Genomic DNA, 72,089 nt, shown 5'->3' with positions numbered 1-72,089 from the left:
ACCGGATATCTAACCCTAGCCCTCTACATAACCCTAACCCTAGGTCCAATGGTACCCTAACAGGATCTCTACCCCTCTTCCTCAACATAACCCTAACCCTAGGTCCAATCGGAACCCTAACCGGATCTCTAACCTCAGCCATCAACATAACCCTAACCCTAGGTCCATTCGGAACCCTAAACGGAACTCTAACCCTATTCCTCAACATAAACCTAACCCTAGGTCCAATTGGAACACTAAATGGATATCTAATCCTAGCCATCAACATAACCCTAACCCTAGGTCCAATCGGAACCCTAACCGTGTCTGTATACCTAGCCCTCAACATAACCCTAACCCTAGGACCAATCGGAACAGTACATGGATAACTAAACCTAGCCCTCAACGTAACCCTAACCCTAGGTCCAATCGGAACCCTAACCGGATATCTAAACATAGCCCTCAACATAACCCTAACCCTAGGTCCAATCGGTACCCTAACAGGATCTCTACACCTCTTCCTCAACATAACCCTAACCCTAGGTCCAATCGGAACCCTAACCGGATCTCTAACCCCAGCCCTCAACATAACCCTAACCCTAGGTCCAATCGGAACCCTAACCGGATCTCTAACCCTTGCCCTCAACATAACCCTAACCCTAGGTCCAATCGGAACCCTAACCGGATCTCTAACCCTAGCCCTCAACATAACCCTAACCCTAGGTCCAATCGGAACCCTAACCGGATCTGTATACCTAGCCCTCAACATAACCCTAACCCTAGGTCCAATTGGAACCCTAACGGGATCTCTAACCCTCGCCCACAACATAACCCAAACCCTAGGTCCAATCGGAACCCTAAGCGGATCTCTAACCCTAGCCCTCAACATAACCCTAACCCTAGGGCCAATCGGAACCCTAAACGGATCTCTAACCCTAGCCCTCAACATAACCCTAACCCTAGGTCCAAACGGAACCCTAACAGGACCTCTACCCATCGCCCTCAACATAACCCTAACCCTAGGTCCAATCGGAACCCTAACCGGATCTCAAACCCTAGCCGTCAACATAACCCTAACCCTAGGTCCAATCGGAACCCTAACCGGATCTCTAACCCTAGCCCTCAACATAACCCTAACCCTAGGACCAATCGGAACCCTAAATGGATATCTAACCCTAGCCCTCAACATAAACCTAAGCCTAGGTCCAATCGGAACCCTAACAGTATCTCTAACCCTCGCCCTCAACATAACCCTAACCCTAGGTCCAATCGGAACCCTAACCGGATCTCTAACCCTTGCCCTCAACATAACCCTAACCCTAGGTCCAATCGGAACCCTAACCGGATCTCTAACCCTAGCCCTCAACATAACCCTAACCCTAGGTCCAATCGGAACCCTAACCGGATCTGTATACCTAGCCCTCAACATAACCCTAACCCTAGGTCCAATCGGAACCCTAACCGGATCTCTAACCCTCGCCCTCAACATAACCCTAACCCTAGGTCCAATCGGAACCCTAACCGGATCTCAAACCCTAGCCCTCAACATAACCCTAACCCTAGGTCCAATCGGAACCCTAACCGGATCTCTAACCCTAGCCCTCAACATAACCCTAACCCTAGGGCCAATCGGAACCCTAAACGGATCTCTAACCCTAGCCCTCAACATAACCCTAACCCTAGGTCCAATCGGAACCCTAAACGGAACTCTAACCCAAGCCCTCAACATAAACCTAACCCTAGGTCCAATCGTAACCCTAACAGGACCTCTACCCATCGCCCTCAACATAACCCTAACCCTAGGTCCAATCGGAACCCTAACCGGATCTCAAACACTAGCCCTCAACATAACCCTAACCCTAGGTCCAATCGGAACCCTAACCGGATCTCTAACGCTAGCCCTCAACATAACCCTAACCCTAGGTCCAATCGGAACCCTAACCGGATCTCTAACACTCGCCCTCAACATAACCCTAACCCTAGGTCCAATCGGAACCCTAACCACATCTCTAACCCTAGCCCTCAACATAACCCTAACCCTAGGTCCAATCGGAACTCTAACCGGGTCTGTATACCTAGCCCTCAACATAACCCTAACCCTAGGTCCAATCGGAACCCTAACCGGATCCCTAACCATAGCCCTCAACATAACCCTAACCCTAGGACCAATCCGAACCCTAACCGGATCTCTACCCCTCGCCCTCAACATAACCCTAACCCGAGGTCCAATCGGAACCCTAACCGGATCTCTAAATCTAGCCCTCAACATAACCCTAACCCTAGGTCCATTCGGAACCCTAACCGGAACTCTAAACCTAGCCCTCAAAATAACCCTAAACCTAGGTCCAATCCGAACCCTAACCGGAACTCTAACCCTAGCCCTCAACATAACCCTAACCCTAGGTCCAATCAGAACCCTAACCGGATATCTAACCCTAGCCCTCTACATAACCCTAACCCTAGGTCCAATCGGTACCCTAACAGGATCTCTAACCCTAGCTCTCAACATAATCCTAACCCTAGGTCCAATCGGAACCATAACCGGATATCTAACCATAGCCCTCAACATAACCCTAACCCCAGGTCCAATCGGAACCCTAACCGGATCTCTAACGCTAGCCCTCCACATAACCCTAACCCTAGGTCCAATCGGAACCCTAACCGGATCTGTATACGTAGCCCTCAACATAACCCTAACCCTAGGTCCAATCGGAACCCTAACCGGATATCTAACACTAGCCCTCAACATAACCCTAACACTAGGTCCAATCGGAACCCTAACCGGATCTATAACCCTAGCCCTCAACATAACCCTAACCCTAGGTCCAATCGGAACCCTAACCGGATCTCTAACCCTCGCCCTCAACATAACCCTAACCCTAGGTCCAATCGGAACCCTAACCAGATCTCTAACCCTAGCCCTCAACATAACCCTACCCTAGGTCCAATCGGAACCCTAACCGGGTCTGTATACCTAGCCCTCAACATAACCCTAACCCTAGGTCCAATCGGATCCCTAACCGGATCCCTAAGCCTAGCCCTCAACATAACCCTAACCCTAGGACCAATCCGAACCCTAACCGGATCTCTACCCCTCGTCCTCAACATAACCCTAACCCGACGTCCAATCGGAACCCTAACCGGATCTCTAAATCTAGCCCTCAACATAACCCTAACCCTAGGTCCATTCGGAACCCTAACCGGAACACTAACCCTAGCACTCAAAATAACCCTAACCCTAGGTCCAATCCGAACCCTAACCGGAACTCTAACCCTAGCCCTCAACATAACCCTAACCCTAGGTCCAATCAGAACCCTAACCGGATATCTAACCCTAGCCCTCTACATAACCCTAAACCTAGGTCCAATGGTACCCTAACAGGATCTCTACCCCTCTTCCTAAACATAACCCTAACCCTAGGTCCAATCGGAACCCTAACCGGATCTCTAACCCCAGCCATCAACATAACCCTAACCCTAGGTCAAATCGGAACCCTAACCGGATCTCTAACCCTAGCCCTCAACATAACCCTAACCCTAGGTCCATTCGGAACCCTAAACGGAACTCTAACCCTAGCCCTCAACATAAACCTAACCCTAGGTCCAATTGGAACACTAAATGGATATCTAACCCTAGCCATCAACATAACCCTAACCCTAGGTCCAATCGGAACCCTAACCGTGTCTGTATACCTAGCCCTCAACATAACCCTAACCCTAGGACCAATCGGAACCCTACATGGATATCTAAACCTAGCCCTCAACGTAACCCTAACCCTAGGTCCAATCGGAACCCTAACCGGATATCTAACCATAGCCCTCAACATAACCCTAACCCTAGGTCCAATCGGTACCCTAACAGGATCTCTACACCTCTTCCTCAACATAACCCTAACCCTAGGTCCAATCGGAACCCTAACCGGATCTCTAACCCCAGCCCTCAACATAACCCTAACCCTAGGTCCAATCGGAACCCTAACCGGATCTCTAACCCTTGCCCTCAACATAACCCTAACCCTAGGTCCAATCGGAACCCTAACCGGATCTCTAACCCTAGCCCTCAACATAACCCTAACCCTAGGTCCAATCGGAACCCTAACCGGATCTGTATACCTAGCCCTCAACATAACCCTAACCCTAGGTCCAATCGGAACCCTAACCGGATCTCTAACCCTCGCCCACAACATAACCCAAACCCTAGGTCCAATCGGAACCCTAACCGGATCTCTAACCCTAGCCCTCAACCTAACCCTAACCCTAGGGCCAATCGGAACCCTAAACGGATCTCTAACCCTAGCCCTCAACATAACCCTAACCCTAGGTCCAATCGGAACCCTAACAGGACCTCTACCCATCGCCCTCAACATAACCCTAACTCTAGGTCCAATCGGAACCCTAACCGGATCTCAAACCCTAGCCGTCAACATAACCCTAACCCTAGGTCCAATCGGAACCCTAACCGGATCTCAAACCCTAGCCCTCAACATAACCCTAAGCCTAGGTCCAATCGGAACCCTAACCGGATCTGTATACCTAGCCCTCAACATAACCCTAACCCTAGGTCCAATCGGAAACCTAACCGGATCTCTAACCCTAACCCTCAACATAACCCTAACCCTAGGTCCAAAAAGAACCCTAACCGGATCTCTAACCCTAGCCCTCAATCTAACCCTAACCTTAGGTCCAATCGGAAACCTAACCGGATCTGTATACCTAGCCCTCAACATAACCCTAACCCTAGGTCCAATCGGAAACGTAACCGGATCTCTAACCCTAGCCCTCAACATAACCCTAACCCTAGGTCCAATCGGAACCCTAAACGGAACTCTAACCCTAGCCCTCAACATAACCATAACCCTAGGTCCAATCGGAATCCTAACCGGATCTCTAACCCTAGGCCTCAAGACAACGCTAACGCTGGGTCCAATCGTAACCCTTACCGGATCTCTAACCCTAGGCCTCAACATAACCCTAACCCTAGGTCCAATCGGAACCCTAACCAGGTCTGTATACCTTGCCGTCAACATAACCCTAACCCTAGGTCCAATCGGAACCCTAACCGGATCCCTATCCCTAGCCCTCAACATAACCCTAACCCTAGGACCAATCCGAACCCTAACCGGATCTCTACCCCTCGCCCTCAACATAACCCTAACCCGAGGTCAAATCGGAACCCTAACCGGATCTCTAAACCTAGCCCTCAACATAACCCTAACCCTAGGACCAATCGGAACCCTACTTGGATATCTAAACCTAGCCCTCAACGTAACCCTAACCCTAGGTCCAATCGGAACCCTAACCGGATATCTAACCATAGCCCTCAACATAACCCTAACCCTAGGTCCAATCGGTACCATAACAGGATCTCTACTCCTCTTCCTCAACATAACCCTAACCCTAGGTCCAATCGGAATCCTAACCGGGTCTCTAACCCCAGCCCTCAACATAACCCTAACCCTAGGTCCAATCGGAACCCTAACCGGATCTCTAACCCTTGCCCTCAACATAACCCTAACCCTAGGTCCAATCGGAACCCTAACCGGATCTTTAACCCTAGCCCTCAACATAACCCTAACCCTAGGTCCAATCGGAACCCTAACCGGATCTGTATACGTAGCCCTCAACATAACCCTAACCCTAGGTCCAATCGGAACCCTAACCGGATATCTAACCCTAGGACTCAACATAACCCTAATCCTAGGTCCAATCGGAACCCTAACCGGATCTCTAACCCTAGCCCTCAACATAACCCTAACCCTAGGTCCAATCGGAACCCTAACCGGATCTCTAACCCTCGCCCTCAACATAACCCTAACCCTAGGTCCAATCGGAACCCTAACCGGGTCTGTATACCTAGCCCTCAACATAACCCTAACCCTGGGTCCAATCGGAACCCTAACCGGATCCCTAACCCTAGCCCTCAACATAACCCTAACCCTAGGACCAATCCGAACCCTAACCGGATCTCTACCCCTCGCCCTCAACATAACCCTAACCCGAGGTCCAATCGGAACCCTAACCGGATCTCTAAATCTAGCCCTCAACATAACCCTAACCCTAGGTCCATTCGGAACCCTAACCGGAACTCTAACCCTAGCCCTCAAAATAACCCTAACCCTAGGTCCAATCCGAACCCTAACCGGAACTCTAACCCTAGCCCTCAACATAACCCTAACCCTAGGTCCAATCAGAACCCTAACCGGATATCTAACCCTAGCCCTCTACATAACCCTAACCCTAGGTCCAATCGGTACCCTAACAGGATCTCTAAAACTAGCTCTCAACATAACCCTAACCCTAGGTCCAATCGGAACCATAACCGGATATCTAACCATAGCCCTCAACATAACCCTAACCCCAGGTCCAATCGGAACCCTAACCGGATCTCTAACGCTAGCCCTCCACATAACCCTAACCCTAGGTCCAATCGGAACCCTAACCGGATCTGTATACGTAGCCCTCAACATAACCCTAACCCTAGGTCCAATCGGAACCCTAACCGGATATCTAACACTAGCCCTCAACATAACCCTAACACTAGGTCCAATCGGAACCCTAACCGGATCTCTAACCCTAGCCCTCATCATAACCCTAACCCTAGGTCCAATCGGAACCCTATCCGGATCTCTAACCCTCGCCCTCAACATAACCCTAACCCTAGGTCCAATCGGAAACCTAACCAGATCTCTAACCATAGCCCTCAACATAACCCTACCCTAGGTCCAATCGGAACCCTAACCGGGTCTGTATACCTAGCCCTCAACACAACCCTAACCCTAGGTCCAATCGGATCCCTAACCGGATCCCTAAGCCTAGCCCTCAACATAACCCTAACCCTAGGACCAATCCGAACCCTAACCGGATCTCTACCCCTCGTCCTCAACATAACCCTAACCCGAGGTCCAATCGGAACCCTAACCGGATCTCTAAATCTAGCCCTCAACATAACCCTAACCCTAGGTCCATTCGGAACCCTACCCGGAACACTAACCCTAGCCCTCAAAATAACCCTAACCCTAGGTCCAATCCGAACCCTAACCGGAACTCTAACCCTAGCCCTCAACATAACCCTAACCCTAGGTCCAATCAGAACCCTAACCGGATATCTAACCCTAGCCCTCTACATAACCCTAACCCTAGGTCCAATGGTACCCTAACAGGATCTCTACCCCTCTTCCTCAACATAACCCTAACCCTAGGTCCAATCGGAACCCTAACCGGATCTCTAACCTCAGCCATCAACATAACCCTAACCCTAGGTCCATTCGGAACCCTAAACGGAACTCTAACCCTATTCCTCAACATAAACCTAACCCTAGGTCCAATTGGAACACTAAATGGATATCTAATCCTAGCCATCAACATAACCCTAACCCTAGGTCCAATCGGAACCCTAACCGTGTCTGTATACCTAGCCCTCAACATAACCCTAACCCTAGGACCAATCGGAACAGTACATGGATAACTAAACCTAGCCCTCAACGTAACCCTAACCCTAGGTCCAATCGGAACCCTAACCGGATATCTAAACATAGCCCTCAACATAACCCTAACCCTAGGTCCAATCGGTACCCTAACAGGATCTCTACACCTCTTCCTCAACATAACCCTAACCCTAGGTCCAATCGGAACCCTAACCGGATCTCTAACCCCAGCCCTCAACATAACCCTAACCCTAGGTCCAATCGGAACCCTAACCGGATCTCTAACCCTTGCCCTCAACATAACCCTAACCCTAGGTCCAATCGGAACCCTAACCGGATCTCTAACCCTAGCCCTCAACATAACCCTAACCCTAGGTCCAATCGGAACCCTAACCGGATCTGTATACCTAGCCCTCAACATAACCCTAACCCTAGGTCCAATTGGAACCCTAACGGGATCTCTAACCCTCGCCCACAACATAACCCAAACCCTAGGTCCAATCGGAACCCTAAGCGGATCTCTAACCCTAGCCCTCAACATAACCCTAACCCTAGGGCCAATCGGAACCCTAAACGGATCTCTAACCCTAGCCCTCAACATAACCCTAACCCTAGGTCCAATCGGAACCCTAACAGGACCTCTACCCATCGCCCTCAACATAACCCTAACCCTAGGTCCAATCGGAACCCTAACCGGATCTCAAACCCTAGCCGTGAACATAACCCTAACCCTAGGTCCAATCGGAACCCTAACCGGATCTCTAACCCTAGCCCTCAACATAACCCTAAGCCTAGGTCCAATCGGAACCCTAACCGGATCTGTATACCTAGCCCTCAACATAACCCTAACCCTAGGTCCAATCGGAAACCTAACCGGATCTCTAACCCTAACCCTCAACATAACCCTAACCCTAGGTCCAAAAAGAACCCTAACCGGATCTCTAACCCTAGCCCTCAATCTAACCCTAACCTTAGGTCCAATCGGAAACCTAAACGGATCTGTATACCTAGCCCTCAACATAACCCTAACCCTAGGTCCAATCGGAAACGTAACCGGATCTCTAACCCTAGCCCTCAACATAACCCTAACCCTAGGTCCATTCGGAACCCTAACCGGAACACTAACCCTAGCCCTCAAATTAACCCTAACCCTAGGTCCAATCCGAACCCTAACCGGAACTCTAACCCTAGCCCTCAACATAACCCTAACCCTAGGTCCAATCAGAACCCTAACCGGATATCTAACCCTAGCCCTCTACATAACCCTAACCCTAGGTCCAATGGTACCCTAACAGGATCTCTACCCCTCTTCCTCAACATAACCCTAACCCTAGGTCCAATCGGAACCCTAACCGGATCTCTAACCCCAGCCATCAACATAACCCTAACCCTAGGTCAAATCGGAACCCTAACCGGATCTCTAACCCTAGCCCTCAACATAAACCTAACCCTAGGTCCATTCGGAACCCTAAACGGAACTCTAACCCTAGTCCTCAACATAAACCTAACCCTAGGTCCAATTGGAACACTAAATGGATATCTAACCCTAGCCATCAACATAACCCTAACCCTAGGTCCAATCGGAACCCTAACCGTGTCTGTATACCTAGCCCTCAACATAACCCTAACCCTAGGACCAATCGGAACCCTACATGGATAACTAAACCTAGCCCTCAACGTAACCCTAACCCTAGGTCCAATCGGAACCCTAACCGGATATCTAAACATAGCCCTCAATATAACCCTAACCCTAGGTCCAATCGGTACCCTAACAGGATCTCTACACCTCTTCCTCAACATAACCCTAACCCTAGGTCCAATCGGAACCCTAACCGGATCTCTAACCCCAGCCCTCAACATAACCCTAACCCTAGGTCCAATCGGAACCCTAACCGGATCTCTAACCCTTGCCCTCAACATAACCCTAACCCTAGGTCCAATCGGAACCCTAACCGGATCTCTAACCCTAGCCCTCAACATAACCCTAACCCTAGGTCCAATCGGAACCCTAACCGGATCTGTATACCTAGCCCTCAACATAACCCTAACCCTAGGTCCAATCGGAACCCTAACGGGATCCCTAACCCTCGCCCACAACATAACCCAAACCCTAGGTCCAATCGGAACCCTAACCGGATCTCTAACCCTAGCCCTCAACATAACCCTAACCCTAGGGCCAATCGGAACCCTAAACGGATCTCTAACCCTAGCCCTCAGCATAACCCTAACCCTAGGTCCAATCGGAACCCTAACAGGACCTCTACCCATCGCCCTCAACATAACCCTAACCCTAGGTCCAATCGGAACCCTAACCGGATCTCAAACCCTAGCCGTGAACATAACCCTAACCCTAGGTCCAATCGGAACCCTAACCGGATCTCTAACCCTAGCCCTCAACATAACCCTAAGCCTAGGTCCAATCGGAACCCTAACCGGATCTGTATACCTAGCCCTCAACATAACCCTAACCCTAGGTCCAATCGGAAACCTAACCGGATCTCTAACCCTAACCCTCAACATAACCCTAACCCTAGGTCCAAAAAGAACCCTAACCGGATCTCTAACCCTAGCCCTCAATCTAACCCTAACCTTAGGTCCAATCGGAAACCTAACCGGATCTGTATACCTAGCCCTCAACATAACCCTAACCCTAGGTCCAATCGGAAACGTAACCGGATCTCTAACCCTAGCCCTCAACATAACCCTAACCCTAGGTCCAATCGGAACCCTAAACGGAATTCTAACCCTAGCCCTCAACATAACCATAACCCTAGGTCCAATCGGAATCCTAACCGGATCTCTAACCCTAGGCCTCAACACAACGCTAACGCTGGGTCCAATCGTAACCCTTACCGGATCTCTAACCCTAGGCCTCAACATAACCCTAACCCTAGGTCCAATCGGAACCCTAACCAGGTCTGTATACCTTGCCGTCAACATAACCCTAACCCTAGGTCCAATCGGAACCCTAACCGGATCCCTATCCCTAGCCCTCAACATAACCCTAACCCTAGGACCAATCCGAACCCTAACCGGATCTCTACCCCTCGCCCTCAACATAACCCTAACCCGAGGTCAAATCGGAACCCTAACCGGATCTCTAAACCTAGCCCTCAACATAACCCTGACCCTAGGACCAATCGGAACCCTACTTGGATATCTAAACCTAGCCCTCAACGTAACCCTAACCCTAGGTCCAATCGGAACCCTAACCGGATATCTAACCATAGCCCTCAACATAACCCTAACCCTAGGTCCAATCGGTACCCTAACAGGATCTCTACTCCTCTTCCTCAACATAACCCTAACCCTAGGTCCAATCGGAACCCTAACCGGATCTCTAACCCCAGCCCTCAACATAACCCTAACCCTAGGTCCAATCGGAACCCTAACCGGATCTCTAACCCTTGCCCTCAACATAACCCTAACCCTAGGTCCAATCGGAACCCTAACCGGATCTTTAACCCTAGCCCTCAACATAACCCTAACCCTAGGTCCAATCGGAACCCTAACCGGATATCTAACCCTAGGACTCAACATAACCCTAATCCTAGGTCCAATCGGAACCCTAACCGGATCTCTAACCCTAGCCCTCAACATAACGCTAACCCTAGGTCCAATCGGAACCCTAACCGGATCTCTAACCCTCGCCCTCAACATAACCCTAACCCTAGGTCCAATCGGAACCCTAACCGGGTCTGTATACCTAGCCCTCAACATAACCCTAAACCTGGGTCCAATCGGAACCCTAACCGGATCCCTAACCCTAGCCCTCAACATAACCCTAACCCTAGGACCAATCCGAACCCTAACCGGATCTCTACCCCTCGCCCTCAACATAACCCTAACCCGAGGTCCAATCGGAACCCTAACCGGATCTGTAAATCTAGCCCTCAAAATAACCCTAACCCTAGGTCCATTCGGAACCCTAACCGGAACTCTAACCCTAGCCCTCAAAATAACCCTAACCCTAGGTCCAATCCGAACCCTAACCGGAACTCTAACCCTAGCCCTCAACATAACCCTAACCCTAGGTCCAATCAGAACCCTAACCGGATATCTAACCCTAGCCCTCTACATAACCCTAACCCTAAGTCCAATCGGAACCCTAACAGGATCTCTAACCCTAGCCCTCAACATAACCCTAACCCTAGGTCCAATCGGAACCCTAAATGGATATCTAACACTAGCCCTCATCGTTACCATTAACCCTAGGTCCAATCTGAACCCTAACCGGATATCTAACCCTAGCCCTCAACATAACCCTAACCCTAGGTCAAATCGGAACCCTTACAGGATCTCTACCCCTCGTCCTCAACATAACCCTAACCCTAGGTCCAATCGGAACCCTAACCGGATCTCTAACCCTAGCCCTCAACATAACCCTAACCCTAGGTCCAATTGGAACCCTAACCGGATCTCTAACACTAGTCCTCAACCTAACCCTAACCCTAGGTCCAATCGGAACCCTAACCGGATCTGTATACCTAGCCCTCAACATAACCCTAACCCTAGGTCCAATCGGAAACCTAACCCGATCTCTAACACTAGCCCTCAACATAACCCTAACCCTAGGTCCAATTGGAACCCTAACCTGATTTCTAACCCTAGCCCTCAAGATAACCCTAACCCTAGGTCCAATCGGAACCCTAAACGGAACTCTAACCCTAGCCCTCAACATAACTCTAACCCTAGGTCCAATCGGAACCCTAACCGGGTCTGTATACATAGCCGTCAACATAACCCTAACCCTAGGTCCAATCGGAACCCTAACTGGATCCCTAACCCTAGCCCTCACCATAACCCTAACCCGAGGTCCAATCGCAACCCTAACCGGATCTCTAAACATAGCCCTCAACATAACCCTAACCCTAGGACCAATCGGAACCCTACATGGATATCTAAACCTAGCCTTCAACATAACCCTAACCCTAGGTCCAATCGGTATCCTAACAGGATCTATACCCATCTTCCTCAACATAACCCTAACCCTAGGTCCAATCGGAACCCTAACCGGATCTCTAACCCTTGCCCTCAACATAACTCTAAACCTAGGTCCAATTGGAACACTAAATGGATATCTAACCCTTGCCCTCAACATAACCCTAACCCTAGGTACAATCGGAACCCTACCAGGATCTCCACCCCTCGCCCTCAACGTAACCCTAACACTAGGTCCAATCGGAACCCTAACCGGATGTCTAACCCTAGCCCTCAACATAACCCTAACCCTAGGGCCAATCGGAACCCTAAACGGATCTCTAACCCTAGCCCTCAACATAACCCTAACCCTAGGTCCAATCGGAACCCTAACCGGATCTGTACACCTAGCCCTCAACATAACCCTAACCCTAGGTCCAATCGGAACCCTAACCGGATCTCTAACCCTCGCCCTCAACATAACCCAAACCCTAGGTCCAATCGGAACCCTAAACGGATCTCTAACCCTAGCCCTCAACATAACCCTAACCCTAGGTACAATCGGAACCCTACCAGGATCTCCACCCCTCGCCCTCAACGTAACCCTAACACTAGGTCCAATCGGAACCCTAACCCGATGTCTAACCCTAGCCCTCAACATAACCCTAACCCTAGGGCCAATCGGAACCCTAAACGGATCTCTAACCCTAGCCCTCAACATAACCCTAACCCTAGGTCCAATCGGAACCCTAAACGGAACTCTAACCCTAGCCCTCAACATAAAACTAACCCTAGGTTCAATCGTAACCCTAACAGGACCTCTACCCATCGCCCTCAACATAACCCTAACCCTAGGTCCAATCGGAACCCTAACCGGATCTCAAACCCTAGCCCTCAACATAACCCTAACCCTAGGTCCAATCGGAACCCTAACCGGATCTCTTACCCTAGCCCTCAACATAACCCTACCCCTAGGTCCAATCGGAACCCTAACCGGATCTATAACCCTAGTCCTCAACATAACCCTAACACTAGGTCCAATCGGAACACTAACCGGATCTGTATACCTAGCCCTCAACATAACACTAACCCTAGGTCCAATCGGAAACCTAACCGGATCTCTAAACGTAGCCCTCAACATAACCCTAACCCTAGGACCAATCGGAACCCTACATGGATATCTAAACCTAGCCCTCAACGTAACCCTAACCCTAGGTTCGATCGGAACCCTAACCGGATATCTAAACATAGCCTTCAACATAACCCTAACCCTAGGTCCAATCGGAATCCTAACAGGATCTATACCCATCTTCCTCAACATAACCATTACCCTAGGTCCAATCGGAACCCTAACCGGATCTCTAAACCTTGCCCTCAACATAACCCTAACCCTAGGTCCAATCGGAACCCTAACCGGATCTCTAACCCTAGCCCTCAATCTAACCCTAACCTTAGGTCCAATCGGAACCCTAACCGGATCTCTAACCCTCGCCCTCAACATAACCCTAACCCTAGGTCCAATCGGAACCCTAACCAGATCTCTAACCCTAGACCTCAACATAACCCTACCCTAGGTCCAATCGGAACCCTAACCGGGTCTGTATACCTAGCCCTCAACATAACCCTAACCCTAGGTCCAATCGGATCCCTAACCGGATCCCTAAGCCTAGCCCTCAACATAACCCTAACCCTAGGACCAATCCGAACCCTAACCGGATCTCTACCCCTCGTCCTCAACATAACCCTAACCCGACGTCCAATCGGAACCCTAACCGGATCTCTAAATCTAGCCCTCAACATAACCCTAACCTTAGGTCCATTCGGAACCCTAACCGGAACACTAACCCTAGCCCTCAAAATAACCCTAACCCTAGGTCCAATCCGAACCCTAACCGGAACTCTAACCCTAGCCCTCAACATAACCCTAACCCTAGGTCCAATCAGAACCCTAACCGGATATCTAACCCTAGCCCTCTACATAACCCTAAACCTAGGTCCAATGGTACCCTAACAGGATCTCTACCCCTCTTCCTAAACATAACCCTAACCCTAGGTCCAATCGGAACCCGAACCGGATCTCTAACCCCAGCCCTCAACATAACCCTAACCCTAGGTCAAATCGGAACCCTAACCGGATCTCTAACCCTAGCCCTCAACATAACCCTAACCCTAGGTCCATTCGGAACCCTAAACGGAACTCTAACCCTAGCCCTCAACATAAACCTAACCCTAGGTCCAATTGGAACACTAAATGGATATCTAACCCTAGCCATCAACATAACCCTAACCCTAGGTCCAATCGGAACCCTAACCGTGTCTGTATACCTAGCCCTCAACATAACCCTAACCCTAGGACCAATCGGAACCCTACATGGATATCTAAACCTAGCCCTCAACGTAACCCTAACCCTAGGTCCAATCGGAACCCTAACCGGATATCTAACCATAGCCCTCAACATAACCCTAACCCTAGGTCCAATCGGTACCCTAACAGGATCTCTACACCTCTTCCTCAACATAACCCTAACCCTAGGTCCAATCGGAACCCTAACCGGATCTCTAACCCCAGCCCTCAACATAACCCTAACCCTAGGTCCAATCGGAACCCTAACCGGATCTCTAACCCTTGCCCTCAACATAACCCTAACCCTAGGTCCAATCGGAACCCTAACCGGATCTCTAACCCTAGCCCTCAACATAACCCTAACCCTAGGTCCAATCGGAACCCTAACCGGATCTGTATACCTAGCCCTCAACATAACCCTAACCCTAGGTCCAATCGGAACCCTAACCGGATCTCTAACCCTCGCCCACAACATAACCCAAACCCTAGGTCCAATCGGAACCCTAACCGGATCTCTAACCCTAGCCCTCAACATAACCCTAACCCTAGGGCCAATCGGAACCCTAAACGGATCTCTAACCCTAGCCCTCAACATAACCCTAACCCTAGGTCCAATCGGAACCCTAACAGGACCTCTACCCATCGCCCTCAACATAACCCTAACCCTAGGTCCAATCGGAACCCTAACCGGATCTCAAACCCTAGCCGTCAACATAACCCTAACCCTAGGTCCAATCGGAACCCTAACCGGATCTCAAACCCTAGCCCTCAACATAACCCTAAGCCTAGGTCCAATCGGAACCCTAACCGGATCTGTATATCTAGCCCTCAACATAACCCTAACCCTAGGTCCAATCGGAAACCTAACCGGATCTCTAACCCTAACCCTCAACATAACCCTAACCCTAGGTCCAAAAAGAACCCTAACCGGATCTCTAACCCTAGCCCTCAATCTAACCCTAACCTTAGGTCCAATCGGAAACCTAACCGGATCTGTATACCTAGCCCTCAACATAACCCTAACCCTAGGTCCAATCGGAAACGTAACCGGATCTCTAACCCTAGCCCTCAACATAACCCTAACCCTAGGTCCAATCGGAACCCTAAACGAAACTCTAACCCTAGCCCTCAACATAACCATAACCCTAGGTCCAATCGGAATCCTAACCGGATCTCTAACCCTAGGCCTCAACACAACGCTAACGCTGGGTCCAATCGTAACCCTTACCGGATCTCTAACCCTAGGCCTCAACATAACCCTAACCCTAGGTCCAATCGGAACCCTAACCAGGTCTGTATACCTTGCCGTCAACATAACCCTAACCCTAGGTCCAATCGGAACCCTAACCGGATCCCTATCCCTAGCCCTCAACATAACCCTAACCCTAGGACCAATCCGAACCCTAACCGGGTCTCTACCCCTCGCCCTCAACATAACCCTAACCCGAGGTCAAATCGGAACCCTAACCGGATCTCTAAACCTAGCCCTCAACATAACCCTAACCCTAGGACCAATCGGAACCCTACTTGGATATCTAAACCTAGCCCTCAACGTAACCCTAACCCTAGGTCCAATCGGAACCCTAACCGGATATCTAACCATAGCCCTCAACATAACCCTAACCCTAGGTCCAATCGGTACCCTAACAGGATCTCTACTCCTCTTCCTCAACATAACCCTAACCCTAGGTCCAATCGGAACCCTAACCGGATCTCTAACCCCAGCCCTCAACATAACCCTAACCCTAGGTCCAATCGGAACCCTAACCGGATCTCTAACCCTTGCCCTCAACATAACCCTAACCCTAGGTCCAATCGGAACCCTAACCGGATCTTTAACCCTAGCCCTCAACATAACCCTAACCCTAGGTCCAATCGGAACCCTAACCGGATCTGTATACGTAGCCCTCAACATAACCCTAACCCTAGGTCCAATCGGAACCCTAACCGGATATCTAACCCTAGGACTCAACATAACCCTAATCCTAGGTCCAATCGGAACCCTAACCGGATCTCTAACCCTAGCCCTCAACATAACCCTAACCCTAGGTCCAATCGGAACCCTAACCGGATCTCTAACCCTCGCCCTCAACATAACCCTAACCCTAGGTCCAATCGGAACCCTAACCGGGTCTGTATACCTAGCCCTCAACATAACCCTAACCCTGGGTCCAATCGGAACCCTAACCGGATCCCTAACCCTAGCCCTCAACATAACCCTAACCCTAGGACCAATCCGAACCCTAACCGGATCTCTACCCCTCGCCCTCAACATAACCCTAACCCGAGGTCCAATCGGAACCCTAACCGGATCTCTAAATCTAGCCCTCAACATAACCCTAACCCTAGGTCCATTCGGAACCCTAACCGGAACTCTAACCCTAGCCCTCAAAATAACCCTAACCCTAGGTCCAATCCGAACCCTAACCGGAACTCTAACCCTAGCCCTCAACATAACCCTAACCCTAGGTCCAATCAGAACCCTAACCGGATATCTCACCCTAGCCCTCTACATAACCCTAACCCTAGGTCCAATCGGTACCCTAACAGGATCTCTAACACTAGCTCTCAACATAACCCTAACCCTAGGTCCAATCGGAACCATAACCGGATATCTAACCATAGCCCTCAACATAACCCTAACCCCAGGTCCAATCGGAACCCTAACCGGATCTCTAACGCTAGCCCTCCACATAACCCTAACCCTAGGTCCAATCGGAACCCTAACCGGATCTGTATACGTAGCCCTCAACATAACCCTAACCCTAGGTCCAATCGGAACCCTAACCGGATATCTAACACTAGCCCTCAACATAACCCTAACACTAGGTCCAATCGGAACCCTAACCGGATCTCTAACCCTAGCCCTCAACATAACCCTAACCCTAGGTCCAATCGGAACCCTATCCGGATCTCTAACCCTCGCCCTCAACATAACCCTAACCCTAGGTCAAATCGGAACCCTAACCGGATCTCTAACCCTAGCCCTCAACATAACCCTAACCCTAGGTCCATTCGGAACCCTAAACGGAACTCTAACCCTAGCCCTCAACATAAACCTAACCCTAGGTCCAATTGGAACACTAAATGGATATCTAACCCTAGCCATCAACATAACCCTAACCCTAGGTCCAATCGGAACCCTAACCGTGTCTGTATACCTAGCCCCCAACATAACCCTAACCCTAGGACCAATCGGAACCCTACATGGATATCTAAACCTAGCCCTCAACGTAACCCTAACCCTAGGTCCAATCGGAACCCTAACCGGATATCTAACCATAGCCCTCAACATAACCCTAACCCTAGGTCCAATCGGTACCCTAACAGGATCTCTACACCTCTTCCTCAACATAACCCTAACCCTAGGTCCAATCGGAACCCTAACCGGATCTCTAACCCCAGCCCTCAACATAACCCTAACCCTAGGTCCAATCGGAACCCTAACCGGATCTCTAACCCTTGCCCTCAACATAACCCTAACCCTAGGTCCAATCGGAACCCTAACCGGATCTCTAACCCTAGCCCTCAACATAACCCTAACCCTAGGTCCAATCGGAACCCTAACCGGATCTGTATACCTAGCCCTCAACATAACCCTAACCCTAGGTCCAATCGGAACCCTAACCGGATCTCTAACCCTCGCCCACAACATAACCCAAACCCTAGGTCCAATCGGAACCCTAACCGGATCTCTAACCCTAGCCCTCAACATAACCCTAACCCTAGGGCCAATCGGAACCCTAAACGGATCTCTAACCCTAGCCCTCAACATAACCCTAACCCTAGGTCCAATCGGAACCCTAACAGGACCTCTACCCATCGCCCTCAACATAACCCTAACCCTAGGTCCAATCGGAACCCTAACCGGATCTCAAACCCTAGCCGTCAACATAACCCTAACCCTAGGTCCAATCGGAACCCTAACCGGATCTCAAACCCTAGCCCTCAACATAACCCTAAGCCTAGGTCCAATCGGAACCCTAACCGGATCTGTATATCTAGCCCTCAACATAACCCTAACCCTAGGTCCAATCGGAAACCTAACCGGATCTCTAACCCTAACCCTCAACATAACCCTAACCCTAGGTCCAAAAAGAACCCTAACCGGATCTCTAACCCTAGCCCTCAATCTAACCCTAACCTTAGGTCCAATCGGAAACCTAACCGGATCTGTATACCTAGCCCTCAACATAACCCTAACCCTAGGTCCAATCGGAAACGTAACCGGATCTCTAACCCTAGCCCTCAACATAACCCTAACCCTAGGTCCAATCGGAACCCTAAACGGAACTCTAACCCTAGCCCTCAACATAACCATAACCCTAGGTCCAATCGGAATCCTAACCGGATCTCTAACCCTAGGCCTCAACACAACGCTAACGCTGGGTCCAATCGTAACCCTTACCGGATCTCTAACCCTAGGCCTCAACATAACCCTAACCCTAGGTCCAATCGGAACCCTAACCAGGTCTGTATACCTTGCCGTCAACATAACCCTAACCCTAGGTCCAATCGGAACCCTAACCGGATCCCTATCCCTAGCCCTCAACATAACCCTAACCCTAGGACCAATCCGAACCCTAACCGGGTCTCTACCCCTCGCCCTCAACATAACCCTAACCCGAGGTCAAATCGGAACCCTAACCGGATCTCTAAACCTAGCCCTCAACATAACCCTAACCCTAGGACCAATCGGAACCCTACTTGGATATCTAAACCTAGCCCTCAACGTAACCCTAACCCTAGGTCCAATCGGAACCCTAACCGGATATCTAACCATAGCCCTCAACATAACCCTAACCCTAGGTCCAATCGGTACCCTAACAGGATCTCTACTCCTCTTCCTCAACATAACCCTAACCCTAGGTCCAATCGGAACCCTAACCGGATCTCTAACCCCAGCCCTCAACATAACCCTAACCCTAGGTCCAATCGGAACCCTAACCGGATCTCTAACCCTTGCCCTCAACATAACCCTAACCCTAGGTCCAATCGGAACCCTAACCGGATCTTTAACCCTAGCCCTCAACATAACCCTAACCCTAGGTCCAATCGGAACCCTAACCGGATCTGTATACGTAGCCCTCAACATAACCCTAACCCTAGGTCCAATCGGAACCCTAACCGGATATCTAACCCTAGGACTCAACATAACCCTAATCCTAGGTCCAATCGGAACCCTAACCGGATCTCTAACCCTAGCCCTCAACATAACCCTAACCCTAGGTCCAATCGGAACCCTAACCGGATCTCTAACCCTCGCCCTCAACATAACCCTAACCCTAGGTCCAATCGGAACCCTAACCGGGTCTGTATACCTAGCCCTCAACATAACCCTAACCCTGGGTCCAATCGGAACCCTAACCGGATCCCTAACCCTAGCCCTCAACATAACCCTAACCCTAGGACCAATCCGAACCCTAACCGGATCTCTACCCCTCGCCCTCAACATAACCCTAACCCGAGGTCCAATCGGAACCCTAACCGGATCTCTAAATCTAGCCCTCAACATAACCCTAACCCTAGGTCCATTCGGAACCCTAACCGGAACTCTAACCCTAGCCCTCAAAATAACCCTAACCCTAGGTCCAATCCGAACCCTAACCGGAACTCTAACCCTAGCCCTCAACATAACCCTAACCCTAGGTCCAATCAGAACCCTAACCGGATATCTCACCCTAGCCCTCTACATAACCCTAACCCTAGGTCCAATCGGTACCCTAACAGGATCTCTAACACTAGCTCTCAACATAACCCTAACCCTAGGTCCAATCGGAACCATAACCGGATATCTAACCATAGCCCTCAACATAACCCTAACCCCAGGTCCAATCGGAACCCTAACCGGATCTCTAACGCTAGCCCTCCACATAACCCTAACCCTAGGCCCAATCGGAACCCTAACCGGATCTGTATACGTAGCCCTCAACATAACCCTAACCCTAGGTCCAATCGGAACCCTAACCGGATATCTAACACTAGCCCTCAACATAACCCTAACACTAGGTCCAATCGGAACCCTAACCGGATCTCTAACCCTAGCCCTCAACATAACCCTAACCCTAGGTCCAATCGGAACCCTATCCGGATCTCTAACCCTCGCCCTCAACATAACCCTAACCCTAGGTCCAATCGGAACCCTAACCAGATCTCTAACCCTAGCCCTCAACATAACCCTACCCTAGGTCCAATCGGAACCCTAACCGGGTCTGTATACCTAGCCCTCAACATAACCCTAACCCTAGGTCCAATCGGATCCCTAACCGGATCCCTAAGCCTAGCCCTCAACATAACCCTAACCCTAGGACCAATCCGAACCCTAACCGGATCTCTACCCCTCGTCCTCAACATAACCCTAACCCGAGGTCTAATCGGAACCCTAACCGGATCTCTAAATCTAGCCCTCAACATAACCCTAACCCTAGGTCCATTCGGAACCCTACCCGGAACACTAACCCTAGCCCTCAAAATAACCCTAACCCTAGGTCCAATCCGAACCCTAACCGGAACTCTAACCCTAGCCCTCAACATAACCCTAACCCTAGGTCCAATCAGAACCCTAACCGGATATCTAACCCTAGCCCTCTACATAACCCTAACCCTAGGTCCAATGGTACCCTAACAGGATCTCTACCCCTCTTCCTCAACATAACCCTAACCCTAGGTCCAATCGGAACCCTAACCGGATCTCTAACCCCAGCCATCAACATAACCCTAACCCTAGGTCAAATCGGAACCCTAACCGGATCTCTAACCCTAGCCCTCAACATAACCCTAACCCTAGGTCCATTCGGAACCCTAAACGGAACTCTAACCCTAGTCCTCAACATAAACCTAACCCTAGGTCCAATTGGAACACTAAATGGATATCTAACCCTAGCCATCAACATAACCCTAACCCTAGGTCCAATCGGAACCCTAACCGTGTCTGTATACCTAGCCCTCAACATAACCCTAACCCTAGGACCAATCGGAACCCTACATGGATAACTAAACCTAGCCCTCAACGTAACCCTAACCCTAGGTCCAATCGGAACCTTAACCGGATATCTAAACATAGCCCTCAACATAACCCTAACCCTAGGTCCAATCGGTACCCTAACAGGATCTCTACACCTCTTCCTCAACATAACCCTAACCCTAGGTCCAATCGGAACCCTAACCGGATCTCTAACCCCAGCCCTCAACATAACCCTAACCCTAGGTCCAATCGGAACCCTAACCGGATCTCTAACCCTTGCCCTCAACATAACCCTAACCCTAGGTCCAATCGGAACCCTAACCGGATCTCTAACCCTAGCCCTCAACATAACCCTAAGCCTAGGTCCAATCGGAACCCTAACCGGATCTGTATACCTAGCCCTCAACATAACCCTAACCCTAGGTCCAATCGGAACCCTAACGGGATCTCTAACCCTCGCCCACAACATAACCCAAACCCTAGGTCCAATCGGAACCCTAACCGGATCTCTAACCCTAGCCCTCAACATAACCCTAACCCTAGGGCCAATCGGAACCCTAAACGGATCTCTAACCCTAGCCCTCAACATAACCCTAACCCTAGGTCCAATCGGAACCCTAACAGGACCTCTACCCATCGCCCTCAACATAACCCTAACCCTAGGTCCAATCGGAACCCTAACCGGATCTCAAACCCTAGCCGTCAACATAACCCTAACCCTAGGTCCAATCGGAACCCTAACCGGATCTCTAACCCTAGCCCTCAACATAACCCTAAGCCTAGGTCCAATCGGAACCCTAACCGGATCTGTATACCTAGCCCTCAACATAACCCTAACCCTAGGTCCAATCGGAAACCTAACCGGATCTCTAACCCTAACCCTCAACATAACCCTAACCCTAGGTCCAAAAAGAACCCTAACCGGATCTCTAACCCTAGCCCTCAATCTAACCCTAACCTTAGGTCCAATCGGAAACCTAACCGGATCTGTATACCTAGCCCTCAACATAACCCTAACCCTAGGTCCAATCGGAAACGTAACCGGATCTCTAACCCTAGCCCTCAACATAACCCTAACCCTAGGTCCATTCGGAACCCTAACCGGAACACTAACCCTAGCCCTCAAAATAACCCTAACCCTAGGTCCAATCCGAACCCTAACCGGAACTCTAACCCTAGCCCTCAACATAACCCTAACCCTAGGTCCAATCAGAACCCTAACCGGATATCTAACCCTAGCCCTCTACATAACCCTAACCCTAGGTCCAATGGTACCCTAACAGGATCTCTACCCCTCTTCCTCAACATAACCCTAACCCTAGGTCCAATCGGAACCCTAACCGGATCTCTAACCCCAGCCATCAACATAACCCTAACCCTAGGTCAAATCGGAACCCTAACCGGATCTCTAAACCTAGCCCTCAACATAACCCTAACCCTAGGTCCATTCGGAACCCTAAACGGAACTCTAACCCTAGTCCTCAACATAAACCTAACCCTAGGTCCAATTGGAACACTAAATGGATATCTAACCCTAGCCATCAACATAACCCTAACCCTAGGTCCAATCGGAACCCTAACCGTGTCTGTATACCTAGCCCTCAACATAACCCTAACCCTAGGACCAATCGGAACCCTACATGGATAACTAAACCTAGCCCTCAACGTAACCCTAACCCTAGGTCCAATCGGAACCCTAACCGGATATCTAAACATAGCCCTCAACATAACCCTAACCCTAGGTCCAATCGGTACCCTAACAGGATCTCTACACCTCTTCCTCAACATAACCCTAACCCTAGGTCCAATCGGAACCCTAACCGGATCTCTAACCCCAGCCCTCAACATAACCCTAACCCTAGGTCCAATCGGAACCCTAACCGGATCTCTAACCCTTGCCCTCAACATAACCCTAACCCTAGGTCCAATCGGAACCCTAACCGGATCTCTAACCCTAGCCCTCAACATAACCCTAACCCTAGGTCCAATCGGAACCCTAACCGGATCTGTATACGTAGCCCTCAACATAACCCTAACCCTAGGTCCAATCGGAACCCTAACGGGATCTCTAACCCTCGCCCACAACATAACCCAAACCCTAGGTCCAATCGGAACCCTAACCGGATCTCTAACCCTAGCCCTCAACATAACCCTAACCCTAGGGCCAATCGGAACCCTAAACGGATCTCTAACCCTAGCCCTCAGCATAACCCTAACCCTAGGTCCAATCGGAACCCTAACAGGACCTCTACCCATCGCCCTCAACATAACCCTAACCCTAGGTCCAATCGGAACCCTAACCGGATCTCAAACCCTAGCCGTCAACATAACCCTAACCCTAGGTCCAATCGGAACCCTAACCGGATCTCTAACCCTAGCCCTCAACGTAACCCTAAGCCTAGGTCCAATCGGAACCCTAACCGGATCTGTATACCTAGCCCTCAACATAACCCTAACCCTAGGTCCAATCGGAAACCTAACCGGATCTCTAACCCTAACCCTCAACATAACCCTAACCCTAGGTCCAAAAAGAACCCTAACCGGATCTCTAACCCTAGCCCTCAATCTAACCCTAACCTTAGGTCCAATCGGAAACCTAACCGGATCTGTATACCTAGCCCTCAACATAACCCTAACCCTAGGTCCAATCGGAAACGTAACCGGATCTCTAACCCTAGCCCTCAACATAACCCTAACCCTAGGTCCAATCGGAACCCTAAACGGAATTCTAACCCTAGCCCTCAACATAACCATAACCCTAGGTCCAATCGGAATCCTAACCGGATCTCTAACCCTAGGCCTCAACACAACGCTAACGCTGGGTCCAATCGTAACCCTTACCGGATCTCTAACCCTAGGCCTCAACATAACCCTAACCCTAGGTCCAATCGGAACCCTAACCAGGTCTGTATACCTTGCCGTCAACATAACCCTAACCCTAGGTCCAATCGGAACCCTAACCGGATCCCTATCCCTAGCCCTCAACATAACCCTAACCCTAGGACCAATCCGAACCCTAACCGGATCTCTACCCCTCGCCCTCAACATAACCCTAACCCGAGGTCAAATCGGAACCCTAACCGGATCTCTAAACCTAGCCCTCAACATAACCCTGACCCTAGGACCAATCGGAACCCTACTTGGATATCTAAACCTAGCCCTCAACGTAACCCTAACCCTAGGTCCAATCGGAACCCTAACCGGATATCTAACCATAGCCCTCAACATAACCCTAACCCTAGGTCCAATCGGTACCCTAACAGGATCTCTACTCCTCTTCCTCAACATAACCCTAACCCTAGGTCCAATCGGAACCCTAACCGGATCTCTAACCCCAGCCCTCAACATAACCCTAACCCTAGGTCCAATCGGAACCCTAACCGGATCTCTAACCCTTGCCCTCAACATAACCCTAACCCTAGGTCCAATCGGAACCCTAACCAGGTCTGTATACCTTGCCGTCAACATAACCCTAACCCTAGGTCCAATCGGAACCCTAACCGGATCCCTATCCCTAGCCCTCAACATAACCCTAACCCTAGGACCAATCCGAACCCTAACCGGATCTCTAACCCTAGCCCTCAACATAACCCTAACCCTAGGTCCAATCAGAACCCTAACCGGATATCTAACCCTAGCCCTCTACATAACCCTAACCCTAGGTCCAATGGTACCCTAACAGGATCTCTACCCCTCTTCCTCAACATAACCCTAACCCTAGGTCCAATCGGAACCCTAACCGGATCTCTAACCCCAGCCATCAACATAACCCTAACCCTAGGTCAAATCGGAACCCTAACCGGATCTCTAAACCTAGCCCTCAACATAACCCTAACCCTAGGTCCATTCGGAACCCTAAACGGAACTCTAACCCTAGTCCTCAACATAAACCTAACCCTAGGTCCAATTGGAACACTAAATGGATATCTAACCCTAGCCATCAACATAACCCTAACCCTAGGTCCAATCGGAACCCTAACCGTGTCTGTATACCTAGCCCTCAACATAACCCTAACCCTAGGACCAATCGGAACCCTACATGGATAACTAAACCTAGCCCTCAACGTAACCCTAACCCTAGGTCCAATCGGAACCCTAACCGGATATCTAAACATAGCCCTCAACATAACCCTAACCCTAGGTCCAATCGGTACCCTAACAGGATCTCTACACCTCTTCCTCAACATAACCCTAACCCTAGGTCCAATCGGAACCCTAACCGGATCTCTAACCCCAGCCCTCAACATAACCCTAACCCTAGGTCCAATCGGAACCCTAACCGGATCTCTAACCCTTGCCCTCAACATAACCCTAACCCTAGGTCCAATCGGAACCCTAACCGGATCTCTAACCCTAGCCCTCAACATAACCCTAACCCTAGGTCCAATCGGAACCCTAACCGGATCTGTATACGTAGCCCTCAACATAACCCTAACCCTAGGTCCAATCGGAACCCTAACGGGATCTCTAACCCTCGCCCACAACATAACCCAAACCCTAGGTCCAATCGGAACCCTAACCGGATCTCTAACCCTAGCCCTCAACATAACCCTAACCCTAGGGCCAATCGGAACCCTAAACGGATCTCTAACCCTAGCCCTCAGCATAACCCTAACCCTAGGTCCAATCGGAACCCTAACAGGACCTCTACCCATCGCCCTCAACATAACCCTAACCCTAGGTCCAATCGGAACCCTAACCGGATCTCAAACCCTAGCCGTCAACATAACCCTAACCCTAGGTCCAATCGGAACCCTAACCGGATCTCTAACCCTAGCCCTCAACGTAACCCTAAGCCTAGGTCCAATCGGAACCCTAACCGGATCTGTATACCTAGCCCTCAACATAACCCTAACCCTAGGTCCAATCGGAAACCTAACCGGATCTCTAACCCTAACCCTCAACATAACCCTAACCCTAGGTCCAAAAAGAACCCTAACCGGATCTCTAACCCTAGCCCTCAATCTAACCCTAACCTTAGGTCCAATCGGAAACCTAACCGGATCTGTATACCTAGCCCTCAACATAACCCTAACCCTAGGTCCAATCGGAAACGTAACCGGATCTCTAACCCTAGCCCTCAACATAACCCTAACCCTAGGTCCAATCGGAACCCTAAACGGAATTCTAACCCTAGCCCTCAACATAACCATAACCCTAGGTCCAATCGGAATCCTAACCGGATCTCTAACCCTAGGCCTCAACACAACGCTAACGCTGGGTCCAATCGTAACCCTTACCGGATCTCTAACCCTAGGCCTCAACATAACCCTAACCCTAGGTCCAATCGGAACCCTAACCAGGTCTGTATACCTTGCCGTCAACATAACCCTAACCCTAGGTCCAATCGGAACCCTAACCGGATCCCTATCCCTAGCCCTCAACATAACCCTAACCCTAGGACCAATCCGAACCCTAACCGGATCTCTACCCCTCGCCCTCAACATAACCCTAACCCGAGGTCAAATCGGAACCCTAACCGGATCTCTAAACCTAGCCCTCAACATAACCCTGACCCTAGGACCAATCGGAACCCTACTTGGATATCTAAACCTAGCCCTCAACGTAACCCTAACCCTAGGTCCAATCGGAACCCTAACCGGATATCTAACCATAGCCCTCAACATAACCCTAACCCTAGGTCCAATCGGTACCCTAACAGGATCTCTACTCCTCTTCCTCAACATAACCCTAACCCTAGGTCCAATCGGAACCCTAACCGGATCTCTAACCCCAGCCCTCAACATAACCCTAACCCTAGGTCCAATCGGAACCCTAACCGGATCTCTAACCCTTGCCCTCAACATAACCCTAACCCTAGGTCCAATCGGAACCCTAACCAGGTCTGTATACCTTGCCGTCAACATAACCCTAACCCTAGGTCCAATCGGAACCCTAACCGGATCCCTATCCCTAGCCCTCAACATAACCCTAACCCTAGGACCAATCCGAACCCTAACCGGATCTCTACCCCTCGCCCTCAACATAACCCTAACCCGAGGTCAAATCGGAACCCTAACCGGATCTCTAAACCTAGCCCTCAACATAACCCTGACCCTAGGACCAATCGGAACCCTACTTGGATATCTAAACCTAGCCCTCAACGTAACCCTAACCCTAGGTCCAATCGGAACCCTAACCGGATATCTAACCATAGCCCTCAACATAACCCTAACCCTAGGTCCAATCGGTACCCTAACAGGATCTCTACTCCTCTTCCTCAACATAACCCTAACCCTAGGTCCAATCGGAACCCTAACCGGATCTCTAACCCCAGCCCTCAACATAACCCTAACCCTAGGTCCAATCGGAACCCTAACCGGATCTCTAACCCTTGCCCTCAACATAACCCTAACCCTAGGTCCAATCGGAACCCTAACCGGATCTTTAACCCTAGCCCTCAACATAACCCTAACCCTAGGTCCAATTGGAACCCTAACCGGATCTGTATACGTAGCCCTCAACATAACCCTAACCCTAGGTCCAATCGGAACCCTAACCGGATATCTAACCCTAGGACTCAACATAACCCTAATCCTAGGTCCAATCGGAACCCTAACCGGATCTCTAACCCTAGCCCTCAACATAACCCTAACCCTAGGTCCAATCGGAACCCTAACCGGATCTCTAACCCTCGCCCTCAACATAACCCTAACCCTAGGTCCAATCGGAACCCTAACCGGGTCTGTATACCTATCCCTCAACATAACCCTAACCCTGGGTCCAATCGGAACCCTAACCGGATCCCTAACCCTAGCCCTCAACATAACCCTAACCCTAGGACCAATCCGAACCCTAACCGGATCTCTACCTCTCGCCCTCAACATAACCCTAACCCGAGGTCCAATCGGAACCCTAACCGGATCTGTAAATCTAGCCCTCAAAATAACCCTAACCCTAGGTCCATTCGGAACCCTAACCGGAACTCTAACCCTAGCCCTCAACATAACCCTAACCCTAGGTCCAATCAGAACCCTAACCGGATATCTAACCCTAGCCCTCTACATAACCCTAACCCTAGGTCCAATCGGTACCCTAACAGGATCTCTAACCCTAGCCCTCAACATAACCCTAACCCTAAGTCCAATCGGAACCCTAACAGGATCTCTAACCCTAGCCCTCAACATAACCCTAACCCTAGGTCCAATCGGAACCCTAAATGGATATCTAACACTAGCCCTCATCGTTACCATTAACCCTAGGTCCAATCTGAACCCTAACCGGATATCTAACCCTAGCCCTCAACATAACCCTAACCCTAGGTCAAATCGGAACCCTTACAGGATCTCTACCCCTCGTCCTCAACATAACCCTAACCCTAGGTCCAATCGGAACCCTAACCGGATCTCTAACCCTAGCCCTCAACATAACCCTAACCCTAGGTCCAATTGGAACCCTAACCGGATCTCTAACACTAGTCCTCAACCTAACCCTAACCCTAGGTCCAATCGGAACCCTAACCGGATCTGTATACCTAGCCCTCAACATAACCCTAACCCTAGGTCCAATCGGAAACCTAACCCGATCTCTAACACTAGCCCTCAACATAACCCTAACCCTAGGTCCAATTGGAACCCTAACCTGATTTCTAACCCTAGTCCTCAAGATAACCCTAACCCTAGGTCCAATCGGAACCCTAAACGGAACTCTAACCCTAGCCCTCAACATAACCCTAACCCTAGGTCCAATCGGAACCCTAACCGGGTCTGTATACATAGACGTCAACATAACCCTAACCCTAGGTCCAATCGGAACCCTAACTGGATCCCTAACCCTAGCCCTCACCATAACCCTAACCCGAGGTCCAATCGGAACCCTAACCGGATCTCTAAACATAGCCCTCAACATAACCCTAACCCTAGGACCAATCGGAACCCTACATGGATATCTAAACCTAGCCCTCAACGTAACCCTAACCCTAGGTTCGATCGGAACCCTAACCGGATATCTAAACATAGCCTTCAACATAACCCTAACCCTAGGTCCAATCGGTATCCTAACAGGATCTATACCCATCTTCCTCAACATAACCCTAACCCTAGGTCCAATCGGAACCCTAACCGGATCTCTAACCCTTGCCCTCAACATAACTCTAAACCTAGGTCCAATTGGAACACTAAATGGATATCTAACCCTAGCCCTCAACATAACCCTAACCCTAGGTACAATCGGAACCCTACCAGGATCTCCACCCCTCGCCCTCAACGTAACCCTAACACTAGGTCCAATCGGAACCCTAACCGGATGTCTAACCCTAGCCCTCAACATAACCCTAACCCTAGGGCCAATCGGAACCCTAAACGGATCTCTAACCCTAGCCCTCAACATAACCCTAACCCTAGGTCCAATCGGAACCCTAACCGGATCTGTACACCTAGCCCTCAACATAACCCTAACCCTAGGTCCAATCGGAACCCTAACCGGATCTCTAACCCTCGCCCTCAACATAACCCAAACCCTAGGTCCAATCGGAACCCTAAACGGATCTCTAACCCTAGCCCTCAACATAACCCTAACCCTAGGTACAATCGGAACCCTACCAGGATCTCCACCCCTCGCCCTCAACGTAACCCTAACACTAGGTCCAATCGGAACCCTAACCCGATGTCTAACCCTAGCCCTCAACATAACCCTAACCCTAGGGCCAATCGGAACCCTAAACGGATCTCTAACCCTAGCCCTCAACATAACCCTAACCCTAGGTCCAATCGGAACCCTAAACGGAACTCTAACCCTAGCCCTCAACATAAAACTAACCCTAGGTTCAATCGTAACCCTAACAGGACCTCTACCCATCGCCCTCAACATAACCCTAACCCTAGGTCCAATCGGAACCCTAACCGGATCTCAAACCCTAGCCCTCAACATAACCCTAACCCTAGGTCCAATCGGAACCCTAACCGGATCTCTTACCCTAGCCCTCAACATAACCCTACCCCTAGGTCCAATCGGAACCCTAACCGGATCTCTAACCCTAGTCCTCAACATAACCCTAACCCTAGGTCCAATTGGAACCCTAACCTGATTTCTAACCCTAGCCCTCAAGATAACCCTAACCCTAGGTCCAATCGGAACCCTAACTGGATCCCTAACCCTAGCCCTCACCATAACCCTAACCCGAGGTCCAATCGGAACCCTAACCGGATCTCTAAACATAGCCCTCAACATAACCCTAACCCTAGGACCAATCGGAACCCTACATGGATATCTAAACCTAGCCCTCAACGTAACCCTAACCCTAGGTTCGATCGGAACCCTAACCGGATATCTAAACATAGCCTTCAACAAAACCCTAACCCTAGGTCCAATCGGTATCCTAACAGGATCTATACCCATCTTCCTCAACATAACCCTAACCCTAGGTCCAATCGGAACCCTAACCGGATCTCTAACCCTTGCCCTCAACATAACTCTAAACCTAGGTCCAATTGGAACACTAAATGGATATCTAACCCTAGCCCTCAACATAACCCTAACCCTAGGTACAATCGGAACCCTACCAGGATTTCCACCCCTCGCCCTCAACGTAACCCTAACACTAGGTCCAATCGGAACCCTAACCGGATGTCTAACCCTAGCCCTCAACATAACCCTAACCCTAGGGCCAATCGGAACCCTAAACGGATCTCTAACCCTAGCCCTCAACATAACCCTAACCCTAGGTCCAATCGGAACCCTAACCGGATCTGTACACCTAGCCCTCAACATAACCCTAACCCTAGGCCCAATCGGAACCCTAACCGGATCTCTAACCCTCGCCCTCAACATAACCCAAACCCTAGGTCCAATCGGAACCCTAAACGGATCTCTAACCCTAGCCCTCAACATAACCCTAACCCTAGGTACAATCGGAACCCTACCAGGATCTCCACCCCTCGCCCTCAACGTAACCCTAACACTAGGTCCAATCGGAACCCTAACCCGATGTCTAACCCTAGCCCTCAACATAACCCTAACCCTAGGGCCAATCGGAACCCTAAACGGATCTCTAACCCTAGCCCTCAACATAACCCTAACCCTAGGTCCAATCGGAACCCTAAACGGAACTCTAACCCTAGCCCTCAACATAAACCTAACCCTAGGTTCAATCGTAACCCTAACAGGACCTCTAACCATCGCCCTCAACATAACCCTAACCCTAGGTCCAATCGGAACCCTAACCGGATCTCAAACCCTAGCCCTCAACATAACCCTAACCCTAGGTCCAATCGGAACCCTAACCGGATCTCTTACCCTAGCCCTCAACATAACCCTACCCCTAGGTCCAATCGGAACCCTAACCGGAACTCTAACCCTAGCCCTCAAAATAACCCTAACCCTAGGTCCAATCCGAACCCTAACCGGAACTCTAACCCTAGCCCTCAACATAACCCTAACCCTAGGTCCAATCAGAACCCTAACCGGATATCTAACCCTAGCCCTCTACATAACCCTAACCCTAGGTCCAATCGGTACCCTAACAGGATCTCTAACACTAGCTCTCAACATAACCCTAACCCTAGGTCCAATCGGAACCATAACCGGATATCTAACCATAGCCCTCAACATAACCCTAACCACAGGTCCAATCGAAACCCTAACCGGATCTCTAACGCTAGCCCTCCACATAACCCTAACCCTAGGTCCAATCGGAACCCTAACCGGATCTGTATACGTAGCCCTCAACATAACCCTAACCCTAGGTCCAATCGGAACCCTAACCGGATATCTAACACTAGCCCTGAACATAACCCTAACACTAGGTCCAATCGCAACCCTAACCGGATCTCTAACCCTAGCCCTCAACATAACCCTAACCCTAGGTCCAATCGGAACCCTAACCGGATCTCTAACCCTCGCCCTCAACATAACCCTAACCCTAGGTCCAATCGGAACCCTAACCAGATCTCTAACCCTAGCCCTCAACATAACCCTACCCTAGGTCCAATCGGAACCCTAACCGGGTCTGTATACCTAGCCCTCAACATAACCCTAACCCTAGGTCCAATCGGATCCCTAACCGGATCCCTAAGCCTAGCCCTCAACATAACCCTAACCCTAGGACCAATCCGAACCCTAACCGGAACTCTACCCCTCGTCCTCAACATAACCCTAACCCGAGGTCCAATCGGAACCCTAACCGGATCTCTAAATGTAGCCCTCAACATAACCCTAACCCTAGGTCCATTCGGAACCCTAACCGGAACACTAACCCTAGCCCTCAAAATAACCCTAACCCTAGGTCCAATCCGAACCCTAACCGGAACTCTAACCCTAGCCCTCAACATAACCCTAACCCTAGGTCCAATCAGAACCCTAACCGGATATCTAACCCTAGCCCTCTACATAACCCTAACCCTAGGTCCAATGGTACCCTAACAGGATCTCTACCCCTCTTCCTCAACATAACCCTAACCCTAGGTCCAATCGGAACCCTAACCGGATCTCTAACCCTAGCCCTCAACATAACCCTAACCCTAGGTCCATTCGGAAACCTAAACGGAACTCTAACCCTAGCCCTCAACATAAACCTAACCCTAGGTCCAATTGGAACACTAAATGGATATCTAACCCTAGCCATCAACATAACCCTAACCCTAGGTCCAATCGGAACCCTAACCGTGTCTGTATACCTAGCCCTCAACATAACCCTAACCCTAGGACCAATCGGAACCCTACATGGATAACTAAACCTAGCCCTCAACGTAACCCTAAGCCTAGGTCCAATCGGAACCCTAACCGGATATCTGAACATAGCCCTCAACATAACCCTAACCCTAGGTCCAATCGGTACCCTAACAGGATCTCTACACCTCTTCCTCAACATAACCCTAACCCTAGGTCCAATCGGAACCCTAACCGGATCTCTAACCCCAGCCCTCAACATAACCCTAACCCTAGGTCCAATCGGAACCCTAACCGGATCTCTAACCCTTGCCCTCAACATAACCCTAACCCTAGGTCCAATCGGAACCCTAACCGGATCTCTAACCCTAGCCCTCAACATAACCCTAACCCTAGGACCAATCGGAACCCTACTTGGATATCTAAACCTAGCCCTCAACGTAACCCTAACTCTAGGTCCAATCGGAACCCTAACCGGATATCTAACCATAGCCCTCAACATAACCCTAACCCTAGGTCCAATCGGTACCCTAACAGGATCTCTACCCCTCTTCCTCAACATAACCCTAACCCTAGGTCCAATCGGAACCCTAACCGGACCTCTATCCCCAGCCCTCAACATAACCCTAACCCTAGGACCAATCGGAACCCTAACCGGATCTCAAACCCTAGCCCTCAACATAACCCTAACCCTAGGTCCAATCGGAACCCTAACCGGATCTCTTACCCTAGCCCTCAACATAACCCTACCCCTAGGTCCAATCGGAACCCTAACCGGATCTCTAACCCTAGTCCTCAACATAACCCTAACCCTAGGTCCAATTGGAACCCTAACCTGATTTCTAACCCTAGCCCTCAAGATAACCCTAACCCTAGGTCCAATCGGAACCCTAACTGGATCCCTAACCCTAGCCCTCACCATAACCCTAACCCGAGGTCCAATCGGAACCCTAACCGGATCTCTAAACATAGCCCTCAACATAACCCTAACCCTAGGACCAATCGGAACCCTACATGGATATCTAAACCTAGCCCTCAACGTAACCCTAACCCTAGGTTCGATCGGAACCCTAACCGGATATCTAAACATAGCCTTCAACAAAACCCTAACCCTAGGTCCAATCGGTATCCTAACAGGATCTATACCCATCTTCCTCAACATAACCCTAACCCTAGGTCCAATCGGAACCCTAACCGGATCTCTAACCCTTGCCCTCAACATAACTCTAAACCTAGGTCCAATTGGAACACTAAATGGATATCTAACCCTAGCCCTCAACATAACCCTAACCCTAGGTACAATCGGAACCCTACCAGGATTTCCACCCCTCGCCCTCAACGTAACCCTAACACTAGGTCCAATCGGAACCCTAACCGGATGTCTAACCCTAGCCCTCAACATAACCCTAACCCTAGGGCCAATCGGAACCCTAAACGGATCTCTAACCCTAGCCCTCAACATAACCCTAACCCTAGGTCCAATCGGAACCCTAACCGGATCTGTACACCTAGCCCTCAACATAACCCTAACCCTAGGCCCAATCGGAACCCTAACCGGATCTCTAACCCTCGCCCTCAACATAACCCAAACCCTAGGTCCAATCGGAACCCTAAACGGATCTCTAACCCTAGCCCTCAACATAACCCTAACCCTAGGTACAATCGGAACCCTACCAGGATCTCCACCCCTCGCCCTCAACGTAACCCTAACACTAGGTCCAATCGGAACCCTAACCCGATGTCTAACCCTAGCCCTCAACATAACCCTAACCCTAGGGCCAATCGGAACCCTAAACGGATCTCTAACCCTAGCCCTCAACATAACCCTAACCCTAGGTCCAATCGGAACCCTAAACGGAACTCTAACCCTAGCCCTCAACATAAACCTAACCCTAGGTTCAATCGTAACCCTAACAGGACCTCTAACCATCGCCCTCAACATAACCCTAACCCTAGGTCCAATCGGAACCCTAACCGGATCTCAAACCCTAGCCCTCAACATAACCCTAACCCTAGGTCCAATCGGAACCCTAACCGGATCTCTTACCCTAGCCCTCAACATAACCCTACCCCTAGGTCCAATCGGAACCCTAACCGGAACTCTAACCCTAGCCCTCAAAATAACCCTAACCCTAGGTCCAATCCGAACCCTAACCGGAACTCTAACCCTAGCCCTCAACATAACCCTAACCCTAGGTCCAATCAGAACCCTAACCGGATATCTAACCCTAGCCCTCTACATAACCCTAACCCTAGGTCCAATCGGTACCCTAACAGGATCTCTAACACTAGCTCTCAACATAACCCTAACCCTAGGTCCAATCGGAACCATAACCGGATATCTAACCATAGCCCTCAACATAACCCTAACCACAGTTCCAATCGAAACCCTAACCGGATCTCTAACGCTAGCCCTCCACATAACCCTAACCCTAGGTCCAATCGGAACCCTAACCGGATCTGTATACGTAGCCCTCAACATAACCCTAACCCTAGGTCCAATCGGAACCCTAACCGGATATCTAACACTAGCCCTGAACATAACCCTAACACTAGGTCCAATCGCAACCCTAACCGGATCTCTAACCCTAGCCCTCAACATAACCCTAACCCTAGGTCCAATCGGAACCCTAACCGGATCTCTAACCCTCGCCCTCAACATAACCCTAACCCTAGGTCCAATCGGAACCCTAACCAGATCTCTAACCCTAGCCCTCAACATAACCCTACCCTAGGTCCAATCGGAACCCTAACCGGGTCTGTATACCTAGCCCTCAACATAACCCTAACCCTAGGTCCAATCGGATCCCTAACCGGATCCCTAAGCCTAGCCCTCAACATAACCCTAACCCTAGGACCAATCCGAACCCTAACCGGAACTCTACCCCTCGTCCTCAACATAACCCTAACCCGAGGTCCAATCGGAACCCTAACCGGATCTCTAAATGTAGCCCTCAACATAACCCTAACCCTAGGTCCATTCGGAACCCTAACCGGAACACTAACCCTAGCCCTCAAAATAACCCTAACCCTAGGTCCAATCCGAACCCTAACCGGAACTCTAACCCTAGCCCTCAACATAACCCTAACCCTAGGTCCAATCAGAACCCTAACCGGATATCTAACCCTAGCCCTCTACATAACCCTAACCCTAGGTCCAATGGTACCCTAACAGGATCTCTACCCCTCTTCCTCAACATAACCCTAACCCTAGGTCCAATCGGAACCCTAACCGGATCTCTAACCCTAGCCCTCAACATAACCCTAACCCTAGGTCCATTCGGAAACCTAAACGGAACTCTAACCCTAGCCCTCAACATAAACCTAACCCTAGGTCCAATTGGAACACTAAATGGATATCTAACCCTAGCCATCAACATAACCCTAACCCTAGGTCCAATCGGAACCCTAACCGTGTCTGTATACCTAGCCCTCAACATAACCCTAACCCTAGGACCAATCGGAACCCTACATGGATAACTAAACCTAGCCCTCAACGTAACCCTAAGCCTAGGTCCAATCGGAACCCTAACCGGATATCTGAACATAGCCCTCAACATAACCCTAACCCTAGGTCCAATCGGTACCCTAACAGGATCTCTACACCTCTTCCTCAACATAACCCTAACCCTAGGTCCAATCGGAACCCTAACCGGATCTCTAACCCCAGCCCTCAACATAACCCTAACCCTAGGTCCAATCGGAACCCTAACCGGATCTCTAACCCTTGCCCTCAACATAACCCTAACCCTAGGTCCAATCGGAACCCTAACCGGATCTCTAACCCTAGCCCTCAACATAACCCTAACCCTAGGACCAATCGGAACCCTACTTGGATATCTAAACCTAGCCCTCAACGTAACCCTAACTCTAGGTCCAATCGGAACCCTAACCGGATATCTAACCATAGCCCTCAACATAACCCTAACCCTAGGTCCAATCGGTACCCTAACAGGATCTCTACCCCTCTTCCTCAACATAACCCTAACCCTAGGTCCAATCGGAACCCTAACCGGACCTCTATCCCCAGCCCTCAACATAACCCTAACCCTAGGACCAATCGGAACCCTAACCGAATCTCTAACCCTTGCCCTCAACATAACCCTAACCCTAGGTCCAATCGGAACCCTAACCGGATCTCTAACCCTAGCCCTCAACATAACCCTAACCCTAGGTCCAATCGGAACCCTAACCGGATCTGTATACCTAGCCCTCAACATAACCCTAACCCTAGGTCCAATCGGAACCCTAACCGGATCTCTAACCCTCGCCCTCAACATAACCCAAACCCTAGGTCCAATCGGAACCCTAACCGGATCTCTAACCCTAGCCCTCAACATAACCCTAACCCTAGGGCCAATCGGAACCCTAAACGGATCTCTAACCCTAGCCCTAAACATAACCCTAACCCGAGGTCCAATCGGAACCCTAACCGGATCCCTAACCCTAGCCCTCAACATAACCCTAAACCTAGGACCAATCCAAACCCTAACCGGATCTCTACCCCTCGCCCTCAACATAACCCTAACCCTAGGTCCAATCGGAACCCTAACCGGATATCTAACCCTAGCCCTCTACATAACCCTAACCCTAGGTCCAATCGGTACCCTAACAGGATCTCTAACCCTAGCCCTCAACATAACCCTAACCCTAGGTCCAATCAGAACCATAACCGGATATCTAACCATAGCCCTCAACATAACCCTAACCCTAGGTCCAATCGGAACCCTAACCGGATCTCTAACGCTAGCCCTCCACATAACCCTAACCCTAGGTCCAATCGGAACCCTAATCGGAACTGTATACGTAGCCCTGAACATAACTCTAACCCTAGGTCCAATCGGATCCCTAACCGGATCCCTAAGCCTAGCCCTCAACATAACCCTAACCCTAGGACCAATCCGAACCCTAACCGGATCTCTACCCCTCGTCCTCAACATAACCCTAACCCGAGGTCCAATCGGAACCCTAACCGGATCTCTAAATCTAGCCCTCAACATAACCCTAACCCTAGGTCCATTCGGAACCCTAACAGGAACACTAACCCTAGCCCTCAAAATAACCCTAACCCTAGGTCCAATCCGAACCCTAACCGGAACTCTAACCCTAGCCCTCAACATAACCCTAACCCTAGGTCCAATAAGAACCCTAACCGGATATCTAACACTAGCCCTCTACATAACCCTAACCCTAGGTCCAATCGGTACCCTAACCGGATCTCTAACCCTAGTCCTCAACATAACCCTAACCCTAGGTCCAATCGGAACCCTAACCGGATCTCTAACCCTAGTCCTCAACATAACCCTAACCCTAGGTCCAATCGGAACCCTAACCGGATCTGTATACCTAGCCCTCAACATAACCCTAACCCTAGGTCCAATCGGAAACCTAAACGGATCTCTAACCCTAACCCTCAACATAACCCTAACCCTAGGTCCAATCGGAACCCTAACCGGATCTCTAAACCTAGCCCTCAACCTAACCCTAACCTTAGGTCCAATCGGAACCCTAACCGGATCTCTAACCCTAGCCCTCAACATAACCCTAACCCTAGGTCCAATCGGAAACCTAAACGGATCTCTAACCCTAACCCTCAACATAACCCTAACCCTAGGTCCAATCGGAACCCTAACCGGATCTCTAACCCTAGCCCTCAACCTAACCCTAACCTTAGGTCCAATCGGAACCCTAACCGGATCTCTAACCCTAGCCCTCAACATAACCCTAACCCTAGGTCCAATCGGAAACCTAAACGGATCTCTAACCCTAACCCTCAACATAACCCTAACCCTAGGTCCAATCGGAAACGTAACCGGATCTCTAACCCTAGCCCTCAACATAACCCTAACCCTAGGTCCAATCGGAACCCTAAACGGAACTCTAATCCTAGCCCTCAACATAACCATAACCCTAGGTCCAATCGGAATCCTAACCGGATCTCTAACCCTAGCCCTCAACACAACGCTAACCCTGGGTCCAGTCGTAACCCTTACCGGATCTCTAACCCTAGCCCTCAACATAACCCCAACCCAAGTCCAATCGGAACCCTAACCAGGTCTCTATACCTAGCGGTCAACATAACCCACACCCTAGGTCCAATCGGAACCCTAACCGGATCCCTAACCCTAGCCCTCAACATAACCCTAACCCTAGGACCAATCCGAGCCCTAACCGGGTCTCTACCCCTCGCCCTCAACATAACCCTAACCCGAGGTCCAATCGGAACCCTAACCGGATCTCTAATCCTAGCCCTCAACATAACCCTAACCCTAGGACCAATCGGAACCCTACATGGATATCTAAACCTAGCCCTCAATGTAACCCTAACCCTAGGTCCAATCGGAAACCTAACCGGATCTCTAACCCTAACCCTCAACATAACCCTAACCCTAGGTCCAAAAAGAACCCTAACCGGATCTCTAACCCTAGCCCTCAATCTAACCCTAACCTTAGGTGCAATCGGAAACCTAACCGGATCTGTATACCTAGCCCTCAACATAACCCTAACCCTAGGTCCAATCGGAAACGTAACCGGATCTCTAACCCTAGCTCTCAACATAACCCTAACCCTAGGTCCAATCGGAACCCTAAACGGAATTCTAACCCTAGCCCTCAACATAACCATAACCCTAGGTCCAATCGGAATCCTAACCGGATCTCTAACCCTAGGCCTCAACACAACGCTAACGCTGGGTCCAATCGTAACCCTTACCGGATCTCTAACCCTAGGCCTCAACATAACCCTAACCCTAGGTCCAATCGGAACCCTAACCAGGTCTGTATACCTTGCCGTCAACATAACCCTAACCCTAGGTCCAATCGGAACCCTAACCGGATCCCTATCCCTAGCCCTCAACATAACCCTAACCCTAGGACCAATCCGAACCCTAACCGGATCTCTACTCCTCACCCTCAACATAACCCTAACCCGAGGTCAAATCGGAACCCTAACCGGATTTCTTAACCTAGCCCTCAACATAACCCTAACCCTAGGACCAATCGGAACCCTACTTGGATATCTAAACCTAGCCCTCAACGTAACCCTAACCCTAGGTCCAATCGGAACCCTAACCGGATATCTAACCATAGCCCTCAACATAACCCTAACCCTAGGTCCAATCGGTACCCTAACAGGATCTCTACTCCTCTTCCTCAACATAACCCTAACCCTAGGTCCAATCGGAACCCTAACCGGATCTCTAACCCCAGCCCTCAACATAACCCTAACCCTAGGTCCAATCGGAACCCTAACCGGATATCTAACCCTAGCCCTCTACATAACCCTAACCCTAGGTCCAATCGGTACCCTAACAGGATCTCTAACACTAGCTCTCAACATAACCCTAACCCTAGGTCCAATCGGAACCATAACCGGATATCTAACCATAGCCCTCAACATAACCCTAACCACAGGTCCAATCGGAACCCTAACCAGATCTCTAACGCTAGCCCTCCACATAACCCTAACCCTAGGTCCAATCGGAACCCTAACCGGATATCTAACACTAGCCCTCAACATAACCCTAACACTAGGTCCAATCGGAACCCTAACCAGATCTCTAACCCTAGCCCTCAACATAACCCTAACCCTAGGTCCAATCGGAACCCTAACCGGATCTGTATACGTAGCCCTCAACATAACCCTAACCCTAGGTCCAATCGGAACCCTAACCGGATCTGTATACGTAGCCCTCAACATAACCCTAACCCTAGGTCCAATCGGAACCCTAACCGGATATCTAACACTAGCCCTCAACATAACCCTAACACTAGGTCCAATCGGAACCCTAACCAGATCTCTAACCCTAGCCCTCAACATAACCCTAACCCTAGGTCCAATCGGAACCCTAACCGGATCTCTAACCCTGGCCCTCAACATAACCCTAACCCTAGGTCCAATCGGAACCCTAACCAGATCTCTAACCCTAGCCCTCAACATAACCCTACCCTAGGTCCAATCGGAACCCTAACCGGGTCTGTATACCTAGCCCTCAACATAACCCTAACCCTAGGTCCAATCGGATCCCTAACCGGATCCCTAAGCCTAGCCCTCAACATAACCCTAACCCTAGGACCAATCCGAACCCTAACCGGATCTCTACCCCTCGTCCTCAACATAACCCTAACCCGAGGTCCAATCGGAACCCTAACCGGATCTCTAAATCTAGCCCTCAACATAACCCTAACCCTAGGTCCATTCGGAACCCTAACCGGAACACTAACCCTAGCCCTCAAAATAACCCTAACCCTAGGTCCAATCCGAACCCTAACCGGAACTCTAACCCTAGCCCTCAACATAACCCTAACCCTAGGTCCAATCAGAACCCTAACCGGATATCTAACCCTAGCCCTCTACATAACCCTAACCCTAGGTCCAATGGTACCCTAACAGGATCTCTACCCCTCTTCCTCAACATAACCCTAACCCTAGGTCCAATCGGAACCCTAACCGGATCTCTAACCCCAGCCATCAACATAACCCTAACCCTAGGTCAAATCGGAACCCTAACCGGATCTCTAACCCTAGCCCTCAACATAACCCTAACCCTAGGTCCATTCGGAACCCTAAACGGAACTCTAACCCTAGCCCTCAACATAAACCTAACCCTAGGTCCAATTGGAACACTAAATGGATATCTAACCCTAGCCATCAACATAACCCTAACCCTAGGTCCAATCGGAACCCTAACCGTGTCTGTATACCTAGCCCTCAACATAACCCTAACCCTAGGACCAATCGGAACCCTACATGGATAACTAAACCTAGCCCTCAACGTAACCCTAACCCTAGGTCCAATCGGAACCCTAACCGGATATCTAAACATAGCCCTCAACATAACCCTAACCCTAGGTCCAATCGGTACCCTAACAGGATCTCTACACCTCTTCCTCAACATAACCCTAACCCTAGGTCCAATCGGAACCCTAACCGGATTTCTAACCCCAGCCCTCAACATAACCCTAACCCTAGGTCCAATCGGAACCCTAACCGGATCTCTAACCCTTGCCCTCAACATAACCCTAACCCTAGGTCCAATCGGAACCCTAACCGGATCTCTAACCCTAGCCCTCAACATAACCCTAACCCTAGGTCCAATCGGAACCCTAACCGGATCTGTATACCTAGCCCTCAACATAACCCTAACCCTAGGTCCAATCGGAACCCTAACGGGATCTCTAACCCTCGCCCACAACATAACCCAAACCCTAGGTCCAATCGGAACCCTAACCGGATCTCTAACCCTAGCCCTCAACATAACCCTAACCCTAGGGCCAATCGGAACCCTAAACGGATCTCTAACCCTAGCCCTCAACATAACCCTAACCCTAGGTCCAATCGGAACCCTAACAGGACCTCTACCCATCGCCCTCAACATAACCCTAACCCTAGGTCCAATCGGAACCCTAACCGGATCTCAAACCCTAGCTGTCAACATAACCCTAACCCTAGGTCCAATCGGAACCCTAACCGGATCTCTAACCCTAGCCCTCAACATAACCCTAAGCCTAGGTCCAATCGGAACCCTAACCGGATCTGTATACCTAGCCCTCAACATAACCCTAACCCTAGGTCCAATCGGAAACCTAACCGGATCTCTAACCCTAACCCTCAACATAACCCTAACCCTAGGTCCATAAAGAACCCTAAGCGGATCTCTAACCCTAGCCCTCAATCTAACCCTAACCTTAGGTCCAATCGGAAACTTAACCGGATCTGTATACCTAGCCCTCAACATAACCCTAACCCTAGGTCCAATCGGAAACGTAACCGGATCTCTAAACCTAGCCCTCAACATAACCCTAACCCTAGGTCCAATCGGAACCCTAAACAGAATTCTAACCCTAGCCCTCAACATAACCATAACCCTAGGTCCAATCGGAATCCTAACCGGATCTCTAACCCTAGGCCTCAACACAACGCTAACGCTGGGTCCAATCGTAACCCTTACCGGATCTCTAACCCTAGGCCTCAACATAACCCTAACCCTAGGTCCAATCGGAACCCTAACCAGGTCTGTATACCTTGCCATCAACATAACCCTAACCCTAGGTCCAATCGGAACCCTAACCGGATCCCTATCCCTAGCCCTCAACATAACCCTAACCCTAGGACCAATCTGAACCCTAACCGGATCTCTACCCCTCGCCCTCAACGTAACCCTAACCCGAGGTCCAATCGGAACCCTAACCGGATCTCTAACCCTAGCCCTCAACATAATCATAACCCTAGGTCCAATCGGAATCCTAACCGGATCTCTATCCCTAGGCCTCAACACAACGCTAACGCTGGGTCCAATAGTAACCCTTACCGGATCCCTAACCCTAGCCCTCAACATAACCCTAACCCTAGGACCAATCCGAACCCTAACCGGATCTCTACCCCTCGCCCTCAACATAACCCTAACCCGAGGTCCAATCGGAACCCTAACCGGATCTCTAAACCTAGCCCTCAACATAACCCTAACCCTAGGACCAATCGGAACCCTACTTGGATATCTAAACCTAGCCCTCAACGTAACCCTAACCCTAGGTCCAATCGGTACCCTAACAGGATCTCTACTCCTCTTCCTCAACATAACCCTAACCCTAGGTCCAATCGGAACCCTAACCGGATCTCTAACCCCAGCCCTCAACATAACCCTAACCCTAGGTCCAATCGGAACCCTAACCGGATCTCTAACCCTTGCCCTCAACATAACCCTAACCCTAGGTCCAATCGGAACCCTAACCGGATCTTTAACCCTAGCCCTCAACATAACCCTAACCCTAGGTCCAATCGGAACCCTAACCGGATCTGTATACGTAGCCCTCAACATAACCCTAACCCTAGGTCCAATCGGAACCCTAACCGGATATCTAACCATAGCCCTCAACATAACCCTAACCCTAGGTCCAATCGGTACCCTAACAGGATCTCTACTCCTCTTCCTCAACATAACCCTAACCCTAGGTCCAATCGGAACCCTAACCGGATCTCTAACCCCAGCCCTCAACATAACCCTAACCCTAGGTCCAATCGGAACCCTAACCGGATATCTAACCCTAGCCCTCTACATAACCCTAACCCTAGGTCCAATCGGTACCCTAACAGGATCTCTAACACTAGCTCTCAACATAACCCTAACCCTAGGTCCAATCGGAACCATAACCGGATATCTAACCATAGCCCTCAACATAACCCTAACCACAGGTCCAATCGGAACCCTAACCAGATCTCTAACGCTAGCCCTCCACATAACCCTAACCCTAGGTCCAATCGGAACCCTAACCGGATCTGTATACGTAGCCCTCAACATAACCCTAACCCTAGGTCCAATCGGAACCCTAACCGGATATCTAACACTAGCCCTCAACATAACCCTAACACTAGGTCCAATCGGAACCCTAACCAGATCTCTAACCCTAGCCCTCAACATAACCCTAACCCTAGGTCCAATCGGAACCCTAACCGGATCTCTAACCCTGGCCCTCAACATAACCCTAACCCTAGGTCCAATCGGAACCCTAACCAGATCTCTAACCCTAGCCCTCAACATAACCCTACCCTAGGTCCAATCGGAACCCTAACCGGGTCTGTATACCTAGCCCTCAACATAACCCTAACCCTAGGTCCAATCGGATCCCTAACCGGATCCCTAAGCCTAGCCCTCAACATAACCCTAACCCTAGGGCCAATCCGAACCCTAACCGGATCTCTACCCCTCGTCCTCAACATAACCCTAACCCGAGGTCCAATCGGAACCCTAACCGGATCTCTAAATCTAGCCCTCAACATAACCCTAACCCTAGGTCCATTCGGAACCCTAACCGGAACACTAACCCTAGCCCTCAAAATAACCCTAACCCTAGGTCCAATCCGAACCCTAACCGGAACTCTAACCCTAGCCCTCAACATAACCCTAACCCTAGGTCCAATCAGAACCCTAACCGGATATCTAACCCTAGCCCTCTACATAACCCTAACCCTAGGTCCAATGGTACCCTAACAGGATCTCTACCCCTCTTCCTCAACATAACCCTAACCCTAGGTCCAATCGGAACCCTAACCGGATCTCTAACCCCAGCCATCAACATAACCCTAACCCTAGGTCAAATCGGAACCCTAACCGGATCTCTAACCCTAGCCCTCAACATAACCCTAACCCTAGGTCCATTCGGAACCCTAAACGGAACTCTAACCCTAGCCCTCAACATAAACCTAACCCTAGGTCCAATTGGAACACTAAATGGATATCTAACCCAGCCATCAACATAACCCTAACCCTAGGTCCAATCGGAACCCTAACCGTGTCTGTATACCTAGCCCTCAACGTAACCCTAACCCTAGGTCCAATCGGAACCCTAACCGGATATCTAAACATAGCCCTCAACATAACCCTAACCCTAGGTCCAATCGGTACCCTAACAGGATCTCTACACCTCTTCCTCAACATAACCCTAACCCTAGGTCCAATCGGAACCCTAACCGGATTTCTAACCCCAGCCCTCAACATAACCCTAACCCTAGGTCCAATCGGAACCCTAACCGGATCTCTAACCCTTGCCCTCAACATAACCCTAACCCTAGGTCCAATCGGAACCCTAACCGGATCTCTAACCCTAGCCCTCAACATAACCCTAACCCTAGGTCCAATCGGAACCCTAACCGGATCTGTATACCTAGCCCTCAACATAACCCTAACCCTAGGTCCAATCGGAACCCTAACGGGATCTCTAACCCTCGCCCACAACATAACCCAAACCCTAGGTCCAATCGGAACCCTAACCGGATCTCTAACCCTAGCCCTCAACATAACCCTAACCCTAGGGCCAATCGGAACCCTAAACGGATCTCTAACCCTAGCCCTCAACATAACCCTAACCCTAGGTCCAATCGGAACCCTAACAGGACCTCTACCCATCGCCCTCAACATAACCCTAACCCTAGGTCCAATCGGAACCCTAACCGGATCTCAAACCCTAGCTGTCAACATAACCCTAACCCTAGGTCCAATCGGAACCCTAACCGGATCTCTAACCCTAGCCCTCAACATAACCCTAAGCCTAGGTCCAATCGGAACCCTAACCGGATCTGTATACCTAGCCCTCAACATAACCCTAACCCTAGGTCCAATCGGAAACCTAACCGGATCTCTAACCCTAACCCTCAACATAACCCTAACCCTAGGTCCATAAAGAACCCTAAGCGGATCTCTAACCCTAGCCCTCAATCTAACCCTAACCTTAGGTCCAATCGGAAACTTAACCGGATCTGTATACCTAGCCCTCAACATAACCCTAACCCTAGGTCCAATCGGAAACGTAACCGGATCTCTAAACCTAGCCCTCAACATAACCCTAACCCTAGGTCCAATCGGAACCCTAAACAGAATTCTAACCCTAGCCCTCAACATAACCATAACCCTAGGTCCAATCGGAATCCTAACCGGATCTCTAACCCTAGGCCTCAACACAACGCTAACGCTGGGTCCAATCGTAACCCTTACCGGATCTCTAACCCTAGGCCTCAACATAACCCTAACCCTAGGTCCAATCGGAACCCTAACCAGGTCTGTATACCTTGCCATCAACATAACCCTAACCCTAGGTCCAATCGGAACCCTAACCGGATCCCTATCCCTAGCCCTCAACATAACCCTAACCCTAGGACCAATCTGAACCCTAACCGGATCTCTACCCCTCGCCCTCAACGTAACCCTAACCCGAGGTCCAATCGGAACCCTAACCGGATCTCTAACCCTAGCCCTCAACATAATCATAACCCTAGGTCCAATCGGAATCCTAACCGGATCTCTATCCCTAGGCCTCAACACAACGCTAACGCTGGGTCCAATAGTAACCCTTACCGGATCCCTAACCCTAGCCCTCAACATAACCCTAACCCTAGGACCAATCCGAACCCTAACCGGATCTCTACCCCTCGCCCTCAACATAACCCTAACCCGAGGTCCAATCGGAACCCTAACCGGATCTCTAAACCTAGCCCTCAACATAACCCTAACCCTAGGACCAATCGGAACCCTACTTGGATATCTAAACCTAGCCCTCAACGTAACCCTAACCCTAGGTCCAATCGGTACCCTAACAGGATCTCTACTCCTCTTCCTCAACATAACCCTAACCCTAGGTCCAATCGGAACCCTAACCGGATCTCTAACCCCAGCCCTCAACATAACCCTAACCCTAGGTCCAATCGGAACCCTAACCGGATCTCTAACCCTTGCCCTCAACATAACCCTAACCCTAGGTCCAATCGGAACCCTAACCGGATCTTTAACCCTAGCCCTCAACATAACCCTAACCCTAGGTCCAATCGGAACCCTAACCGGATCTGTATACGTAGCCCTCAACATAACCCTAACCCTAGGTCCAATCGGAACCCTAACCGGATATCTAACCCTAGGACTCAACATAACCCTAATCCTAGGTCCAATCGGAACCCTAACCGGATCTCTAACCCTAGCCCTCAACATAACCCTAACCCTAGGTCCAATCGGAACCCTAACCGGATCTCTAACCCTCGCCCTCAACATAACCCTAACCCTAGGTCCAATCGGAACCCTACCCGGGTCTGTATACCTAGCCCTCAACATAACCCTAACCCTGGGTCCAATCGGAACCCTAACCGGATCCCTAACCCTAGCCCTCAACATAACCCTAACCCTAGGACCAATCCGAACCCTAACCGGATCTCTACCCCTCGCCCTCAACATAACCCTAACCCGAGGTCCAATCGGAACCCTAACCGGATCTGTAAATCTAGCCCTCAACATAACCCTAACCCTAGGTCCATTCGGAACCCTAACCGGAACTCTAACCCTAGCCCTCAAAATAACCCTAACCCTAGGTCCAATCCGAACCCTAACCGGAACTCTAACCCTAGCCCTCAACATAACCCTAACCCTAGGTCCAATCAGAACCCTAACCGGATATCTAACCCTAGCCCTCTACATAACCCTAACCCTAGGTCCAATCGGTACCCTAACAGGATCTCTAACCCTAGCCCTCAACATAACCCTAACCCTAAGTCCAATCGGAACCCTAACAGGATCTCTAACCCTAGCCCTCAACATAACCCTAACCCTAGGTCCAATCGGAACCCTAAATGGATATCTAACACTAGCCCTCATCGTAACCATTAACCCTAGGTCCAATCTGAACCCTAACCGGATATCTAACCCTAGCCCTCAACATAACCCTAACCCTAGGTCAAATCGGAACCCTTACAGGATCTCTACCCCTCGTCCTCAACATAACCCTAACCCTAGGTCCAATCGGAACCCTAACCGGATCTCTAACCCTAGCCCTCAACATAACCCTAACCCTAGGTCCAATTGGAACCCTAACCGGATCTCTAACACTAGTCCTCAACCTAACCCTAACCCTAGGTCCAATCGGAATCCTAACCGGATCTGTATACCTAGCCCACAACATAACCCTAACCCTAGGTCCAATCGGAAACCTAACCCGATCTCTAACACTAGCCCTCAACATAACCCTAACCCTAGGTCCAATTGGAACCCTAACCTGATTTCTAACCCTAGCCCTCAAGATAACCCTAACCCTAGGTCCAATCGGAACCCTAAACGGAACTCTAACCCTAGCCCTCAACATAACCCTAACCCTAGGTCCAATCGGAACCCTAACCGGGTCTGTATACATAGCCGTCAACATAACCCTAACCCTAGGTCCAATCGGAACCCTAACTGGATCCCTAACCCTAGCCCTCACCATAACCCTAACCCGAGGTCCAATCGGAGCCCTAACCGGATCTCTAAACATAGCCCTCAACATAACCCTAACCCTAGGACAAATCGGAACCCTACATGGATATCTAAACCTAGCCCTCAACGTAACCCTAACCCTAGGTTCGATCGGAACCCTAACCGGATATCTAAACATAGCCTTCAACATAACCCTAACCCTAGGTCCAATCGGTATCCTAACAGGATCTATACCCATCTTCCTCAACATAACCCTAACCCTAGGTACAATCGGAACCCTAACCGGATCTCTAACCCTTGCCCTCAACATAACTCTAAACCTAGGTCCAATTGGAACACTAAATGGATATCTAACCCTAGCCCTCAACATAACCCTAACCCTAGGTACAATCGGAACCCTACCAGGATCTCCACCCCTCGCCCTCAACGTAACCCTAACACTAGGTCCAATCGGAACCCTAACCGGATGTCTAACCCTAGCCCTCAACATAACCCTAACCCTAGGGCCAATCGGAACCCTAAACGGATCTCTAACCCTAGCCCTCAACATAACCCTAACCCTAGGTCCAATCGGAACCCTAACCGGATCTGTACACCTAGCCCTCAACATAACCCTAACCCTAGGTCCAATCGGAACCCTAACCGGATCTCTAACCCTCGCCCTCAACATAACCCAAACCCTAGGTCCAATCGGAACCCTAAACGGATCTCTAACCCTAGCCCTCAACATAACCCTAACCCTAGGTACAATCGGAACCCTACCAGGATCTCCACCCCTCGCCCTCAACGTAACCCTAACACTAGGTCCAATCGGAACCCTAACCCGATGTCTAACCCTAGCCCTCAACATAACCCTAACCCTAGGGCCAATCGGAACCCTAAACGGATCTCTAACAATAGCCCTCAACATAACCCTAACCCTAGGTCCAATCGGAACCCTAAACGGAACTCTAACCCTAGCCCTCAACATAAACCTAACCCTAGGTTCAATCGTAACCCTAACAGGACCTCTACCCATCGCCCTCAACATAACCCTAACCCTAGGTCCAATCGGAACCCTAACCGGATCTCAAACCCTAGCCCTCAACATAACCCTAACCCTAGGTCCAATCGGAACCCTAACCGGATCTCTTACCCTAGCCCTCAACATAACCCTACCCCTAGGTCCAATCGGAACCCTAACCGGATCTCTAACCCTAGTCCTCAACATAACCCTAACACTAGGTCCAATCGGAACACTAACCGGATCTGTATACCTAGCCCTCAACATAACACTAACCCTAGGCCCAATCGGAAACCTAACCGGATCTCTAAACATAGCCCTCAACATAACCCTAACCCTAGGACCAATCGGAACCCTACATGGATATCTAAACCTAGCCCTCAACGTAACCCTAACCCTAGGTTCGATCGGAACCCTAACCGGATATCTAAACATAGCCTTCAACATAACCCTAACCCTAGGTCCAATCGGTATCCTAACAGGATCTATACCCATCTTCCTCAACATAACCATTACCCTAGGTCCAATCGGAACCCTAACCGGATCTCTAACCCTTGCCCTCAACATAACCCTAACCCTAGGTCCAATTGGAACACTAAATGGATATCTAACCCTAGCCCTCAACATAACCCTAACCCTAGGTACAATCGGAACCCTACCAGGATCTCCACCCCTCGCCCTCAACGTAACCCTAACACTAGGTCCAATCGGAACCTTAACCGGATGTCTAACCCTAGCCCTCAACATAACCCTAACCCTAGGGCCAATCGGAACCCTAAACGGATCTCTAACCCTAGCCCTCAACATAACCCTAACCCTAGGTCCAATCGGAACCCTAAACGGAACTCTAACCCTAGCCCTCAACATAACCCTAACCCTAGGTCCAATCGGAACCCTAACCGGATCTCTAACCCTAGCCCTCAATCTAACCCTAACCTTAGGTCCAATCGGAAACCTAACCGGATCTGTATACCTAGCCCTCAACATAACCCTAACCCTAGGTCCAATCGGAACCCTAAACGGAACTCTAACCCTAGCCCTCAACATAACCATAACCCTAGGTCCAATCGGAATCCTAACCGGATCTCTAACCCTAGGCCTCAACACAACGCTAACGCTGGGTCCAATCGTAACCCTTACCGGATCTCTAACCCTAGCCCTCAACATAACCCTAACCCTAGGTCCAATCGGAATGCTAACCAGGTCTGTATACCTAGCCGTCAACATAACCCAAACCCTAGGTCCAATCGGAACCCTAACCGGATCCCTAATCCTAGCCCTCAACATAACCCTAACCCTAGGACCAATCCGAACCCTAACCGGATCTCTACCCCTCGCCCTCAACATAACCCTAACCCGAGGTCCAATCGGAACCCTAACCGGATCTCTAACCCTAGCCCTCAACATAATCATAACCCTAGGTCCAATCGGAATCCTAACCGGATCTCTAACCCTAGGCCTCAACACAACGCTAACGCTGGGTCCAATAGTAACCCTTACCGGATCCCTAACCCTAGCCCTCAACATAACCCTAACCCTAGGACCAATCCGAACCCTAACCGAATCTCTACCCCTCGCCCTCAACATAACCCTAACCCGAGGTCCAATCGGAACCCTAACCGGATCTCTAAACCTAGCCCTCAACATAACCCTAACCCTAGGACCAATCGGAACCCTACTTGGATATCTAAACCTAGCCCTCAACGTAACCCTAACTCTAGGTCCAATCGGAACCCTAACCGGATATCTAACCATAGCCCTCAACATAACCCTAACCCTAGGTCCAATCGGTACCCTAACAGGATCTCTACCCCTCTTCCTCAACATAACCCTAACCCTAGGTCCAATCGGAACCCTAACCCGACCTCTATCCCCAGCCCTCAACATAACCCTAACCCTAGGACCAATCGGAACCCTAACCGAATCTCTAACCCTTGCCCTCAACATAACCCTAACCCTAGGTCCAATCGGAACCCTAACCGGATCTCTAACCCTAGCCCTCAACATAACCCTAACCCTAGGTCCAATCGGAACCCTAACCGGATCTGTATACCTAGCCCTCAACATAACCCTAACCCTAGGTCCAATCGGAACCCTAACCGGATCTCTAACCCTCGCCCTCAACATAACCCAAACCCTAGGTCCAATCGGAACCCTAACCGGATCTCTAACCCTAGCCCTCAACATAACCCTAACCCTAGGGCCAATCGGAACCCTAAACGGATCTCTAACCCTAGCCCTCAACATAACCCTAACCCGAGGTCCAATCGGAACCCTAACCGGATCCCTAACCCTAGCCCTCAACATAACCCTAAACCTAGGACCAATCCAAACCCTAACCGGATCTCTACCCCTCGCCCTCAACATAACCCTAACCCTAGGTCCAATCGGAACCCTAACCGGATATCTAACCCTAGCCCTCTACATAACCCTAACCCTAGGTCCAATCGGTACCCTAACAGGATCTCTAACCCTAGCCCTCAACATAACCCTAACCCTAGGTCCAATCAGAACCATAACCGGATATCTAACCATAGCCCTCAACATAACCCTAACCCTAGGTCCAATCGGAACCCTAACCGGATCTCTAACGCTAGCCCTCCACATAACCCTAACCCTAGGTCCAATCGGAACCCTAATCGGATCTGTATACGTAGCCCTGAACATAACTCTAACCCTAGGTCCAATCGGATCCCTAACCGGATCCCTAAGCCTAGCCCTCAACATAACCCTAACCCTAGGACCAATCCGAACCCTAACCGGATCTCTACCCCTCGTCCTCAACATAACCCTAACCCGAGGTCCAATCGGAACCCTAACCGGATCTCTAAATCTAGCCCTCAACATAACCCTAACCCTAGGTCCATTCGGAACCCTAACCGGAACACTAACCCTAGCCCTCAAAATAACCCTAACCCTAGGTCCAATCCGAACCCTAACCGGAACTCTAACCCTAGCCCTCAACATAACCCTAACCCTAGGTCCAATCAGAACCCTAACCGGATATCTAACACTAGCCCTCTACATAACCCTAACCCTAGGTCCAATCGGTACCCTAACCGGATCTCTAACCCTAGTCCTCAACATAACCCTAACCCTAGGTCCAATCGGAACCCTAACCGGATCTCTAACCCTAGTCCTCAACATAACCCTAACCCTAGGTCCAATCGGAACCCTAACCGGATCTGTATACCTAGCCCTCAACATAACCCTAACCCTAGGTCCAATCGGAAACCTAAACGGATCTCTAACCCTAACCCTCAACATAACCCTAACCCTAGGTCCAATCGGAACCCTAACCGGATCTCTAAACCTACCCCTCAACCTAACCCTAACCTTAGGTCCAATCGGAACCCTAACCGGATCTCTAACCCTAGCCCTCAACATAACCCTAACCCTAGGTCCAATCGGAAACCTAAACGGATCTCTAACCCTAACCCTCAACATAACCCTAACCCTAGGTCCAATCGGAACCCTAACCGGATCTCTAACCCTAGCCCTCAACCTAACCCTAACCTTAGGTCCAATCGGAACCCTAACCGGATCTCTAACCCTAGCCCTCAACATAACCCTAACCCTAGGTCCAATCGGAAACCTAAACGGATCTCTAACCCTAACCCTCAACATAACCCTAACCCTAGGTCCAATCGGAAACGTAACCGGATCTCTAACCCTAGCCCTCAACATAACCCTAACCCTAGGTCCAATCGGAACCCTAAACGGAACTCTAATCCTAGCCCTCAACATAACCATAACCCTAGGTCCAATCGGAATCCTAACCGGATCTCTAACCGTAGCCCTCAACACAACGCTAACCCTGGGTCCAGTCGTAACCCTTACCGGATCTCTAACCCTAGCCCTCAACATAACCCCAACCCTAGGTCCAATCGGAACCCTAACCAGGTCTCTATACCTAGCGGTCAACATAACCCTCACCCTAGGTCCAATCGGAACCCTAACCGGATCCCTAACCCTAGCCCTCAACATAACCCTAACCCTAGGACCAATCCGAGCCCTAACCGGGTCTCTACCCCTCGCCCTCAACATAACCCTAACCCGAGGTCCAATCGGAACCCTAACCGGATCTCTAATCCTAGCCCTCAACATAACCCTAACCCTAGGACCAATCGGAACCCTACATGGATATCTAAACCTAGCCCTCAATGTAACCCTAACCCTAGGTCCAATCGGAACCCTAACCGGATATCTAACCATAGCCCTCAACATAACCCTAACCCTAGGTCCAATCGGTACCCTAACAGGATCTCTACCCCTCTTCCTCAAAATAACCCTAACCCTAGGTCCAATCGGAACCCTAACCGGATCTCTAACCCCAGCCATCAACATAACCCTAACCCTAGGTCCAATCGGAACCCTAACCGGATCTCTAACCCTAGCCCTCAACATACCCCTAACCCTAGGTCCAATCGGAACCCTAACCGGATCTGTATACCTAGCCCTCAACATAAACCTAACCCTAGGTCCCATCGGAACCCTAACCAGATCTCTAAGCCTCGCACTCAACATAACCCTAACCCTAGGTCCAATCGGAACCCTAACCGGATCTCTAACCCTAGCCCTCAACATAACCCTAACCCTAGGTCCAATCGGAACCCTAAACGGATCTTTAACCCTAGCCCTCAACATAACCCTAACCCTAGGTCCAATCGGAACCCTAAATGGAACTCTAACCCTAGCCCTCAACATAAACCTAACCCTAGGTCCAATTGGAACCCTAAATGGATATCTAACCCTAGCCCTCAACATAAACCTAAGCCTAGGTCCAATCGGAACCCTAACAGTATCTCTACCCCTGGCCCTCAACATAACCCTAACCCTAGTTCCAATCGGAACCCTAACCGGATCTGTAACCCTAGCCCTCAACATAACCCTAACCCTAGGTCCAATCGGAACCCTAACCGGATCTCTAACCCTAGTCCTCAACATAACCCTAACCCTAGGTCCAATCGGAACCCTAACCGGATCTGTATACCTAGCCCTCAACATAACCCTAACCCTAGGTCCAATCGGAAACCTAAACGGATCTCTAACCCTAACCCTCAACATAACCCTAACCCTAGGTCCAATCGGAACCCTAACCGGATCTCTAACCCTAGCCCTCAACCTAACCCTAACCTTAGGTCCAATCGGAACCCTAACCGGATCTCTAACCCTAGCCCTCAACATAACCCTAACCCTAGGTCCAATCGGAAACCTAAACGGATCTCTAACCCTAACCCTCAACATAACCCTAACCCTAGGTCCAATCGGAACCCTAACCGGATCTCTAACCCTAGCCCTCAACCTAACCCTAACCTTAGGTCCAATCGGAACCCTAACCGGATCTCTAACCCTAGCCCTCAACATAACCCTAACCCTAGGTCCAATCGGAAACCTAAACGGATCTCTAACCCTAACCCTCAACATAACCCTAACCCTAGGTCCAATCGGAAACGTAACCGGATCTCTAACCCTAGCCCTCAACATAACCCTAACCCTAGGTCCAATCGGAACCCTAAACGGAACTCTAATCCTAGCCCTCAACATAACCATAACCCTAGGTCCAATCGGAATCCTAACCGGATCTCTAACCCTAGCCCTCAACACAACGCTAACCCTGGGTCCAGTCGTAACCCTTACCGGATCTCTAACCCTAGCCCTCAACATAACCCCAACCCTAGGTCCAATCGGAACCCTAACCAGGTCTCTATACCTAGCGGTCAACATAACCCTCACCCTAGGTCCAATCGGAACCCTAACCGGATCCCTAACCCTAGCCCTCAACATAACCCTAACCCTAGGACCAATCCGAGCCCTAACCGGGTCTCTCCCCTCGCCCTCAACATAACCCTAACCCGAGGTCCAATCGGAACCCTAACCGGATCTCTAATCCTAGCCCTCAACATAACCCTAACCCTAGGACCAATCGGAACCCTACATGGATATCTAAACCTAGCCCTCAATGTAACCCTAACCCTAGGTCCAATCGGAACCCTAACCGGATATCTAACCATAGCCCTCAACATAACCCTAACCCTAGGTCCAATCGGTACCCTAACAGGATCTCTACCCCTCTTCCTCAACATAACCCTAACCCTAGGTCCAATCGGAACCCTAACCGGATCTCTAACCACAGCCCTCAACATAAACCTAACCCTAGGTCCAATCGGAACCCTAACCGGATCTCTAACCCTAGCCCTCAACATAACCCTAACCCTAGGTCCAATCGGAACCCTAACCGGATCTGTATACCTAGCCCTCAACATAACCCTAACCCTAGGTCCAATCGGAACCCTAACCGGATCTCTAACCCTCGCCCTCAACATAACCCTAACCCTAGGTCCAATCGGAACCCTAACCGGATCTCAAACCCTAGTCCTCAACATAACCCTAACCCTAGGTCCAATCGGAACCCTAACCGGATCTCTAACCCTAGCCCTCAACATAACCCTAACCCGAGGTCCAATCGAAACCCTAACCGGATCTCTAACCCTAGCACTCAACATAACCCTAACCCTAGGGCCAATCGGAACCCTAAACGGATCTCTAACCCTAGCCCTCAACATAACCCTAACCCTAGGTCCAATCGGAACCCTAAACGGAACTCTAACCCTAGCCCTCAACATAAACCTAACCCTAGGTCCAATCGTAACCCTAACAGGACCTCTACCCATCGCCCTCAACATAACACTAACCCTAGGTCCAATCGGAACCCTAACCGGATCTCAAACACTAGCCCTCAACATAACCCTAACCCTAGGTCCAATCGGAACCCTAACCGGATCCCTAACCCTAGCCCTCAACATAACCCTAACCCTAGGACCAATCCGAACCCTAACCGGATCTCTACCCCTCGCCCTCAACATAACCCTAACCCGAGGTCCAATCGGAACCCTAACCGGATCTCTAAATCTGGCCCTCAACATAACCCTAACCCTAGGTCCATTCGGAACCCTAACCGGAACTCTAACCCTAGCCCTCAAAATAACCCTAACCCTAGGTCCAATCCGAACCCTAACCGGAACTCTAACCCTAGCCCTCAACATAACCCTAACCCTAGGTCCAATCGGAACCCTAAATGGAACTCTAACCCTAGCCCTCAACATAAACCTAACCCTAGGTCCAATTGGAACCCTAAATGGATATCTAACCCTAGCCCTCAACATAACCCTAACCCTAGGTCCAATCGGAACCCTAACCGGATCTGTATACCTAGCCCTCAACATAACCCTAACCCTAGGTCCAATCGGAACCCTAACCGGATCTCTAACCCTCGCCCTCAACATAACCCAAACCCTAGGTCCAATCGGAACCCTAACCGGATCTCTAACCCTAGCCCTCAACATAACCCTAACCCTAGGGCCAATCGGAACCCTAAACGGATCTCTAACCCTAGCCCTCAACATAACCCTAACCCGAGGTCCAATCGGAACCCTAACCGGATCCCTAACCCTAGCCCTCAACATAACCCTAAACCTAGGACCAATCCAAACCCTAACCGGATCTCTACCCCTCGCCCTCAACATAACCCTAACCCTAGGTCCAATCGGAACCCTAACCGGATATCTAACCCTAGCCCTCTACATAACCCTAACCCTAGGTCCAATCGGTACCCTAACAGGATCTCTAACCCTAGCCCTCAACATAACCCTAACCCTAGGTCCAATCAGAACCATAACCGGATATCTAACCATAGCCCTCAACATAACCCTAACCCTAGGTCCAATCGGAACCCTAACCGGATCTCTAACGCTAGCCCTCCACATAACCCTAACCCTAGGTCCAATCGGAACCCTAATCGGATCTGTATACGTAGCCCTGAACATAACTCTAACCCTAGGTCCAATCGGATCCCTAACCGGATCCCTAAGCCTAGCCCTCAACATAACCCTAACCCTAGGACCAATCCGAACCCTAACCGGATCTCTACCCCTCGTCCTCAACATAACCCTAACCCGAGGTCCAATCGGAACCCTAACCGGATCTCTAAATCTAGCCCTCAACATAACCCTAACCCTAGGTCCATTCGGAACCCTAAACGGAACACTAACCCTAGCCCTCAAAATAACCCTAACCCTAGGTCCAATCCGAACCCTAACCGGAACTCTAACCCTAGCCCTCAACATAACCCTAACCCTAGGTCCAATCAGAACCCTAACCGGATATCTAACCCTAGCCCTCTACATAACCCTAACCCTAGGTCCAATCGGTACCCTAACAGGATCTCTACCCCTCTTCCTCAACATAACCCTAACCCTAGGTCCAATCGGAACCCTAACCGGATCTCTAACCCCAGCCATCAACATAACCCTAACCCTAGGTCAAATCGGAACCCTAACCGGATCTCTAACCCTAGCCCTCAACATAACCCTAACCCTAGGTCCATTCGGAACCCTAAACGGAACTCTAACCCTAGCCCTCAACATAAACCTAACCCTAGGTCCAATTGGAACACTAAATGGATATCTAACCCTAGCCATAAACATAACCCTAACCCTAGGTCCAATCGGAACCCTAACCGTGTCTGTATACCTAGCCCTCAACATAACCCTAACCCTAGGTCCAATCGGAACCCTAACCGGATCCCTAACCCTAGCCCTCAAGATAACCCTAACCCTAGGACCAATCCAAACCCTAACCGGATCTCTACCCCTCGCCCTCAACATAACCCTAACCCGAGGTCCAAACGGAACCCTAACCGGATATCTAAACCTAGCCCTCAACATAACCCTAACCCTAGGTCCAATCGGAACCCTAACCGGATCTCTAACCCTAGCCCTCAACATAACCCTAACCCTAGGACCAATCGGAACCCTAAATGGATATCTAACCCTAGCCCTCAACATAAACCTAAGCCTAGGTCCAATCGGAACCCTAACAGTATCTCTAACCCTCGCCCTCAACATAACCCTAACCCTAGGTCCAATCGGAACCCTAACCGGATCTCTAACCCTTGCCCTCAACATAACCCTAACCCTAGGTCCAATCGGAACCCTAACCGGATCTCTAACCCTAGCCCTCAACATAACCCTTACCCTAGGTCCAATCGGAACCCTAACCGGATCTGTATACCTAGCCCTCAACATAACCCTAACCCTAGGTCCAATCGGAAACCTAAACGGATCTCTAACCCTCGCCCTCAACATAACCCTAACCCTAGGTCCAATCGGAACCCTAACCGGATCTCTAACCCTAGCCCTCAACCTAACCCTAACCTTAGGTCCAATCGGAACCCTAACCGGATCTCTAACCCTAGCCCTCAACATAACCCTAACCCTAGGTCCAATCGGAAACCTAAACGGATCTCTAACCCTAACCCTCAACATAACCCTAACCCTAGGTCCAATCGGAAACGTAACCGGATCTCTAACCCTAGCCCTCAACATAACCCTAACCCTAGGTCCAATCGGAACCCTAAACGGAACTCTAATCCTAGCCCTCAACATAACCATAACCCTAGGTCCAATCGGAATCCTAACCGGATCTCTAACCCTAGCCCTCAACACAACGCTAACCCTGGGTCCAGTCGTAACCCTTACCGGATCTCTAACCCTAGCCCTCAACATAACCCCAACCCTAGGTCCAATCGGAACCCTAACCAGGTCTCTATACCTAGCGGTCAACATAACCCTCACCCTAGGTCCAATCGGAACCCTAACCGGATCCCTAACCCTAGCCCTCAACATAACCCTAACCCTAGGACCAATCCGAGCCCTAACCGGGTCTCTCCCCTCGCCCTCAACATAACCCTAACCCGAGGTCCAATCGGAACCCTAACCGGATCTCTAATCCTAGCCCTCAACATAACCCTAACCCTAGGACCAATCGGAACCCTACATGGATATCTAAACCTAGCCCTCAATGTAACCCTAACCCTAGGTCCAATCGGAACCCTAACCGGATATCTAACCATAGCCCTCAACATAACCCTAACCCTAGGTCCAATCGGTACCCTAACAGGATCTCTACCCCTCTTCCTCAACATAACCCTAACCCTAGGTCCAATCGGAACCCTAACCGGATCTCTAACCACAGCCCTCAACATAAACCTAACCCTAGGTCCAATCGGAACCCTAACCGGATCTCTAACCCTTGCCCTCAACATAACCCTAACCCTAGGTCCAATCGGAACCCTAACCGGATCTCTAACCCTAGCCCTCAACATAACCCTAACCCTAGGTCCAATCGGAACCCTAACCGGATCTGTATACCTAGCCCTCAACATAACCCTAACCCTAGGTCCAATCGGAACCCTAACCGGATCTCTAACCCTCGCCCTCAACATAACCCTAACCCTAGGTCCAATCGGAACCCTAACCGGATCTCAAACCCTAGTCCTCAACATAACCCTAACCCTAGGTCCAATCGGAACCCTAACCGGATCTCTAACCCTAGCCCTCAACATAACCCTAACCCGAGGTCCAATCGGAACCCTAACCGGATCTCTAACCCTAGCACTCAACATAACCCTAACCCTAGGGCCAATCGGAACCCTAAACGGATCTCTAACCCTAGCCCTCAACATAACCCTAACCCTAGGTCCAATCGGAACCCTAAACGGAACTCTAACCCTAGCCCTCAACATAAACCTAACCCTAGGTCCAATCGTAACCCTAACAGGACCTCTACCCATCGCCCTCAACATAACACTAACCCTAGGTCCAATCGGAACCCTAACCGGATCTCAAACACTAGCCCTCAACATAACCCTAACCCTAGGTCCAATCGGAACCCTAACCGGATCCCTAACCCTAGCCCTCAACATAACCCTAACCCTAGGACCAATCCGAACCCTAACCGGATCTCTACCCCTCGCCCTCAACATAACCCTAACCCGAGGTCCAATCGGAACCCTAACCGGATCTCTAAATCTGGCCCTCAACATAACCCTAACCCTAGGTCCATTCGGAACCCTAACCGGAACTCTAACCCTAGCCCTCAAAATAACCCTAACCCTAGGTCCAATCCGAACCCTAACCGGAACTCTAACCCTAGCCCTCAACATAACCCTAACCCTAGGTCCAATCAGAACCCTAACCGGATCTCTAACCCTAGCCCTCAACATAACCCTAACCCTAGGTCCAATCGGAACCCTAAACGGATCTTTAACCCTAGCCCTCAACATAACCCTAACCCTAGGTCCAATCGGAACCCTAAATGGAACTCTAACCCTAGCCCTCAACATAAACCTAACCCTAGGTCCAATTGGAACCCTAAATGGATATCTAACCCTAGCCCTCAACATAACCCTAACCCTAGGTCCAATCGGAACCCTAACCGGATCTGTATACCTAGCCCTCAACATAACCCTAACCCTAGGTCCAATCGGAACCCTAACCGGATCTCTAACCCTCGCCCTCAACATAACCCAAACCCTAGGTCCAATCGGAACCCTAACCGGATCTCTAACCCTAGCCCTCAACATAACCCTAACCCTAGGGCCAATCGGAACCCTAAACGGATCTCTAACCCTAGCCCTCAACATAACCCTAACCCGAGGTCCAATCGGAACCCTAACCGGATCCCTAACCCTAGCCCTCAACATAACCCTAAACCTAGGACCAATCCAAACCCTAACCGGATCTCTACCCCTCGCCCTCAACATAACCCTAACCCTAGGTCCAATCGGAACCCTAACCGGATATCTAACCCTAGCCCTCTACATAACCCTAACCCTAGGTCCAATCGGTACCCTAACAGGATCTCTAACCCTAGCCCTCAACATAACCCTAACCCTAGGTCCAATCAGAACCATAACCGGATATCTAACCATAGCCCTCAACATAACCCTAACCCTAGGTCCAATCGGAACCCTAACCGGATCTCTAACGCTAGCCCTCCACATAACCCTAACCCTAGGTCCAATCGGAACCCTAATCGGATCTGTATACGTAGCCCTGAACATAACTCTAACCCTAGGTCCAATCGGATCCCTAACCGGATCCCTAAGCCTAGCCCTCAACATAACCCTAACCCTAGGACCAATCCGAACCCTAACCGGATCTCTACCCCTCGTCCTCAACATAACCCTAACCCGAGGTCCAATCGGAACCCTAACCGGATCTCTAAATCTAGCCCTCAACATAACCCTAACCCTAGGTCCATTCGGAACCCTAAACGGAACACTAACCCTAGCCCTCAAAATAACCCTAACCCTAGGTCCAATCCGAACCCTAACCGGAACTCTAACCCTAGCCCTCAACATAACCCTAACCCTAGGTCCAATCAGAACCCTAACCGGATATCTAACCCTAGCCCTCTACATAACCCTAACCCTAGGTCCAATCGGTACCCTAACAGGATCTCTACCCCTCTTCCTCAACATAACCCTAACCCTAGGTCCAATCGGAACCCTAACCGGATCTCTAACCCCAGCCATCAACATAACCCTAACCCTAGGTCAAATCGGAACCCTAACCGGATCTCTAACCCTAGCCCTCAACATAACCCTAACCCTAGGTCCATTCGGAACCCTAAACGGAACTCTAACCCTAGCCCTCAACATAAACCTAACCCTAGGTCCAATTGGAACACTAAATGGATATCTAACCCTAGCCATAAACATAACCCTAACCCTAGGTCCAATCGGAACCCTAACCGTGTCTGTATACCTAGCCCTCAACATAACCCTAACCCTAGGTCCAATCGGAACCCTAACCGGATCCCTAACCCTAGCCCTCAAGATAACCCTAACCCTAGGACCAATCCAAACCCTAACCGGATCTCTACCCCTCGCCCTCAACATAACCCTAACCCGAGGTCCAAACGGAACCCTAACCGGATATCTAAACCTAGCCCTCAACATAACCCTAACCCTAGGTCCAATCGGAACCCTAACCGGATCTCTAACCCTAGCCCTCAACATAACCCTAACCCTAGGACCAATCGGAACCCTAAATGGATATCTAACCCTAGCCCTCAACATAAACCTAAGCCTAGGTCCAATCGGAACCCTAACAGTATCTCTAACCCTCGCCCTCAACATAACCCTAACCCTAGGTCCAATCGGAACCCTAACCGGATCTCTAACCCTTGCCCTCAACATAACCCTAACCCTAGGTCCAATCGGAACCCTAACCGGATCTCTAACCCTAGCCCTCAACATAACCCTTACCCTAGGTCCAATCGGAACCCTAACCGGATCTGTATACCTAGCCCTCAACATAACCCTAACCCTAGGTCCAATCGGAAACCTAAACGGATCTCTAACCCTCGCCCTCAACATAACCCTAACCCTAGGTCCAATCGGAACCCTAACCGGATCTCTAACCCTAGCCCTCAACCTAACCCTAACCTTAGGTCCAATCGGAACCCTAACCGGATCTCTAACCCTAGCCCTCAACATAACCCTAACCCTAGGTCCAATCGGAAACCTAAACGGATCTCTAACCCTAACCCTCAACATAACCCTAACCCTAGGTCCAATCGGAAACGTAACCGGATCTCTAACCCTAGCCCTCAACATAACCCTAACCCTAGGTCCAATCGGAACCCTAAACGGAACTCTAATCCTAGCCCTCAACATAACCATAACCCTAGGTCCAATCGGAATCCTAACCGGATCTCTAACCCTAGCCCTCAACACAACGCTAACCCTGGGTCCAGTCGTAACCCTTACCGGATCTCTAACCCTAGCCCTCAACATAACCCCAACCCTAGGTCCAATCGGAACCCTAACCAGGTCTCTATACCTAGCGGTCAACATAACCCTCACCCTAGGTCCAATCGGAACCCTAACCGGATCCCTAACCCTAGCCCTCAACATAACCCTAACCCTAGGACCAATCCGAGCCCTAACCGGGTCTCTCCCCTCGCCCTCAACATAACCCTAACCCGAGGTCCAATCGGAACCCTAACCGGATCTCTAATCCTAGCCCTCAACATAACCCTAACCCTAGGACCAATCGGAACCCTACATGGATATCTAAACCTAGCCCTCAATGTAACCCTAACCCTAGGTCCAATCGGAACCCTAACCGGATATCTAACCATAGCCCTCAACATAACCCTAACCCTAGGTCCAATCGGTACCCTAACAGGATCTCTACCCCTCTTCCTCAACATAACCCTAACCCTAGGTCCAATCGGAACCCTAACCGGATCTCTAACCACAGCCCTCAACATAAACCTAACCCTAGGTCCAATCGGAACCCTAACCGGATCTCTAACCCTTGCCCTCAACATAACCCTAACCCTAGGTCCAATCGGAACCCTAACCGGATCTCTAACCCTAGCCCTCAACATAACCCTAACCCTAGGTCCAATCGGAACCCTAACCGGATCTGTATACCTAGCCCTCAACATAACCCTAACCCTAGGTCCAATCGGAACCCTAACCGGATCTCTAACCCTCGCCCTCAACATAACCCTAACCCTAGGTCCAATCGGAACCCTAACCGGATCTCAAACCCTAGTCCTCAACATAACCCTAACCCTAGGTCCAATCGGAACCCTAACCGGATCTCTAACCCTAGCCCTCAACATAACCCTAACCCGAGGTCCAATCGGAACCCTAACCGGATCTCTAACCCTAGCACTCAACATAACCCTAACCCTAGGGCCAATCGGAACCCTAAACGGATCTCTAACCCTAGCCCTCAACATAACCCTAACCCTAGGTCCAATCGGAACCCTAAACGGAACTCTAACCCTAGCCCTCAACATAAACCTAACCCTAGGTCCAATCGTAACCCTAACAGGACCTCTACCCATCGCCCTCAACATAACACTAACCCTAGGTCCAATCGGAACCCTAACCGGATCTCAAACACTAGCCCTCAACATAACCCTAACCCTAGGTCCAATCGGAACCCTAACCGGATCCCTAACCCTAGCCCTCAACATAACCCTAACCCTAGGACCAATCCGAACCCTAACCGGATCTCTACCCCTCGCCCTCAACATAACCCTAACCCGAGGTCCAATCGGAACCCTAACCGGATCTCTAAATCTGGCCCTCAACATAACCCTAACCCTAGGTCCATTCGGAACCCTAACCGGAACTCTAACCCTAGCCCTCAAAATAACCCTAACCCTAGGTCCAATCCGAACCCTAACCGGAACTCTAACCCTAGCCCTCAACATAACCCTAACCCTAGGTCCAATCAGAACCCTAACCGGATCTCTAACCCTAGCCCTCAACATAACCCTAACCCTAGGTCCAATCGGAACCCTAAACGGATCTTTAACCCTAGCCCTCAACATAACCCTAACCCTAGGTCCAATCGGAACCCTAAATGGAACTCTAACCCTAGCCCTCAACATAAACCTAACCCTAGGTCCAATTGGAACCCTAAATGGATATCTAACCCTAGCCCTCAACATAACCCTAACCCTAGGTCCAATCGGAACCCTAACCGGATCTGTATACCTAGCCCTCAACATAACCCTAACCCTAGGTCCAATCGGAACCCTAACCGGATCTCTAACCCTCGCCCTCAACATAACCCAAACCCTAGGTCCAATCGGAACCCTAACCGGATCTCTAACCCTAGCCCTCAACATAACCCTAACCCTAGGGCCAATCGGAACCCTAAACGGATCTCTAACCCTAGCCCTCAACATAACCCTAACCCGAGGTCCAATCGGAACCCTAACCGGATCCCTAACCCTAGCCCTCAACATAACCCTAAACCTAGGACCAATCCAAACCCTAACCGGATCTCTACCCCTCGCCCTCAACATAACCCTAACCCTAGGTCCAATCGGAACCCTAACCGGATATCTAACCCTAGCCCTCTACATAACCCTAACCCTAGGTCCAATCGGTACCCTAACAGGATCTCTAACCCTAGCCCTCAACATAACCCTAACCCTAGGTCCAATCAGAACCATAACCGGATATCTAACCATAGCCCTCAACATAACCCTAACCCTAGGTCCAATCGGAACCCTAACCGGATCTCTAACGCTAGCCCTCCACATAACCCTAACCCTAGGTCCAATCGGAACCCTAATCGGATCTGTATACGTAGCCCTGAACATAACTCTAACCCTAGGTCCAATCGGATCCCTAACCGGATCCCTAAGCCTAGCCCTCAACATAACCCTAACCCTAGGACCAATCCGAACCCTAACCGGATCTCTACCCCTCGTCCTCAACATAACCCTAACCCGAGGTCCAATCGGAACCCTAACCGGATCTCTAAATCTAGCCCTCAACATAACCCTAACCCTAGGTCCATTCGGAACCCTAACCGGAACACTAACCCTAGCCCTCAAAATAACCATAACCCTAGGTCCAATCCGAACCCTAACCGGAACTCTAACCCTAGCCCTCAACATAACCCTAACCCTAGGTCCAATCAGAACCCTAACCGGATATCTAACCCTAGCCCTCTACATAACCCTAACCCTAGGTCCAATCGGTACCCTAACAGGATCTCTACCCCTCTTCCTCAACATAACCCTAACCCTAGGTCCAATCGGAACCCTAACCGGATCTCTAACCCCAGCCATCAACATAACCCTAACCCTAGGTCAAATCGGAACCCTAACCGGATCTCTAACCCTAGCCCTCAACATAACCCTAACCCTAGGTCCATTCGGAACCCTAAACGGAACTCTAACCCTAGCCCTCAACATAAACCTAACCCTAGGTCCAATTGGAACACTAAATGGATATCTAACCCTAGCCATAAACATAACCCTAACCCTAGGTCCAATCGGAACCCTAACCGTGTCTGTATACCTAGCCCTCAACATAACCCTAACCCTAGGTCCAATCGGAACCCTAACCGGATCCCTAACCCTAGCCCTCAACATAACCCTAACCCTAGGACCAATCGGAACCCTAAATGGATATCTAACCCTAGCCCTCAACATAAACCTAAGCCTAGGTCCAATCGGAACCCTAACAGTATCTCTAACCCTCGCCCTCAACACAACCCTAACCCTAGGTCCAATCGGAACCCTAACCGGATCTCTAACCCTTGCCCTCAACATAACCCTAACCCTAGGTCCAATCGGAACCCTAACCGGATCTCTAACCCTAGCCCTCAACATAACCCTTACCCTAGGTCCAATCGGAACCCTAACCGGATCTGTATACCTAGCCCTCAACATAACCCTAACCCTAGGTCCAATCGGAACCCTAACCGGATCTCTAACCCTCGCCCTCAACATAACCCTAACCCTAGGTCCAATCGGAACCCTAACCGGATCTCAAACCCTATCCCTCAACATAACCCTAACCCTAGGTCCAATCGGAACCCTAACCGGATCTCTAACCCTAGCCCTCAACATAACCCTAACCCTAGGGCCAATCGGAACCCTAAACGGATCTCTAACCCTAGCCCTCAACATAACCCTAACCCTAGGTCCAATCGGAACCCTAAACGGAACTCTAACCCAAGCCCTCAACATAAACCTAACCCTAGGTCCAATCGTAACCCTAACAGGACCTCTACCCATCGCCCTCAACATAACCCTAACCCTAGGTCCAATCGGAACCCTAACCGGATCTCAAACACTAGCCCTCAACATAACCCTAACCCTAGGTCCAATCGGAACCCTAACCGGATCTCTAACGCTAGCCCTCAACATAACCCTAACCCTAGGTCCAATCGGAACCCTAACCGGATCTCTAACACTCGCCCTCAACATAACCCTAACCCTAGGTCCAATCGGAACCCTAACCAGATCTCTAACCCTAGCCCTCAACATAACCCTAACCCTAGGTCCAATCGGAACCCTAACCGGGTCTGTATACCTAGCCCTCAACATAACCCTAACCCTAGGTCCAATCGGAACCCTAACCGGATCCCTAACCCTAGCCCTCAACATAACCCTAACCCTAGGACCAATCCGAACCCTAACCGGATCTCTACCCCTCGCCCTCAACATAACCCTAACCCGAGGTCCAATCGGAACCCTAACCGGATCTCTAAATCTAGCCCTCAACATAACCCTAACCCTAGGTCCATTCGGAACCCTAACCGGAACTCTAACCCTAGCCCTCAAAATAACCCTAACCCTACGTCCAATCCGAACCCTAACCGGAACTCTAACCCTAGCCCTCAACATAACCCTAACCCTAGGTCCAATCAGAACCCTAACCGGATATCTAACCCTAGCCCTCTACATAACCCTAACCCTAGGTCCAATCGGTACCCTAACAGGATCTCTAACCCTAGCTCTCAACATAACCCTAACCCTAGGTCCAATCGGAACCATAACCGGATATCTAACCATAGCCCTCAACATAACCCTAACCCCAGGTCCAATCGGAACCCTAACCGGATCTCTAACGCTAGCCCTCCACATAACCCTAACCCTAGGTCCAATCGGAACCCTAACCGGATCTGTATACGTAGCCCTCAACATAACCCTAACCCTAGGTCCAATCGGAACCCTAACCGGATATCTAACACTAGCCCTCAACATAACCCTAACACTAGGTCCAATCGGAACCCTAACCGGATCTCTAACCCTAGCCCTCAACATAACCCTAACCCTAGGTCCAATCGGAACCCTAACCGGATCTCTAACCCTCGCCCTCAACATAACCCTAACCCTAGGTCCAATCGGAACCCTAACCAGATCTCTAACCCTAGCCCTCAACATAACCCTACCCTATGTCCAATCGGAACCCTAACCGGGTCTGTATACCTAGCCCTCAACATAACCCTAACCCTAGGTCCAATCGGATCCCTAACCGGATCCCTAAGCCTAGCCCTCAACATAACCCTAACCCTAGGACCAATCCGAACCCTAACCGGATCTCTACCCCTCGTCCTCAACATAACCCTAACCCGACGTCCAATCGGAACCCTAACCGGATCTCTAAATCTAGCCCTCAACATAACCCTAACCCTAGGTCCATTCGGAACCCTAACCGGAACACTAACCCTAGCCCTCAAAATAACCCTAACCCTAGGTCCAATCCGAACCCTAACCGGAACTCTAACCCTAGCCCTCAACATAACCCTAACCCTAGGTCCAATCAGAACCCTAACCGGATATCTAACCCTAGCCCTCTACATAACCCTAACCCTAGGTCCAATGGTACCCTAACAGGATCTCTACCCCTCTTCCTAAACATAACCCTAACCCTAGGTCCAATCGGAACCCTAACCGGATCTCTAACCCCAGCCATCAACATAACCCTAACCCTAGGTCAAATCGGAACCCTAACCGGATCTCTAACCCTAGCCCTCAACATAACCCTAACCCTAGGTCCATTCGGAACCCTAAACGGAACTCTAACCCTAGCCCTCAACATAAACCTAACCCTAGGTCCAATTGGAACACTAAATGGATATCTAACCCTAGCCATCAACATAACCCTAACCCTAGGTCCAATCGGAACCCTAACCGTGTCTGTATACCTAGCCCTCAACATAACCCTAACCCTAGGACCAATCGGAACCCTACATGGATATCTAAACCTAGCCCTCAATGTAACCCTAACCCTAGGTCCAATCGGAACCCTAACCGGATATCTAACCATAGCCCTCAACATAACCCTAACCCTAGGTCCAATCGGTACCCTAACAGGATCTCTACACCTCTTCCTCAACATAACCCTAACCCTAGGTCTAATCGGAACCCTAACCGGATCTCTAACCCCAGCCCTCAACATAACCCTAACCCTAGGTCCAATCGGAACCCTAACCGGATCTCTAACCCTTGCCCTCAACATAACCCTAACCCTAGGTCCAATCGGAACCCTAACCGGATCTCTAACCCTAGCCCTCAACATAACCCTAACCCTAGGTCCAATCGGTACCCTAACAGGATCTCTACACCTCTTCCTCAACATAACCCTAACCCTAGGTCCAATCGGAACCCTAACCGGATCTCTAACCCTAGCCCTCAACATAACCCTAACCGTAGGTCCAATCGGAACCCTAACCGGATCTGTATACCTAGCCCTCAACATAACCCTAACCCTAGGTCCAATCGGAACCCTAACCGGATCTCTAACCCTCGCCCACAACATAACCCAAACCCTAGGTCCAATCGGAACCCTAACCGGATCTCTAACCCTAGCCCTCAACATAACCCTAACCCTAGGGCCAATCGGAACCCTAAACGGATCTCTAACCCTAGCCCTCAACATAACCCTAACCCTAGGTCCAATCGGAACCCTAACAGGACCTCTACCCATCGCCCTCAACATAACCCTAACCCTAGGTCCAATCGGAACCCTAACCGGATCTCAAACCCTAGCCGTCAACATAACCCTAACCCTAGGTCCAATCGGAACCCTAACCGGATCTGTATACCTAGCCCTCAACATAACCCTAACCCTAGGTCCAATCGGAAACCTAACCGGATCTCTAACCCTAACCCTCAACATAACCCTAACCCTAGGTCCAAAAAGAACCCTAACCGGATCTCTAACCCTAGCCCTCAATCTAACCCTAACCTTAGGTCCAATCGGAAACCTAACCGGATCTGTATACCTAGCCCTCAACATAACCCTAACCCTAGGTCCAATCGGAAACGTAACCGGATCTCTAACCCTAGCCCTCAACATAACCCTAACCCTAGGTCCAATCGGAACCCTAAACGGAACTCTAACCCTAGCCCTCAACATAACCATAACCCTAGGTCCAATCGGAATCCTAACCGGATCTCTAACCCTAGGCCTCAACACAACGCTAACGCTGGGTCCAATCGTAACCCTTACCGGATCTCTAACCCTAGGCCTCAACATAACCCTAACCCTAGGTCCAATCGGAACCGTAACCAGGTCTGTATACCTTGCCGTCAACATAACCCTCACCCTAGGTCCAATCGGAAACCTAACCGGATCCCTATCCCTAGCCCTCAACATAACCCTAACCCTAGGACCAATCCGAACCCTAACCGGATCTCTACCCCTCGCCCTCAACATAACCCTAACCCGAGGTCAAATCGGAACCCTAACCGGATCTCTAAACCTAGCCCTCAACATAACCCTAACCCTAGGACCAATCGGAACCCTACTTGGATATCTAAACCTAGCCCTCAACGTAACCCTAACCCTAGGTCCAATCGGAACCCTAACCGGATATCTAACCATAGCCCTCAACATAACCCTAACCCTAGGTCCAATCGGTACCCTAACAGGATCTCTACTCCTCTTCCTCAACATAACCCTAACCCTAGGTCCAATCGGAACCCTAACCGGATCTCTAACCCCAGCCCTCAACATAACCCTAACCCTAGGTCCAATCGGAACCCTAACCGGATCTCTAACCCTTGCCCTCAACATAACCCTAACCCTAGGTCCAATCGGAACCCTAACCGGATCTTTAACCCTAGCCCTCAACATAACCCTAACCCTAGGTCCAATCGGAACCCTAACCGGATCTGTATACGTAGCCCTCAACATAACCCTAACCCTAGGTCCAATCGGAACCCTAACCGGATATCTAACCCTCGGACTCAACATAACCCTAATCCTAGGTCCAATCGGAACCCTAACCGGATCTCTAACCCTAGCCCTCAACATAACCCTAACCCTAGGTCCAATCGGAACCCTAACCGGATCTCTAACCCTCGCCCTCAACATAACCCTAACCCTAGGTCCAATCGGAACCCTAACCGGGTCTGTATACCTAGCCCTCAACATAACCCTAACCCTGGGTCCAATCGGAACCCTAACCGGATCCCTAACCCTAGCCCTCAACATAACCCTAACCCTAGGACCAATCCGAACCCTAACCGGATCTCTACCCCTCGCCCTCAACATAACCCTAACCCGAGGTCCCATCGGAACCCTAACCGGATCTCTAAATCTAGCCCTCAACATAACCCTAACCCTAGGTCCATTCGGAACCCTAACCGGAACTCTAACCCTAGCCCTCAAAACAACCCTAACCCTAGGTCCAATCCGAACCCTAACCGGAACTCTAACCCTAGCCCTCAACATAACCCTAACCCTAGGTCCAATCAGAACCCTAACCGGATATCTAACCCTAGCCCTCTACATAACCCTAACCCTAGGTCCAATCGGTACCCTAACAGGATCTCTAACACTAGCTCTCAACATAACCCTAACCCTAGGTCCAATCGGAACCATAACCGGATATCTAACCATAGCCCTCAACATAACCCTAACCCCAGGTCCAATCGGAACCCTAACCGGATCTCTAACGCTAGCCCTCCACATAACCCTAACCCTAGGTCCAATCGG

Source organism: Miniopterus natalensis, chromosome 7, assembly GCF_054644295.1.
Source record: "Miniopterus natalensis isolate mMinNat1 chromosome 7, mMinNat1.hap1, whole genome shotgun sequence".
NCBI classification, from domain to species: domain Eukaryota; kingdom Metazoa; phylum Chordata; class Mammalia; order Chiroptera; family Miniopteridae; genus Miniopterus; species Miniopterus natalensis.
The sequence above is the reverse complement of the archived record's forward strand: the minus strand, read 5'-3'. Positions refer to the sequence as shown.